This window comes from Meleagris gallopavo, chromosome 2 (assembly GCF_905368555.1).
Source record: "Meleagris gallopavo chromosome 2, MGAL_WU_HG_1.1, whole genome shotgun sequence".
Classification (NCBI taxonomy): domain Eukaryota; kingdom Metazoa; phylum Chordata; class Aves; order Galliformes; family Phasianidae; genus Meleagris; species Meleagris gallopavo.
The window spans coordinates 55,975,604-56,036,551 of NC_139405.1; the positions used below are offsets into that span (position 1 = coordinate 55,975,604).

The 60,948-nt window shown below is 40.1% G+C and overlaps 2 protein-coding genes, 1 long non-coding RNA gene and 4 other non-coding genes across 7 annotated transcripts; 1 reads left to right on the forward strand and 6 right to left on the reverse strand.

Annotated features, from left to right (window-relative positions):
* Positions 1 to 9,731: 9,731 nt before the first annotated feature.
* Positions 9,732 to 36,102, reverse strand: LOC104909786 (uncharacterized). The gene is made up of 6 exons (XR_014881396.1): positions 30,161 to 36,102; positions 27,468 to 27,612; positions 20,752 to 21,005; positions 12,874 to 13,842; positions 11,637 to 11,751; positions 9,732 to 11,271 (listed from the first exon to the last, which is right to left on the reverse strand). It is a non-coding gene; the product is annotated as an uncharacterized LOC104909786 (long non-coding RNA).
* LOC116216406 (small nucleolar RNA SNORD100) lies at positions 35,811 to 35,895 on the reverse strand. Its single transcript, XR_004159087.1, has one exon. It is a non-coding gene; the product is annotated as a small nucleolar RNA SNORD100 (small nucleolar RNA).
* A 136-nt stretch (positions 36,103 to 36,238) lies between the features above and the next one.
* On the reverse strand, positions 36,239 to 39,906 carry RPS12 (ribosomal protein S12). Its single transcript, XM_085217280.1, has 6 exons — positions 39,826 to 39,906; positions 39,636 to 39,687; positions 39,100 to 39,216; positions 37,491 to 37,593; positions 36,882 to 36,983; positions 36,239 to 36,321 (listed from the first exon to the last, which is right to left on the reverse strand). Exons 2-6 carry the CDS (start codon positions 39,647 to 39,649, stop codon positions 36,259 to 36,261), a joined length of 399 nt encoding a protein of 132 aa, XP_085073406.1. The 5' UTR covers positions 39,650 to 39,687; positions 39,826 to 39,906; the 3' UTR covers positions 36,239 to 36,258.
* Positions 36,632 to 36,766, reverse strand: LOC116216404 (small nucleolar RNA SNORA33). Its single transcript, XR_004159085.1, has one exon. It is a non-coding gene; the product is annotated as a small nucleolar RNA SNORA33 (small nucleolar RNA).
* LOC116216405 (small nucleolar RNA SNORD100) lies at positions 37,048 to 37,134 on the reverse strand. The gene has a single exon (XR_004159086.1). It is a non-coding gene; the product is annotated as a small nucleolar RNA SNORD100 (small nucleolar RNA).
* Positions 38,460 to 38,532, reverse strand: LOC116216394 (small nucleolar RNA SNORD101). Its single transcript, XR_004159075.1, has one exon. It is a non-coding gene; the product is annotated as a small nucleolar RNA SNORD101 (small nucleolar RNA).
* Positions 39,907 to 45,505: 5,599 nt separating the features above from the next.
* Positions 45,506 to 59,812, forward strand: SLC18B1 (solute carrier family 18 member B1). Its single transcript, XM_010707379.3, has 14 exons — positions 45,506 to 45,657; positions 46,068 to 46,207; positions 47,860 to 47,955; positions 49,630 to 49,703; positions 50,533 to 50,680; positions 51,247 to 51,403; positions 52,476 to 52,612; positions 54,280 to 54,381; positions 55,236 to 55,327; positions 56,047 to 56,142; positions 57,168 to 57,242; positions 58,565 to 58,658; positions 58,756 to 58,802; positions 59,272 to 59,812. Exons 1-14 carry the CDS (start codon positions 45,510 to 45,512, stop codon positions 59,342 to 59,344), a joined length of 1,479 nt encoding a protein of 492 aa, XP_010705681.2. The 5' UTR covers positions 45,506 to 45,509; the 3' UTR covers positions 59,345 to 59,812.
* Positions 59,813 to 60,948: the final 1,136 nt, after the last annotated feature.

Below are 60,948 nucleotides of genomic sequence, written 5' to 3' on the forward strand. Positions count from 1 at the left end.
AGGACAGACCTGGGCTCCTATAACAGTGTCATCTGCTTCTCAGCTCTGCTACTTAGTATCATTAGGTTTCCTAATTATTACATTAAAAACATAACAGTTTAAATGGAGGAATTACAAGAAATGCCCTTCAGAATGCTGTTGGAGTGTGGCATTTGGAATATTTGCCAAGGAGGAAGGAAATATACCTTTACGTCCACTCCTGTGTTGGCTGAGGGCTGGGATGGAGCAGACTCTCCTCCATTTCAATGTCATTAACATCTGTTGGCAGAAGCCAGGACCAGAGACAAGCACATGCATCCAGCACAGCAGAGAGGTCCAAGCCTTCAAAGCTCCTCAGAAAGACCATGTTCCACGATGATTTTTCTGGTGGAATCCAAATCTCAGTCACTAAATGAGGCTGCCCTCATTATGTACCAACACACCCAGGTATCTGCCTGTCTTCAAAATGTGCAGGGCTTCTACCAAACCTTCCTGCTTTTCCTCCAAGCAGGAGAGAAAACTGGGAGCTGTTTCAACCACACTTCTATTAGCTCATGCAGCTTCATGCTACTTTCTTGGCTTCTCTGGAGACTTCATTTTACTGTTCGGTGGTACAGGGATGCAAATCAGTCTGCACCTATATAATTTGCAGATATCCCTCAGCATTTGCTACCTCAGGGCATAGCAGCTTGTTTAATGAAGTCTGCAAACTTGCCAGCCCCCCAGGCCTCCCTAATTAGGCACTTGTGATATGACAAGCTTCTTAACAATATTATTTACTTTCCCTGAGACATAGCAAGGGAAGGTTATGTTTCCTTCCCTGCAGAAACCAGTAGCATGATGGATGAAACTTCAGGAAATATTATACTAGCTGGTTGTTCAAGTTTTAATATAAAACATACTTGTGTCTGAGCTGGGCCTGAATTTTTCAGCAACCTGAATTCCTTTAAGGAAATTTTAATTTCCTTCCTTTGATGCAATTAGGCTTTAAAATCTTTCAGCTCTTTCATTCTGCTAGGAAAGAAAAATCATTTCAGTTTGCACCGCTCCTTTTGATATTACATCAAGATGTAACGGGGAGCCCTCTCTTGCACTGGCAGCATTTTACTGCCAATAGAGAAAAAAAATCCCAAAGCAACTCAGCCAGTTTGTTAGTCCTGTAGACAATCATGCACGTGATAACTGAAGGGGCAAGAGAAGAGGGCAGGTTCTGAGGCAAGGAGAAGGGCATGGTCAGTTATGTGGGCCTGTGAAATCTCCATCACTGCTCCCTCTGCTGCCCCAAGCCAGAGCACAGTGCAGGCTCAGGGTGCCACCTACTTTGGTGGCATTTCCCACAGCAGCTTAAATTAAGAACTAAGCAATCTTTGTTCAAACTGCAAGGAATGGCATTCTTCCCTGTATCATCTCCACTTTCCTTAAAAACTGTTCAGCAAAACAATGCCCACTGGTATTTGGAGGTGTCCCAGGATGAAGACAATCAAGCTTTGATATCCAGTTCCTGAAATGGCAATAAACACAGGGACAGCATCTGAACCACAAATCAGAGGTGAAGTCTTTGGGCTGCTTCGTGCTTATCAAACTGAGTGGCTTCATCTGTGCAAGAGGAAGCAGAGGCTGCTGGAATTTAGCAACACTGTGCTGGTCACTGACATTACAGATCTTCCAGGTCTACAAGCAGCCAAGAATTACCTTTACCATGTTAGTCTAAGCTGCTGCCAACTCTAATAGCTTTTTCCATTAGAATTTTAACCTCAAATAAAATAGTAGTCTCAGGAAAAATATAAAGAATTGAAGAAGTCTACCACATTTCTCAAACTCGAAAACCTCCAGAAGGTAAAACTTGGAACTTTGTTTTACAGCCACGGATTTAACCTTAAAATCAAAACATGTAGGGAGATGGCTTCTCTTACGCTATTCTGAGAGCAAAGTAATACATCCCAAGTTTATTTCAGGTAGGTAGGTAGGTAGGTAGATAGATAGATATGAATTGCAGCAAACCAAACACTTTTTACTTCAATCTAATGAACCACCAGCCAATCAATTTAGTTATGCAACAATATTTGCTTTCTCTCCTGTGCAGCACCTCATGCCAAAGAAGGATTATAGCAACAGCAATTTGTTTCAGATTTACTTTGTCAGATCAGCTGCTGATAGCTTCAGACCACCCTAATCTGCTAGAGAAAATGAAGCCGTCTGTTGACAGAAGAGCCATTTGTGATTTTCCTGAAGCACTTCATTGTTTATGTAAAACCATTAAGAAAGCATAGGGAGATATGAGTTCCAAATCCCTTTTAAAAAGATAACCAGGAACTTCAGATTTATGAGTCCACCCAAGTTCTCTTCATGAGATAGAGCAATCTTCTTGACTCAGATAAAATGCAAGTCTAAACAACTGTGACCACGGTACCTGCTACTAATACTTAGTTACTTTTCATAGAACACTAAACAGTGGCTTTGCTATGGGGGCTGTAAATACAGGAACTTAATTCTGAAACAAACCCAGAGTTTACATCATCTTACCTATAAACTGTAAATTAGGTGTAATGGAAGTTACATTAGATCTTTATATGCCACTTAGAGGTAAGACTTTCAAAGATGTTTAAGGAATTTAAATATCCAATTCCCATTAATTTTAATAGAAAGCCATACTCAGTTCCCCTAGGTAGTTTCAAAAATTTAATCTTAACAGGCTATGTTATAAACCCTGAACCTATTAGATCCTTGGAGAGATTCCTACTGAGTTTAGGAGATTTGGATGTGGCTCTTGTTGCCTTTCCAGGCCAGGGATCTCCTCCTCAGGCAATGGGGACCATAGTGCCATGGCCAGGCCCCAAATGCCTCCCTGACCATAAACCCCCTAACCTGCTGTCACATTTTTTTCCCTATATACAGAGTGAAAAAGTCCAGAGTGCTGCACAAACAGAAAAACCTCACACGATTCCTTCACACACACAGAGTGCATAAAGTTCAAATTCCTCTTTTTCTAGACAGGACTTTCTTGGTTCAAGGAGCTGCTGTGGCCTCTCTGCATGCCTGGGGAGAGTACACCAGGAGATTTGTTAGATATCTTCAGTGTCACAAGGGAGATTAGAAGGAGAGTATTACATTATTTTGTACCAAGTTTGGCAAGATCCTCAGGCTACTTATGTCAGTGGCAAAGCTCCTATCGCTCACAATGGCGCCGGATTTCCCCTGGCCCAAAGCTCCTGCATTCTCCAAAGGATTTCAAATCCCCAGCATTGTGGATACCCTCCTGCCTCCAGTCCACCTCTGCCTCTTCCTAAGATAAGTTCTGATCAGCATGGGGAGGGCATAGTCTCATGTCCAAACAGTGCTAGGACATTGTCAATGTGTCACTTCAGGACCCCTCACCTCAGGAACAGGCCCTGCCTGCCCAGAATGTCCATTGCTAACTTGGGGGGATGTAGTTAATTCTGTCTTTGCAGAACAGAGTCTCTTTTCACAGAACTCCTTCAAAATTCAAGTTAAACTGAAGTTTCTTTCATACACGGGATTTAAGTTTGCTTTTTCATCATAGGAACAATGCTGTTTGAGAGTCCAGATTACATAATGCTGTATATTGCAAAAACGAGAAAATAACCACAGGTAATTTTAAACCAAACACAAAATTATATTAGTTGCACTTGAATTTAAGGCCAAATTTTGGATTAGGGCTCCATTTATTGGCAATTCTGGGAAAAGGTTTCAGGATAATCCCCAGTTAATGAAACCTTTGCTAGTGAATTTCCTTTGTCAACACTGCATTTAATGTGAGAAGTGCTTATACCTGCTAGATCATCAAAACTTGCAAAGCTAATAGACTCCAATGGAATGTAAAAAACAGGGAGGATTTTCATAAAACTTTAATAAAAGCTTTTGGCCCAGAATGGTGTAGGGTGATTCCTTTAAAAACAACTCTACTATTACTATTCTCCAGTTTCCAAATACTTTTTTTTTTTTCTTGCCATGAAAATTGACAGACAGCTATGCTAAAACATATATATGCATGGTAAAGTATTTCTTGGAAATGTTGCACAAACAAAAGAAAATTTCAATTGTAAAACCCCTAGAAGCTTAGCCAAGCCAAGTCTGAGCTTTAGATCCTTTCAGTCCCATGCAGGGGTTATGGTCGGACAGATGCCAGGACCCAAATAAACTGAGTGGAAAGCTTGTCTTGACCACTACTAGCAAATAGCAAGAAGAAATGATGGTTTAGTTCAACTAAATGCTGCAATGCTAGGCTTCTCTCATGTCTATATGGACAGTGACTGAAAGGAGCATGACAGAGAGATCTAATCTGACCTATGGGAAGCAAACCAATCCTATCCTGTCACAGAAGAAAATGTAGGTGCAGTCTGTGTTTAGCAAGGTTTAAATATCTGCATCACAGGCATTTTAGAAAAGCCACCTTTAATGAAAGCTTTCGGGTGGCATTTTCCTGTGCATTTTTTGTGAGAGTTCTGTGCCAAAGGTTGACTGTTTGAATGTCAGCCAATCATCTAAAAAAAAAAATAAAAAATGCTCAAAGGCTATCTCTTGCTGGTAGTATTACCTGTGTTATAGGAAAACTATTTCCTCTTTCAGGAATCCAAAGTAAAAATACTTTTGAACATCATTCTAGCCCCAACACTATTTTATTTCTTTTTGTTCAGTTCAAAGCCTCTTACGCTATAGAATCATTCCTACAGCTGATTATCAACCTGAAAGCTCCTCCTGCTCCTATACAAAACCATTTGCCACAAGGATCTGGGATGAACAGCAAGAAACACCTTCAAAGAATCCTTCCTACTGCATGGAGCAAATACCGAGATAGGACTTTGGAAATTCAATTAATGCTTCCATGAACACAAGTAATGTGTGAACGTGCCTGTGGCTGTGTACTTCCCTATGAAACCTTAGAACTAGGATTAAAGTGACTTTCAGGTCAAGCAGGATGCTTGCACTAAAAAAGAAATGCTTTATTTTTCTTTTAAAATTTTAAACTCTTCATTTCAACTGTGTTGACTTTGTGTTCACAAAAACAAGAATGCTCATGGAAACAGTATTCAAAATATTTTTAAATACTTGGGAAAAGCAAATTTTGATGTCCTACAAAAAATATTTGCAGTGGAAATCTCATTCCCCTCATCCAGTCAGGAAATAGAAATACACCATATACACCGTACAGCCGTTACAGCTGTTCAAAGTGTGCCAAAAGCTACTCATAAATTAACTACAGACATTGAATTTTGTAAATAAGTTTGATTAATAACTAATCAAAATCTTCTCAATGACAATCCAACTTTAAAAATATGGAAACATTTGCTGGAAAATATGTTATTACATACAGCATCTCTAGCTTGACTTCCCAGTTATCTGAACTGCCGTTTTACATTCTGCCAAGTGTGTCCTGGTTGAGTGGTAAGAAAAACTTCTGCTTTATTTTTCCTCCTTTTTGCTGAGTTTTTCATGATGGTGCTGTCAGAGTGGAATCTATAGGACTGTGTAGGAACGTAGTGGAACTACACTGCCCCAGAGACACATCGCTGGGTACAGCCTTTTACAGCATACAGTCCTCATCCTGATTTCTTACAACTTCCTATTCTCACAATTATGCTTGAAGTCTTCATTTCAAAAAACACCTATGCACTCGCCTAACTTTCTCTCTATCTGAAATGTGCATTCCTTAGCATGGTGCAGACCTGTGACTGGTGTTAAGCTGTAAGGTCACTTTTGAAGTAGAAATGTTTTCTTCCTTCCCTATCTGAGGAAAATTGTGATAGTGCAGGTTTATTTTAAAGATTTTCTACAAGCTGAAACTTCAGTATTGGGGTTAGCTTCCATTTTGAGTTGCATTCTAGTGAACAAAGTTAAGTTAGCTAAAAACGACTTGTCTCAGAACAAAACTATGTTTCACAAACAGTGGCAAAGAGGCAGGAAAAGAAAATAGAAATAGAGTAATAAATAACAAGACCAAGAAAAAGATACAGCAAGCAACACACACTACAAAGTGTGGAAAATTGATAGAGAAAGAACATCCTGGTTCACCTAACCAGGATGGCAATAAAGGTCAACATAAGAGCAAAACCAAGCATAATGTAGAATGAGATGGAAGGGGATAAAGTGCTGAAATAAATCATTCTTTTCTGTATTTTAAAGATCCAGAAGAATCTAGTACTTTCCAGAGCACTTGTAACTCAGAACATCTATAGAGGAACACTATGCCCCTAAGATGGACCACATTCCTTCTGTAAAAGGAGACATTTTAAATGGCTACATGCAAATACATACATTTTGGAGCAAAAGTGTGGGTTGCAGAAATCAAAGTGGGAGTAGCATGTTCTTGTGTCATCCTGGCAGGAACTGATACTCGCAGGAACTGTGGGGTTGATAGGGCCACACAGCTCAGCACAAGCCCTCAACTTCATTTTACAGAAAAAAGATGAATGTAAGTGTGCAACATAACAGGATAGATAAAAAAAAAAAAACTCCAAGGAGATTGTGAAGCCACCAAAGCAGGATGTGCAAAGGGGATGGGGAGTAGAAGGAGAGTGTGCCAAACTCCCTCCAAAGGCATCCATGTCCCTCCAGGATGGTTGGCTGAGGTGAGGCTCCCATCTCCTACTTTGTGCTGGGGCCACACTGGGATGGAGGACAATGGAACTGGGGAATCCCTGCTAGGCACCGCATCAGTTCGTAGCAAAGACAGATTGCCTCTCGTGTAAAGTTTAAAATCCAAGTGCTGTCCCATCATTTTACTGCATTTCTAGAGCCTACAAATCAACTTGCAGTTCAAGGGGGATGCCTATGCACCTGACCCCTGCTCTCCACTCACAAGTTTCCTCCAGTCCCCTGAAGGAGACTCCTATGATACAGTACCTTTCTGGCTGAGGGGACATGCCACTTTGATTTACTTTTTGGACACTGGAATTTATTGTGATTTGCGGTGATTCAGCTCTCAGCACTTGAAATGTTTATGACATTTTAAAATATTAAGAAATATAATAGTCACAAGTATAACATAAATAAATTTAAATATAATAAACTCCTCTTGCTTCCAGCCAACGCAAACTGTGAAATGAGAAACTCAGGGATTGTCTGTCTGCGGAAAAAGAGACTAAATACTCTTACACATATGGAAACCAAAAGACTTCTCTGTCCTGGGAAATGTCTCAAGGCTTAACCCTACATGCCAAGAAAAGTTCTTTGCTGTTGGTTTCTTTTAATCTTCCTTAAGACCCTTATTCCAATGTCCAGCACAGACGAGCTGAGGGAAGGAACACACCCTCAAACATAGCAGCAGTCAGAGCCACACTTGACCAAAGAGTGGCCCTTCCTAAGCACTGTTTCTAGGCGCTGATGGGTGACTAGCATTTCTCTGTTCTTCTCATGCTTCCCACACTGGCTTATGCTGGGACAGCACTAAGCATGATGGCATCCAGACTTCTGATCACACTTCCCAGACACCATCTGGAATGTTATCTTTTGTGACTATATTAGCCAATAAGTATCTACTTCATATTGTAAGTTATAAATATCCTGCTTGCAGAGTCTCTTTGTGCCGGGTTAAAGATCCAGCAGGGGTAGCATTGCTAGCACCACATGCAGACAACAGTGCTATACAGATGGTGAAGGGCCTAGAGAGCAAGGGCTATGAGGAATGGCTGGCTGAGGTCCTTGGTTTGCTCAGCCCAGAGCAGAGAAGGCTGAGGGGAGGCCTTGTGGTAGCCTGCAGCTTCTCTGGAGGGGAGCAGAGGGACAGCGCTGAGCTCTGCTCTCTGGTGACAGCAATGGGACCAGAGGGAATGGCATGGAGCTGTGTCAGGGAAGGGTCAGGTTGGGAGTTAGGGAAAGGATCTTCACCAGAGGACAGTGGGCATGGAATAGGCTGCCTGGGGTCACAGTCCCAAGGTGACGGAGTTCAATGAGCATTCGAACACTCTCAGACATAAGGTTTAAATTTTGGGTGGTCCTGCATGGAGCCAGGAGTTGAACTCTATGATCCTTGTGGGTCTCTTCCAGTTCAGGATATTCAATGATTCTGTATTTCTATGAAATGTGCAGAGCAGCACGAGTATAACTTGGCTACTGGCTATTTCAAGAGTAAAAGTAACTTACAAGTATTTTAAAGATCTGAAATATCTCTTAGAGTGAAAAATTACACGTAAAAATACATAATACTATAAGATAAGAAACACTATAGGATAACCAAGAGGAACCGTACAGTTAACAGTAAGGTAAAGAAGTACTCCTCAGAGGCTAAGATGCTGGTGTACAAAAGAACTCTTTAGAAGAGTAATGTAGCCTTCAACTTTGGAGCTGTTAAGTACTGCATTGGACAAAAACATTTATAGCTAACAGTAAAAACAACCTTGCATTATCAAAAGCAGAATGGATGATACAGAATTTTCCCCCTCCATGTAGTTATCTCCATTTTCCTTTTAAGTCTAATGTGACACAAATTCTATGCTCCTCTGAATTCTGTAGTTCTACAGAAATATTGCCCAAGTAGTTCAGCAGTATTTTCAGCATAGAAGTTGCCTGTTAATGGATCACATTGACTAATCTATGTTCAAAAATAACAAGAAATTTCTTCGGCTCTCCTTCTATTTGAGGCAAACACTTTACACTGAGAAAAATAACAAATAAGAAATAATTATTCTTGCTTAGTAGAACATTACACCAGATTTTTCATCCTTATATCCACAAAACTTGCAAGAATAACTCACACTTACATACACATTTAAAGCACAGTTTGGCTCAAGGAAGAACACATAATAACAATCCTGTCTTTTCACGTGACATTGTTCGAACTTAAATTTACTTTAAACAGTTAGGTTTTTTTAATTTTCTGTAATCATGGTTGTTTCCCCATCTCAGCAACTGCAGTCATGTCAGAAGGACATGGGAAAACAGCACAAAACAACGTATTTTCTTATTTGCATACTGAGATTTTATTCTTCTGGATTAAGTTTGCATTACCCTCTTGATTACAGTCAAATCATTACTAAAGTCTTTTCAAAAGGTTTAGTTTAAATGACTGATGTAAATTATTTCACAGTTAGACTAGACAGGGTTATTTTCATCCTTGAGAACAGCACAGAGCCTAAATCTTCTGATGTGAAGACCTCTATTTCTACAATGCAGTCCACATTACTAGGTTTGTCACAAAATTACATTGTATTTGAGCAATTTTAAATCTACTGGCCTAAAAGAAAAAAAAAAAAAAAAAAGAACAACCCTCTATTATTTTGAAAAACTGAAGCTCTTTTTAGTAAAATATCTTATTGCATTTCTCAAGTCCTTGAGTTCAAGTTCAACAACCTGAACTAATGCTGAAAGCTAAGAATGTTCTCACAAACACTCTATGAAGTGGTTGGCGTGACTGCCTGAAAAGAACCTATTTATTGAAGTGAAACCTCGGCCAAATCTGCTTTCTTTTTCTGTGAGAAGAAAGAAAAAAAATAATTCCTGCATCTTTTTCTCTCAGCGCATAAAATTGTGTAAATTCTCATCACTTCAATTTGTGGAAGTAAATGACTCTTCATAGGTAAGTTTCCCAATTATATTCAGAATTGTGTGGCATTTTCATTCTGTTTCATGCAGCTCTTGGAATACTGAGTCAAGTCTTACAATGTCAGAAAGAGTAGGAAGTATTACCCAGTTCTAAATTAGCTACTTACTAGAGGTGGCTTAAAATAAAACAGAAATACAAACAAACCCTGGAAAATACATTTGTGAAGCCTGAAGAGGCTCTCTTTCAAGGAGAGTTCAGAATAAAATTATTTTATTTTTCCTATTACAGAGTTTTTTAGAACAAACAAGAGAGAGATACAAAACGTGAAGCAAATCTCAGCAAAGAAGACTTCACAACTTCACACTATGACAATAAATATATTAAAGTATTGATGGCAAAAAATGACAGAATACATTTCCAAGACAAAGTTTCATCTTTTTGAAAAAGGAATCCTCAAAAGAAAAAAAATGTCATGCAACATATTTTTAACTAGCTAAAAGGTAAGGTAAAAACAAAGGCATGTTGTGTTACAGCTGCTACAATTATTAAGGCTAGTCTTGCTGCCGCTTTGGTCCCATCAGGTAGTATCCAAATTCCTTGAGTAATCCCACTGAATCCAATGAGAAAGCTCACAGAGTAAGGAACAACTATTGTGATTAACAGTGGCAGAATCTGACCTTAAGGTCATTTTAATAAGCATTCTGGTGACTTGCTATTTCCTAAGGACCTCTTTTTCATAATACATTCCACAAAAATAATCTCTAGAAAGATACAGTTTCTTCTGTTCCAATACCCCAAACATTTGGAAATCCCGACGAGAACAAAATGCTGCCTGCTTGTCAGAATGATAGGAATACCCAGCAGAACATCTGTACCCTGAGGACCATGTAAACATCAATGTTAAACCTTCTTCTGTGAGTCTATCTTTGAGCTGTTCTGGCTTTTCATCACTGAAAAACCAAGACCACAGGTCTGTCATTGTCTTCTTGGTCCACAAGCCACAAAATTCTCTCCAACTAGCAAGGAGAAATATAAGAGAAAAAGGAAAGATAGAAAGTAAAGGTGAGGAAGATTTATTAGATCATTTTGGTCATCACCATCCTAGTGCAAGATTATTCCCAACTGGATGTTCCTCAGTAGTTGGTCTAGTTCAGACTAAAGCTTCTACAGCAGAAAGAATATAGGCCAAGATTGAGCAAGCTTGGCAAAAACACCTGGAGAAACTTATATTATTCTAGTTGCAAGCCAAAGAGTATTAGTCCATCACTTTTAAGAGCACAAAATCTACTGACATTTTAAGTACTAGATTCACTTCAGCTAACATCAGTCCTCAGCCTGATTGTAGCAGTGCCAGGTCCACAAATGCCACACATATCTTTAGGAGCAGAGCTGTACTGGGGAGCAGCCACGCCGACAGCAGAGTGGGATTTGCTCTTGTGTGTACTGACACAAATGATTTATGTAAAGCCTTTAGAAAAGCACAAGAGAGATGTTTAATCTTCAATTTCAGGAAGTAAAGATGTTCAAATAGGAACTTAGCTGCAGAACAAACTGCATGACTGCATTACCATGGTATTAGCTGGGCTGGCAGCCAGAGAAGCAATGCAGCTGTAGCTGCTAGGAAGCTCCTCTAAAGCAAGTAAATATTCACAGCACAGAAACTGATTTCCAGCTCGTCGTTGGAGGAAAGGATATGGTTGATGATTTTTGATGTTGGCTTTGTACCATTCTGTGTCACTGGACCTTCTGTCCTTGCACTTCCCATTGCACTTCCTGTAGCCAGCAGGCTCTACCTGTAGGGAATAAATACAAGTCCCAAACATTATCATTCTCCTTCAGTATCTCTGCAATCAGCCCAAATGCTATTTTTTTAGCTTCTGGTTATCAGGCTATGTTTTGTCCAATTGCACGAGTAAGTTTAGACTCAATGAATCACAGAACAGCCCAGGTTGGAAGGAACTTTTTAAGGTCATCAGGTCTAATAATTCATAGGAAAAGGGAGCCTAGATGAGCTTGTCAAGCACCATGTAAAGTCTATACTCACAAGATAAAGATATCACACACAGATGTCAAACCATCCATTAAATATCAGTTTAAAGTTCTGGAATGCCAACAGAAAATGTCTCCCAAAGCACAGAAATAGTTTATATATACAAACCTTGTTGATAGTATTTCAACAATAGAAAATATAAACATGGTCTGTTTTCTTTTTGCATTATCTTCTAGCTGCTGTCCCCATGCAGTAAGAAATACCATCTGGTTTATGGACTGACCTGTACGGGAGAGAAGAAATGAAAAAGGCACAAACCAACTGGCGCTGTCATTGAAAAGGTGCCTCAGGACTGAAGTGCAAACTGCAATATCCTACAGAGATTAATATAAGCACTCCAGGTTTATAGTTATTCATTATTAAGCTTCTGGGAAAATAGAACAATATACGCCGATAGTTATAAGTATATATTAGATCCTCTGAATCGCTGCTGATTATTCAGCCGATATTTCTGTCACCATATTTTAAAATTACCTGAGAGAAAGCATTTAGAATTTGCAAAGTTACAAGAAAAATAGCAAAAAAAAAAAAAAAAACAAACCCACCTACACTCTTAAAAAGATACTTAAATGTTGACTGGAAAGGAGTTACATTAAGAGAGCAGACAGAAAATGGAAGGAGAGTGAGGTAACTGGCAAAAACCTAGAGCTGATCCTACAAGGATCATGTCCTCAAGCTTGTACAGATTGTATTTCCTGAAACAAAACATAAAAGTCCATGGTGTTCTTCTCAAGTGAACAATTTTCTCTGGACACAGCACTGAGAACTAAATATCTCTAGCAAGCATGGACTCTTACAAAGTTCTGTTTTAAAGTATGATCTTATTATATTGGCCTGGAGTAGGGGGAGGGAAATAACTCAGCCTGCCACATTTAAAGCAGAAGTGAATCTTTTACAGTGTTAGGCATATTTTGCAAGAAGAAAATGAGGCTCAAGTAGAGCACTGCAGGCTGGTAACAGCAGCAGTGAAAAGATTGACACTTAATAATCTATCGCCTTTGTTTAAACTCCCTGGGAACTCACCTCTCCTAGCCAATCTTCCCTGCTCCTGGAGGAAGATGAGCTGGCCAATTATTTCATACACCATGTGCAGCAGCTCCCTGTGGGAGAATGTGGCCCCGCACATATCAAATAAATAACTACACTCTGACATTGGTGGGTGTCTCACTCCAATTTATAGGAGAGAGAGGAGGTTCTTTTAATATAACATACCCGGCATGAGATTTAGAAACAACGGTTCAAATGTTGGTCCAACCAGTTTATTATAAATCCTGATCAGGGTGACGGGGAAGAGAAGGAGGGCAATAGAAAAGATAGGAAAGAAGCAAGAAGCGGGGATAGTCACCACCAGGATCCAGCAGCGGTCCCGTTGCACGACGTTTTGAAGGTCCAAGACAAAAGTAGCAGGGGGGGAGAGCAGCAACGTGGCGGGCCTTGGGCGGCAAACAAGTAGCAGGAAGAAGTCGCAGAGCCAGTCTGGGAGGAAGTAGCAGGACTCAGGCAGCAGGCCCAGGAGAGTCTGTCAGCATGCAGGCATTCCATAGTGATGAATCTGATGGCAGACACCTCTGTTCTTCAGCATGCTGGTAGAGTGCAGAGCAAGTCCAGGGAGAGAGGCAGATCGTGAGGTTTCTCAAGTCAGAAGCTTCTCTTTTTCTTCACGAGGAATCTGTTGCCGGAAAAACCTCAACCTCATGGTTGTAGGTCCCCTTTTTATCCTCCTTCTTCTGCCAGCATGGCATTCCTGGGCGCTTGGGTAAAAGTCATGTGCAGCACCTCCTGAGATGGCCATCTTCCTCGAGATAAGCCCACACAAAAGACCGCTTCATGGCCATTAAGCTGCAGCTTATCTCTCTCTCGTTGCCCCTGGCCTTGCCTTGTCCATCTGTGTCCCTCAGACAGTGGATTTCACAACCCTTGCCCAGGCCTTGTCCATTGGTGTTCTCCAGACAAAGGATTTCTCAACCCTTGCCCGGGACTTGCTTGGATTTGTTCATCTGTGTCCCCAGCAAGCTTTGAGACAATGATGTAAAAGAATAATGTCTTACAGTGGAGCACATCCATTTTTATATTTCTGTATCTAAGATTACAGTTTCATTTCTGCGCTACCTTGAGCTTAAACACAACCTCAAGGTTGGACCTGCCAGTAGCAATAGACCGGGAAGAGCAGACTTGGCTGGGTGGGAGCCTCCTGGCAGCCTATCCCACATCCTCATGAGGTCCTATAGAAAGCTGTCTGCATGAGCACATCTCCATCAGTAAACGTCTAGGTCTTCTGAGTGGGAACTCTTAACAACTGTTGATGCACTAGTGCCTAAAGAGAAAAGTGAATGAATAAAAATTAAACATAATAAATAAATAAATAAATAAATAAATAAATAAATAAATAAATAAATAAAAAGGAAAAAATAAAAGGAACCCAAGGCTCAGTTTCTCACAATTTCAGCCTGGCAATTGCAGCAAGGAGTGCCAGCCCCCCTCCACCCTCGGCCAGATCTGCGTACAGCATTTCAGTCTATGTTTACAGCTGGGGAGAAATTGAATTACCTACATAGTATTATTTTAGTATAAACGAACAGGAAGTCTTCACCAAAATTGATGACCCAGCGGGTGTTGCCCCTCCCTGACTGTACTGTATACGCAGAGCTTTCTAGACTCCAATTTATTGGTTTGTCAGAAACTTCAGTTATTTTCATCAAGTTGAGTTTTACATTAAACATTCCTCCCCTTAATTGGAACCATGCGGATACATTTGGGCAGCATCCATATTCCTGCTCAAAATAAAAGGGGTACTTTGTTACAAATTCAGCATACTTTGCTGTTAAATTATATTTTGCTAGCAATTACAATTAAATATGAAGTTCACACTTAATAGCAAACCTTGTAATCATGTGGGAGTAGTTCTCCTTCCGTGAACACATGCGTGGGTGGGAGAAGGGAGAGCCCCGCAGCCTCATTTTAATAATGAAATAAACAGTTTTGCTGGTGAGTAATTCAGGGATTTTAACATAGGGCAGTGGCAGGATGGAAATTGTTTAAGAAGCTTATTTAACCCTCTCACCTGCTACTTCTAGCTCTCTCCAGAGTTACACAGCCCACTGCAGGCAGACAGGAGCAGAACAGAGTGGCTCTGGAAAGGAGCAGGGCAGGGGGCTGTGTCACATCTGATTTTATTCCTGCTTTTAGGCCTCTAAAGAAAATGACCAAGTTTAACAAAGTTACACTTGCAGAAAGCTTTTAAAATTTTAAAGTTTTCTTTTCATTTTTTTTTCCCCCTTGAATTCCGAATTATAATTCTCTAAGATGCTTTGTTTATCTGGTACTTGTCTTGGAAAACAAGTAATGTTCTGCACATTCAGATTTCATTTTAAACTTAATTTGTAGTTTTATGTTTTTGTGCTTGGTCCCATAGCCATAAGTGTGCCTGTTATGGAAAGGTATCAAGAGGGTTTGTTAGAATAAGAAAACATTTTGCTATGGAAAAGAGGAGTAGATACTTCATTCAGTACAAAACAGGACATTTGATTTAAAAAGTGGAATGTGAGATATTGCAACTGTTACATATTATGGTGGTGCTTGTGCTTCCCTGAAACGTGTTTCTACTGATATATCATGGAATTACAGAATGCAAATACAAATAAAAATACAAAATATATACATTCTCATTCACATTCTGATTTTTCTTGCCTGAAATAAAGCTTTCAATTTACATGACGAAAAAGCATGAAAGACAAGCTCTCAGGAGTGGGATGGAATCTGCAAAATCTGCTTTACTAAGACAAAGAAAACCCAAGATTCACCAAATGACAGTATTTCTATCCAGCTGAAGCTAATTTCCTAGTTTTTGCCCATAAAATCTCTTGCTGTCTTGCAAATGAGCCTTGTTTCCATGCTGTCCATTTGGTAGCAGCTGAAATTTGTCCTCCACATTGAGCTGACTCTGCCCAGCTGCCATCACCTATCACTCAGGGAATTTAACCCAGGCACTGAAGAGCCCATCTCATAACATCCCTAGAGCAAATTACGGGACCCTCACAGCCACCCCACAGCCAACATCTCTCCCCCATGTCCTGGGGCATGGCTGATTCCTACCACGGGGTCAGCGGCTTCCTCCTGCTTCCTTGAGAAGCCACTGAGCAGAGAAATATCAGAAATACTGGCAAGTCCATTTACATCAGTTACAGATGAATGAACCCTCTGGTGCTAGAGGCACTGAAGGTACCTTGAAATACTGTGGGGGTTCCTGAGCTCAGAAAAAAACTTTACTCTCTACAGCTAAAATCCATGCTTCTCTCATCACTCCATTCTCCAGTTCTTATTTCAAGTCAGGAACTTCACACTGAGGCTTTTAATAAAAGATGACAAATGTGACTGCATGGATAGCAAATAGAACTTTTTTATTTTTACAAAATAATGACCCTTAATACATCCTACAATTGTTGCCACACTGTTAGGAAGTCCCAACAGATCCCAAAGGACTTCCCTGGCTGGTGATTCTCATGGTTTACTCCACAGAGAATCCCAGTGCTGTGCTCCAGCTCATACTTCCGTCAGAGATGGACAGGTTTCCCTGAGGCAGATAACAGAAGAAAATTGCAGCTGAGGAATCATAACCAGAAACATGCTACTGAGCCTGAAGTACTATATTTCTTTCAGAGTTTGAATCAATCCCCATCATCCTGTAAATATGCCTGAAAAGATACTGTGCAGCAGGCCACATCCTGCATTGAAAATGATTCTGCTTTGCACCAGCAAATTATTTCTGTTGTTTGAACAAGCCCCCTTCAGCAACACATATTCTCATCTGTGTATTTTTAATAGAAGCATACTTTTTGTCATATGTTATAATGAATAGCATACAACTCAACAGTGTGCATAAGACTGAAATTCCATCTGGGAGTTTGCTGACATTGATAAACCACTCAGGTTTTGCTTTTGCGGTTCGTGCCATTACAGCAGCTCAACAGGATTACAGTCCTGTTAGGTACAGTTGGTTGTAGACATTATACCACACGAAAATGACTGTATGCTTTGTTAAAGAAAAGGTTTGAATTTAAATACGTAACTGAAAATTCTCATCAATGGTCTGATAATATGGCACTAAAAATGATCTTTATGTTATTAGCTGAGTGACTTGTTTATTTTATTTAAGATTCCTCATCTCAGGCAATGAAAACAGTTTAGTTGGATTTAATTATATCTATACTGAGGGACTGAAGCATTTCCCTTGTAATTTTGTGGCATCACTACTTTTATAGTATATGAAAACCAGAACATTGCACTGCCCATAAAGGAAAGTGAACCAGACAAGTCTAGTAAATTCATACTCTAATCCGAGTTAAACACATACACACAAAAGCAGACAAAGAATGAAAACTATGGTTTCACTTCTTTTTTCAATTCAAAACAGTAATTGTGATAGCAGTAGCCCTGCCAGGGATTGTTTAAAATATATGATAACATTTTCCTTTAATTTGATTATAATTAATAGATTAATCCATGTGTGCATTCCCCTCGAACGAAGCTCGTGTTAAGACACATTTCCCTCGTAAAGCTACAAAAGCTCCAATGAATGGGAGCTTTCATTCTTCTGCACCTTATTCCCACTTTGTTTGGATCACTAGCATTTTTAAAAATGAAAGTCATGCATTCTTGTTTCTAGTGTGGCCTCTCTCCAGTTATGCCATCTAGTTCACAGTATAATACCAGCAATAATGAAAAAGTCCAGATTGTCCCAGGACAGAGAGAAGGTAATTATTTCTGATGAGAATTTTTCTGTTTGTACAAACCACTGATGACGCCCATTGCTGCCTGACTGAAGAGTGGGGGACATGAAGCCCAATGCCACCTTACCTGGCTCTGCTGTGTGCTCTGTGGAAAGACTATTACCTCTCACCTACCGTGCATCTGATTGCCAGATTTCAAGTTTTGCATCAAACAAACATATAGCAGCACCAGTGGCAAGGTCACCAAGATGGGTTATGGTGGACCACGCAAACAGGACAAAGCAGACCAGAATATAACCACACTTCGTCTCCATCCCCACAGTGATTTTACAGAGCTGCCACTCACCCCACAGCAGCACACCAGCCTCAGGTGCTCAGATGAACCCAAGCTTTTAGCATCACAGTACTTTCACCCTCTGAACAGGGCCTTCTCTGTAGGACAAAGTACTCACTGACAGCTTGCACCACAAACTCCCCTGGAGGAGATGTGGTGTCTATTGGCAAGAAGTTTTTTTGCTAGCAATGTTTATACCAGCTCTCCAAGTGACTTAAGTTGTATCTCTCAATAGAGCTTTTCCCGGTATAGGAACATTCTCCAGAACTGCTGGTTTAATTAGTGGTATTTTTCTTCTCTTCCTGTGTTCTTAGCTGACAAAGCTGTATATGCAAAATGTTTGAATGCAGACAGACCTATTACTTCTGGGGAAGCCACAGAATGGACAGTAAATGAATTCTGGACTGATGGAAACGAGGAGAGGGCTGATAGAGCAGTGATGAGTGAAGCACATTCTCATGGATCCTGGGCAATGTCCAACAGTAACACAAAAAAAAAAAATCTGGGATGAGTTTTATGGTTTCAGGTTACTCTTACAGAAGTTCTCCGGAGTCAAAGTTGAAGAAAACAAGACAATCACCGATGAAGTGAGCTTTTTAGTAATTTAAGATGCTAAACACTCATTAGCCTTAAAATATCACAATGATTAGAAAAACTTCATTACGGCACCTTCCAACTAAACGTGGTCTTTGTCATCCAGATGTATCTTCTTACCTGACTCACCAACATAGATTTTCCCCCTGTTAAAATCCTACAGTTACGACAAGTCCTGAAATGGGAGTAAGGCACCAAGGCCCAATTCTCTTCTCTCATGCTCATCATTAATAACATTGTCAGCTAAGTAATTAAATCATCTTCATCATTAGTGCGACACAACTTGATCCCAGGTGGAATCCACAACACTGTCAATTTTAAAATATATTGTTTAAAGTAGGCAAATTTGATCCGGAGTCGTTGAAAGAATAAATTTGGAAGACCACCAGGTAATTTCTACAGAATCTTTTCCACAAATGTAATGGCACTTTAATGGAGGTTACACTACATACACATATAAACAACAGAAAATTAGTGTATATCAGTTATGATAATGTTTTCTGCTAAGCACTGAAAAATTACTGGAAAACCACTTAATAACTATCAAATGTTTTATAATAGCGTCAGCTGAGTGATTTCTTGCTCTAAGAAAAGGCACAGCCTCACAGTGATTTTCACTGAATGTCTCTGCCACAACTAAATCAGTAATGCTCCAAGCTTTACGAAATGCATTACTGCTGTAATACACCTAATAATTTGTTTACCTCAAGAATGACAAATGAGATATTCTAGAAGATACTAATCAGGAAACAACACATTAAGACTGTGTAACTCAGACATGAGAGCTGTTCCATGGGCACTTCTGGAATTTTTGGGAGGTTTGTGACTGGCATTGTGACAAGCACAGCTAGAAGTGGCTGTCAGCTGGAAGAGATGCAGCCTTACAGCAACCCCACTTTAGCTCTGTTCTCCCTCCTTCCCTTCGTAGGGCTCACCACTTGGATCAGGGCGTTCTGCATACAACACAGGTCTTAGACCCAACTCAGAGCAACATGTTTGCTCAATGATTTTGACACCCAACATCCAGACAAACCATCCCTGTAAAGTTTCCATTCTTTTCTCATTGTCCTGCATTTTGGCTCCCCAGCTCAATCCTCCTCTATCACAATCAATAGCATCAAACCTGTGCAAAACGCAACCAATTTGGTCCAAATTTTAAGAAACTGTAAAGCTTGAAAATATGGACTGGACTTTGTTTTGAACATCTTACACACTTTCAAGGTAGATAACAAAGAGATATAGTGCCACAAAGATATTGTCCTGCATCTGCATTCAGAAAGAAAAAGAAAAAAAAAGTATTATAAGAGTTAAGAACTGACATGTTGTTCATTTTGTTTCTTATTCCTACTCAGAGAAAGCCAAACTGTGCATTTTTTTATAGGTATATGTTTTTTTTCTCACGTTATATATTGCTAGAGCTCAACAGAACTACAAGTCCTATCAGCTGTTTTGTACAGAAGATGGGCACGCAGTTCTGATTCCCTGTAACAAAGAGACATGGAGCTCTGCGTCAGAATTTCTAAGATTTCAGAGCAATCAATACATCCTAGCCGTTGCTTTTCAAAACATACCATCCTGAATAAAGGTGCTGAGGAAGAGGTGGCAAGTATCTTCTTTCACACTGGGACTCTTCATTGCTAAGAATTTCATTTCAAGGACTTCAACCCAGATTTTAGAGTTTGCATGTGGTTGAACGGCCCAACTGTCTACCCCTACTTGCTAGTACTTCTTGCTTTAAGAGCAGGGGCAGTTGACTGTGCTTACATTAGCTGGGATTTATTTAACTGACTTTAAGCATGCCTTACTGTCCATGCGGGTTTGCAGTCTCCTGGGCTGTAATTTGAGCTTTGGGGTATATCCAGATTGCATGCTGAGAGTAAAACTGCAACTCTGAACAGTTTTTAGGTGGTTGTGGTCAGGGTAAAGTGGCCATTTGGAGCTGTGTGCACACTGTTTTTAAGCACTGACCCTGCCTTTGATCTCCTTCCAGTGCCTTCCCCCACGTACAGTTCACTAACAGAGCACAATGTGTTTCACTCTCTGTGGGAATTACTGGGGTTTTGTTTGCTTGGTTGGTCTGGTTTCGATTTTTGTTTGTTTGCTTTTAGGAGAGAGATTCTCTCCATTCTTAACAAATCTAAGAAATGTTTTAATATTAGTAGCAACTACTTAGACACTAGATGGAAGCACATGAAGAAAGAAACTGAACCCCATCTACTTCTGGCTTTTTCTGTAACAAACTAAAGGAGGGATACATAAACAGTGGACCCAGATCGGGCCTGAGCTACTTTTGTTCACAGAATAGCAACAGATCATGCACCAGGGGTACGTGGCAGATGTTTGAGTTGGTCATCGCAGGCTCACTTACTGTTCCCGAGAAGCAGGCACCTCTTTCACTGACCATTTAAAATATCTACCTTAAGGTGAAACTAAGTGATCCCAATTTTTTTTTTTCCACATCAACAATAAGGAGTCACAAATTATAACTGACTTGTAGATAGATAGGTTTGCTAAATCAGTCGTGAAGCCATAAACAGAGACAGTAGAGGAGAAAGATCAGATCACTTACCAGAAGAAAGTAACTATCAGTTCTGGTGTTTTGTCCCATGGATTGCTTCAGCATCTTAGTCATTGAAGAAAAAAAACCCAAAAGTCCCAAGAAACTGTTTGAGCATCAAGGAGCAAACTTCTCTCTCCCCGTCTCCAGTTTAAGATTGCATCTTCTGAACTACAAATCAGACTCTGTTCGCCACTTCGCCACCTGGCCCTAAGATGTAACCATTCTTGGCTGAAAAGGTCTTGCAGAGCAGGTACTGTCCCTACCTATAAAAATAAAATGAAAGGCCTGGATTACTTCAGAAGAGAAATCAGTAAAAATCACTATTACAGAAACTTCCTAACATGGGAAATGGCTATTAACATGGATACTTGCTTGCTAAAATAAAAATATTCTCATTAAATATTACACATTTAGAAATTAAGTAAGTACTTCAGATTTTTAATTAAAAATGTGTGTGGAACTCTAACATCATTATTAAAGTGAAAAAAATAAATATATGATAATAAGAATATCTGCAAGCACAATGCCTCTTCTCCCTATTCGGGGGAAACGTGCCTCCTCTTGAAGAGTGTGTTTGTTCATGCACATATTTGTATGGCAGGAAAGAAAACAATTAAATATTCCTAGTGTCTCCAGGAAAAAAAAGAATCAGATTATGGTGTATTTTTCCTTAAATAAACAAACTACAAGTTACAAAACAACAATGTGGAAAATTCCCCTTTGTATCAGCACAAATTTCTGAAGTATTAGACTATAATGTATTTTATAATATGATGCATTTGTGCATTTGTAAATGTTTTCAAGAGTAAAACACATAATATTATCCTAACCTAATGGAATCTTTTTTTTTTTTTTTTTTTAAATAGAGCTATGATTAAGAGGAAGCATCAATCTAACTGCATGATGCATACGATAGTTGATGTCTTAATTTTATGTGTACAACAAGTTACCTCACATTTAAAGCTGTTTGTTTTTTGTTTGAACTTCTCGTTGTCTGTTTGCCTTACTGTTATCCTACCACGCTGCCCTCTAAGTACGGGAAGTCTACTTGGAAACCTTTTTTGGGTTTTTTTTCCAGTTGACCAGAATTCCTTGAGATAATTATTTTAACATTGTCTTTATGGCTGTACTGTTTCAAACTGATGTAGCATTACCTTGCAAGAACCTGCTGAATTTTTGTCAGTTTTCTCCCAAGACTGAGATCTTTAAAAATGCTGTTCTTTTCCACTGAGGTCATCTGATGATAAGAGCCAATGGCCTTTTAAATTCCCTATCTAAAGCAGCTTCAACATGTTTCCCTCCACCTCTGTTCTTTGTTCTATTAATTTTCTGATGGCTACTTAATTTTCACCAAAGTTCAGCACAAAATTTCAGTTGCTCAGCAACTAGCAGTCAGTGGATTCCAGGTTTTCCAGGCCACTCAGATGTTGCAAGTGCCTTAAGACCAAGGAATCATGGCGGTCAGAAACAAGATGGGAGGGACCACTGAGACTTCCTACAGGAACCAAGGAGACATCCCGTGAATGAGACTTGGGTAGGTCTGAATAAAAGTTATTCATGATCCAATTATAAATCAGCTCAACACCAATGTAAACCTTTTTAATGGAAATAAATTTGATACACAGTGACATTCTCCCAAGCCCAAATATTACAGCATTCATGTAACAAAATCGTTAGCTGGCATATCACATGACCATCAAAATACAGAATGCTGGGAAGTTATTTGTATTCTGGGGAGCTCTTCAACAAGTATTCCAAAGATTAAACTTCTGTTCTACTATTGCTGGTAGATGGTGATTTTGTGTAAAGGTCTATCCAGGAGTAGCATTCATGATGCACATACTTATCACAGCACAGTCTACGTCCTGAAGATCTTCCAGGTTAAGCAGATGAAACACATGGCAGGAAAAGAAGCTGTTACCCCCACACTGAGGTTGGTGAGCTGAGAGACAGACATGCTCCAGCCTTCATAGCAGAGCCAGGAAACAATCCAAAGCCAGCATCCTAACCATAAAACCATGCTTGTTCTCCTGGCATAGAGAGAAACAGAAACATGCCAGAGATGGAAAGCAAACACCAAGTAGTAGAATGGCCCCCTAAAGTATTTTGTTCCCAGGGGAGAGATTAAAGTCTTGCAGTACATATAAACACCTGCCTAATGATGACAGAATTGAATTTATTGCTTCATGCAACAAAAATGCCTCAGAAATAAGATACTAGACTTACTATTGAGATCATCCAAAACATACCACGTGTTGTAGTTATCATAAACTTCAGGTGAGCAAGCTAAAACATCTGCAGCACATGTACTATCTGGTGAACACCAAGGCACAGCTCATAGAAACTCTGCCTGGGACCCTCCAGAGATTGTAAAGTAGCTGAGACATGATAGACTCGAAAGAACACCTCACTTCATGAACCTCTAGTACTACCCCAGCACAGCAGCTCCAGTGGAAGCATTGCCAAATGCCTAACTTGCACACCCTCTCCTTCAGCTTATCATGCTCTTCGGTTAGTGGAAACACATTTCTGAGGCTGGGATGATAAGTGAACAGAGACCTTAACACACAACTGCTGCACTTTTCCCTTTGGGAATCAACCATCTTCTATAAGCACTTAAACTGTAAAATATTTCAATAAAAGAACACTGGGCCTCAAAAAACATTAATAGAATTCAACTTTAAAAATAAAAATAATAAAAAACAACAACAACAACAACCAAATCTTTCTAATTCACCTTGTTACATCCACATGGTCAAAAAACAAAAGCAGCTATATAATAATGAGCATCTGTTACAACAGGTAGTATTAGTTCTTAGGCTGCCCATACAAAACAGTTTAACAGCTCTACAGTATTTACAGTTGGTACAAGTAAGGGCAATTTCCATTAAACTGTCTATACTCAGTTTGACAGTGATGTTAAAGGTGAATTACCATAATTTATATATTGGCTGTGATATGGTTAAAAACAGTACAAATGGCAAAAAGATCTATACTGCAGTCATCTGATATTGTTGGATTTATTTTCTCTCATGAAAGAAAGTTTTCATGGCTTTTTATTGTTAGAAGATGTAATCAAGATGGTCATTCTTGATTGAAGAGAATTAATCATGTAGGTTGAGGAGGAACCACATTTGCAGATCGTAAATTAGGTGAAAATGATCCATATTTATTTATTTTCATTTCTTCTCCTCTGGGCAAAAATCCCTGCTTCATTATCTGGAGCAACTGGCAATTTCAAAATACAGTCGTTACAAATTACAAATTTAGCTTTGTTCCTCAGATCTGAAGCCAATAACAGCTAAGAGAAAGAAAAAACAAATAAATCCTTGCCCCCGCTCACCCTTTCACCACCTTCACTATACTGTTCCTCTCAGAAAAACTTGAGAGAACTGGTGAGCTTTGCAGTGTGCCAGAGAAGTCGATGTGCATGGGCTAGTTTAGATCAAAGGGAGAAATGCCTACTGAAGTGCCAAGAGCTCCTTCACTACTATACCAAAAAAGTGCCAGCTCACCTTTCCTGCTGGGTGAAATATTGTGGAAGGAGATGAGCTGCTCTCTAACATGGGCAGGTCTGGGTCATTGGATATATTATGGAGCAAAAGAATAAAGGACTTTCAGTTCCTTTTGGAAATACCTCATTCTGGTGCACAAAGGCAATATGCTTGCTGAGCAATAGAGAACATGTGCCAAATTCAGCCCTTCAGACATCAGTTTCTGAGCTGGCTTGACAGGTGGTTCCAAAAGAAGTACATCACAGTAATGTATTTCTCATGATGACCAAGGCTTATTGTTTCCTTCACTTTGATAACTCAGTATGTCAGCCCTTCTACAGCTCCCGTTAACCTTCATTTTTGAGTCAGATGCTAATCAAGGAGATTCCTAAAAAAAGTCTAGAAAAAACATTCTAGCCACCCAAGTTTCTTGACCATCCGAGGGCCAAAGTAGCCACCTCCTCTTCACTTGCTCTGCAAGTACTATTGCTTCTTTTTGTACCTTTTTATGGCTGTGATAATGAAAGAAGGCTTTAGGTAGCCATCTAGCTTCTTTTATCATTCCTGGAAGCACATCCACCATATCCGTTCCAATCAAGAATGCCCACAGGATGACATCAATGATCCACTTGCCCAGTTTTATCTCACACAGTGGCTGCTGCAGAATTTGCTCAAGGAGAGCACATGGAACAAGATACTGAGGTCCAATCTTCATACTCATCCTGCATCATGCTTTTAGATCATGGGTGTCATCAGGAACATTCTTACCTATTGCCAAAAGTATCTGATTTGCACCTTTTATCCATTAAAGGATAAACTTCGCTTTGAAGTTCTTGATGTGCTGCAAGTGTCTTAAGACTTCACACTTTCTTGCAACAGCAAATCACATGCTTTGAGGGCATACAGTTTTTAAAATCCACTTTAAATTATCTCCTATCAGTTTCAATCCATGTCCCCAGTCTGCTATTACAGGATCTGACAAATAAGTTTAGCACTCATCTTTTGCATTGCTCTTGATATGGTATATCAAGCCCAGCTCTATTCAGCCTTCTCTCCAAACTGAAGTGAGCCTGCTGTTACAAACCCTTAATAACTTTCGGTGTACTTACTCCTAGCTTGTTGTTTAAAATCTTTTTTTCCTCTTCAAACTACGCTTTTCATGAGATGTGGAGACCATCAAGAATACATGCAGTAATCAAGATGTGGGGACATAAAAGATTTTCTACAGTGAGAAAATTGTTCTCAGTACCCATCCCAATCAGGGCTGTTTTGGCTGCAGCTGAACACCAAGCCAATTGTGACAAAGAAATGGTAACTCAACATGGGTTGGATTATTCTAGATCACCACAAAGTTGTTTTGGAATGCCAAAATTAAGTTCAGGCAAGTGACTAGACTAAAATAACAGAGCATAATGTTGTCCAGAGATAGATACTTGCTTAAGCTCTGGAATATAACTCTCTTAACGCAGTGCACAGACTCCTAGATTCTTTCAGCTATTGTGTTTACAATTACAGTGCATTGGATAAAACAGATAGTCCAACAGTCTCTCCCACACATATGAAAGCTTTTCACATCAATACCTCTCTTTTAGGTAACTCTCACAGAATCACTAAGGTTGGAACAGATCACCTAGTCCAACCACCAAACCATCGCCATCATGCACCTCAGTGCCACATCCGCACGCTTCTTGAACACCTTCAGGGATGGTGACTCTACCACCTCCCCGGGCAGCCTGTGCCACTGCCTCACCACTCTTCCAGAGAAGTTTTTCCTAATAGCCAACCTGAACCTCCCCAGTGCAACCTAAGGCCATTATCTTCTCCTATACCTCCAAGATATCCAGAGCACTGTATACAGGTGAACATCTGAATTATCAATAAAGATTAATCAGTAACAAATTCTTTCCAATTTAAAACTTGTTTTCAATCACTGAGAAAATTTACCAGTACTCCATCTGAAGGCCAACGCAGAGCTGTTATTTGATAGAAAGGAACGAGAAGTAAGAACAGCTTCCTTTTCCCCCAGCACTGCATGTCTTCTCCCTCCCCATGTACGCCACTGATGCACCTCAAAAAATATTTACGAGTTCTTATTCAAGTATTTCAGCTGATAAATTTAATATCACAATCCCTGGGGTAAGCAAAAAATAAAATATTGCATTGGCCTTCGCACATGTGGAGATTATATTACTTCACAATGAAACCCAGCAAGCTGCATGTTACAGCTTTTACCACAATCTCCTCGGTAGGAATGTTTCAAATACATTGCATATGTGTGAATACAATATAAGCATACTGAAATGCTTTGAACGTTGTAATACATCAGACACTTCAGGGAAAGAAAAAAATGCTTCCACCTATCCTGGCTCTTATCTGATGCCTGCGCAGTCCTTAAGCGCTCCATTTGACACAGGTGTGTCCAAGCCTCACACGGCGCTGCCCACAAAACCAACCTATTTTCTAAACAATCCACTCCGTAAACACGTCCCCACAGTCTCGGCAGATCTGTATCTTATTCATTAATTAAGATATCTCTGTGAAAGAAAGAAAGCAGACAGTGCTGCTCGCTCTGTGCACTACAGCTCTGAGAAAAACAGATTAAAGCAGCCACAGCTGTACAACAAAGCCCTTTGCTTTATGCACTCACATTTCTACACGCTGTAAAAGCCTAAACATCTGACTCATTTGGATTTTACAAGGCTATCACGCTGGAAAATATGCATAAAAATCGACAGCATTCAAAGGCGCTGAGGAGTTCCACGCCACGTTTGTTTCCCCCGCAGCCGGCTCTCGGGATCACCGCAGCACCTGCTGCCGTAACTCTGTGGGAGCCAGCAGCGGACCGCGCCGCCCGCCGCCACGTAACCGCGACAACAGCGCCCCCTTGTGCCCGCATAGCGGCCGCCTGTGGGTGAGCGCGGCCCGGCGGGGCCTGTCTTGGCTGGAGCCCACCGGTAGCACCCTGAGGGCAGGGCACTCGAGCGGCTCCAGCACAGGGATGTTATACAGCCCTGTGTATACAGGTTATACAGAGGTGACAAATGACCAAAATAAATAAATAGCCATCCTGAAAACTTTATTCTTCCAAAATCGAGTATGTGTTGTAGCTTCCTGTGCTTAAAGCGAAGTTTTGCTATCTGTGAACACATATTTCTGTTGGAACGAGGCACAGGCAAGCTGGTACACCCACTAAATAAAAACACACATTATGAGCATTTCTGAGTGACTCACCTGCCTCTGATTAGAAGCCCAACAGCAGAAGTGGAATCCACATCACTGTTTTTAACACATAAATACAGGTGGTTTTATTTTTTCTTTCTTCGCAGCATAGCTCAGGATCACTCTTATGGTCTGTTTCCTCTTTGAATTAAAAGAACTGTAGGAACAACAGCATATGCCTATTGTCACAAGGAATCATAGAATCACAGAATTGCTCAGGTTGGAAAAGACTTTTAAGATCAAGTCCAACCACTACCTAACCATACTACCCTAACAACCCTCCACTAAGTCATGTCCCTGAGCACCACATCCAAATGGCTTTTAAACACATGTAGGGATGGTGACTCAACCACCTCCCTGGGGAGCCTATTCCAGTGCTCAACAACCCTTTCTGTAAAGAAGTTTTTTTCTGATATCCAACCAAAAATTACCCTGGCACTAGTTAAGGCCATTTGCCCTCGTCCTGTCACCTGTCACTAGTGAGAAGAGACCAACCCTGCTCTCGCTGTAAGCACCCTTCAGATATTGGAATAAAGCAATAAGGTCTCCCCGTAGCCTCCTTTTTCCCCAGACTAAACAGCCCCAGTTCCTTCAGTCGCTATGTACATGTCCCAAGAGAGTCAACCTTTTGCTCACTTTGAGCTTGGTAATCTGCCTATGACGATTTTTATCCTTCCTCTAACTCTTCTGTTCCTTGATAGTTTGCCTCTCTATGGACCAGTGCTAGAAGACAGAGAAAAACATGTTGCTATTAATGTTGTGGATGATTACTGTCTGGAAAGGGATGGTGAAACAGTGGCCTCTTCAGGTTCAACTCCAGATGTCAGGTAGGGAAAATCTAAATGCTTGGACGCATGTCTCACTGACTCAGCCTCTTGCTATTCCTGCTCTGACCTTACCTAATTATGTTCACCAGCCTTAGTAATTACCCATCACTTTCTGTTGCCCACAAATCCAGCCCTCTCCCTTCACACATCTTCTGAAACTGCTCCTTCTCTCTCCCTGCTTTCCAATTACACATCAAGTCTGTGAGGGAAAAAAAAAAAAAAAAAAAAAAAAAAAAAAAAAAAAAAAAAAAAAAAAACCTTAAAAATCTTTTCACTGGGAAGTCTAAGTTAATGGAGTTGAAAAAAATAAAAAGTCCCCATCGTTTTATTCCCAAGAAGTCTCAGAAACATCTTTGCTACTTTAACTGAAAAGTAAAAATATCAGTTAAAAAATAAAAATATCCGAAAAATTTCAGGCCATGGGAAATAAACTTAACAAAACTCACACATATAAGTGAAATCTTACAGGAAAACATAGTTAACAAGTTTTATATTCACAACAGTATTAGCTCAGCCAATACCATGTTATGGATTTTATCATATGATTGACAGCGACACAAAAGGCTCAATTCCATCACTATCTCTTGGCTGCGGGACATTCTGGCTACAAGCTTTCTTGTCTTCTGAATACATGCAAAGACACTTCACTCATCAGCTCCTAACAGTATTTTTAGGGGCATTTTCACATGGTCACAAGCAGAAGAGAGACAGATTTTAATTAACTTCCAAATTAAAGCTTTTAACATACGTTAAAATTTAATAGAAATTGCTACCCTTAAGGTATATAATTTACTAGGATGAAAACATAGGTGCTTTCCACAACCGTCAAGATAACCTTTAGTAGACTAGGAAGCTTGTGACTAAATTATGTATGCAATTTTCTTTCCTGTTCACAACTTTTATGGTTTTGACCAATGCTTATTAGTTTGTAGTAAGATCAAAAGGAAAAAAAGAAACGCTAGTCTAAACGCATAAAGCACTTAGTATTGTAACTACACTGTCTATTCTCTGAGAGCATTTTTGTAATGAGCTGCTTTATGTCTTGTGGTTTTCTGTGTATTTTCCTTTTTTGGAGAGGGAGGAATAAACACACTGCAGTTGAAAGTGATCAGCACAGGTGGTTAATCACCTGTGAAGAAATTGCCCTTCTCATAAGATACTGTTGTGCAGCACCAGAAAGTCTGGGTGTAGGTTGCAGACAGCATATCAGCACAATGTTTTCCTAAAAGCACCAGCGATTTAAAACACAAAAAGGAGAGGACAAATTTCTTTGCTTACTAGTTGAGCAGAATCTTTTATCCCTTTTATTACCAGTTCAAAGTGGGAAAATAAGAGGTGATAGCTGTTCAGATTGCTGATCTAAAACCAATTCTCATTTAAATGCTCCATTTGAAAACAAATTTGCACATTCTTTGCAGCCTGAAAAAAACAACAGTAGGTTTTTGTTTTGTTTTTCATATTTTTTCTGTAGACTCATATTTGGTCATGACTTTTCCTAACCAAGATTAAAGCACAATCAGACTAAAGTGAGGTTCTCTACACTCTCTCGCCCAAATTTTATTAGTTCAAAAGACATCTGAAGTTCCCAGAACACATTAGCTAGTGCAAATGAAACTGATGTGATGACTTAACACCAACTAAACATATGGTAAAAACATATGGTAACATCAGAATTGTGCAACTAGCATATGAGTAATCACAAGCTGAAAAGGAAACATCTTCCAGCTCACTGCAGAACAAAATGTTCAGTCTTCTTACGCATTTGTTATCAGACATTATTTTCAATTCTTCTATTATGCATCACCACACAGGATTTTTTTTTGCAAATATAGATACGTGCTACCCTGAAAAAACAGCCATTCTTGGGGCATTGCTTACCTCGTTTCACAAGAGGTGTCTTGTGAAGAGCCTACAGGTTGCGAACTACTCTGCCCTGGTAAGGCCTCATCTGGAGTACTGTGTCCAGTTCTGGGCTCCCCAGTACAAAAAAGACAGGGATCTCTTGGAAAGAGTCCAGCGGAGGGCCACAAAGATGGTGAAGGGCCTGGAGCATCTCCCCTATGAAGAAAGGCTAAGTGAACTGGGTCTGTTCAGCCTTGAGAAAAGAACACTGAGGGGGGACCTGATCCAGGTTTATAAATATCTGAGGTGTGGCGGCCATAGCGGTGAGGCCAGTCTCTTTTCAGTGGTACGTGGAGACAGGACGAGGGGAAACGGACATAAGCTGCAGCACAGGAAGTTTCGCACGAATGTGCGTAAGAACTTCTTCACGGTGAGGGTGACGGAGCACTGGAACAGGCTGCCCAGGGAGGTTGTGGAGTCTCCTTCTCTGGAGATATTCAAGTCTCGCCTGGACGCCTACCTGTGCGACCTGGTGTAGGGAACCTGCTTTGGCAGGGGGGTTGGTCTCGATGATCTCTAGAGGTCCCTTCCAACCCCTACAATTCTGTGATTCTGTGATACCTGCCTGCAGATGCAGGTCCAAGGGAATGCAGGATCCTGCACAGTAAGTGGGAAGATGCACCTCCCTTTGTGAAGGCAGGGAGCACACACTAAGAGAATGAAGAGAATGGGAACAGCCAGGCCTGGATGTTCCCATCAGCAACCCATTTGCTCACAATACACTCCTCAGTGAAATACACCTCCACAATTGTATACGAATCCTTTTGGAATCTCTATACAACTGGTTATTAAACATATTGCTATCTTTTGATAGTCTGGGAGAACAGATTGAGAGACCAATTAACCAATGAACACATATGCACCTTAGGTAGCACTCTCCATTTCTGAAAAGGTTTACCACTAACCATGCCCTTTTTCTAACATCTTAAGAACAGAAGCCTGTTAAATTTGGAGAAAGAGCAAGGTAACATTGCAGATGTTTAGGAGCTTGTCCCACGTTAGGCTCAGCATTTGAAAAACGTATGGTTTTTGTTTGTTGGGTAGTTTTTCTTTGGACAGATTATTCAACAGGCACCCAAGAACTGCCCTTTCTGAGCAACAAATAAGTGAAATAAGGCTATATCAGAAAAGCTTGACAACTGCAAGACAAGCACTTTATGAATCAAACAGAAATGAATTCATGCCATGGTTGATGCCAAGAACGTGAACCTGGAATTGCACAGAGGAGATTGCTCCAAAATGGTGGGAGAAATTGTACTTGAAGCATCACTCTGAAGAGATGAGATGTTGAACTGCAAACCAAGTAGGAGTCAATATGAATATAGAAAACTGAAAAAAAAAATGGCATCTTATAGGCTCAACAGCCAGGAAAATGACGCTCCTGTTTGCAGTGAAAGAAAGGATGAAGACACGTTGGTCTTAAGAGGCAATACTATGAACTGTCTTGCTGAGTTTGAAATAGATGGTCAGCTGAGATTTTGAATTTGGATCTAAAACACATCCATAGAACGGAAGTGAAAGTCAGTGACTGCAGAAAGAAGGAATTAATTTATATATATTAAAAAGCAGCTTGCTAAATTCCATTCACATAAAGGCATTTCTCAAACGTGTGCTGACATTGTATTTTGCTACCTTGAAAGAAGTAAAGCTGAAGGGTGATACTTTAATATTGTAATATTTAATCCACTCAAATATATGGATGAAAAAGTCACCATAGCTTGTATTGACATATACCTACATATATATGGATATCTGAGGGTGTTTCATTTTTTTTTTACTGTGAAGGGGGGGGTTCTCCAGAGCGTGACCTCCATTCCCTTGAACACATACTCTTAAAACTAGAATATTTCTAGTTTTCCACCCCCCATCTGCCTTCGTAAACCTGTCCTAAGCATCTGCATTATGTTATCCAACACACTGGCTGCTAACAAGACAATCAGAATAAAAGGTTACTCAGGGGGCACGGTTGTTTTTTTTTTGTTTTTTTTTTTCCTTCCCCCCAACTCAGTCCTCAAAATACAAAGCTTATTTTAACAAAGATTTAAAGTCTTTTGCTGTGGAAAGTGTCTTAGAATCACTTCAATAGGGAAAAAAAAAAAAAAAAAAAAAAAAAAAAAAAAAAAAAAAGGAGGGGGGATGGCAGGGAATGAAATATATTGGAATTGTAACTTTTTGGAGCAACAAAACAGGAAATTTTCTCTAATAAACGTTTGTCTGCACATCAGCATAAAATATATTTGTTTCATAACTTGATTGTAAAATTTCACAGGGCAGTAATTTCACATACCAGATACTGGCCTGAATGCAGATTATTTCATTGCTTTTAGAAAAGAGCATCTGATCGCTTTGCATTGGTATTTCTGCAGAGTATTAAGGCACAAAACCTACTGTTGTGCTTCAAACGTCAAACTTCTCTTACTGATACTAATCTCAATCAAGCTAGAGTGAAGACAAACATATTCCTGCTATTTACTGAGCTAGAGGGAAAACAGAAATTGTCCAATCAGATAAGCAAAACACCCTACGTTGATTTGTACGTATTTTTCCCTTGTGGATATTTTTGCAGAACTCTGCCTAGTACCTAGTAATCTTTCAGCAGTACAAAGCATCAGGTTTGTTTGGTTTAAAACAAAACCAGGTACAAACAAAACCATAAATTCCAATTATTAGGAAAGTGTGGTTACTTTTCCTTACTGAAAGTATCCCCATTTTATGTAATGCTGTATTTCTTGCACATGTCAGTGAAAATAAATAATTTTGCTTAAATACTATGAGAAGTCTGCCTAATTCCTTTAGAACTGGAGAACAGGGGAAAAGCTTCTGCAAATTATGATTACTCTCAAACCAGTTCTCATCAGTTCATATATTAAATGAGCCAGAAACTTATGGGATTGAGAAGAGGAAGCACAGTTACAGGAGCTGGGAGATTCATATGCAGTGTTTCACCCCCATAATACTGTCCCATCAATTACAGTAGCTACATGAAGCAATTAATGTGAATTTAGGTTATTCCATCAGTGGAACCTTCATTCAAAAATAATGCTAACCCGTAACAAGATTATAAATATGTGCATCATTAGATAAGACAGCATATCTATCACATCATTCTGCCCAACATTTTTTAAAAAGATCATAAAATTAAACATCTGCTTGCTGACCAGTGACTGGAAGAATTTGTATTTATTTGACAGTGCATTGCATTGCATATAACTACGGAGAATATTTGCCATTTCTTCTGTTTTTCTTCAGGCTACATGAGTCACACCACACTTCTGTGCTTGCCCAGCATACAGTATCTGCTTCAAAAGGCAAACAGAGTTCCAAATCCTTCTGAGACTTCAAACACACAATCTCCAGTGTAGAAGGCAAGACTAACATAAGTCTATTCTGAGTTCCTTTACACCACTGGATGCGAGGCTTTCAGAAAGCAGAGCAGTTGTCTGCACCAATCTTAGCGCAGAAGGAAAAGGGCACACTAATACTCTTCTGCTAATTTCTCATATAGTTAAGGACACTGTGTGGTTTAATACCAAACATTCTTCGTGCAGAATTGATGCTCACCAGCCATAACATTCTTAGCATCAAATAGAACTGGCACATTCAGTTCTCCTTTGGTAAAGCAGAGAAAACACTCTCCAAAGTAGAGCCTACAGATATGTGCACAGCACAGCAACTTAATGCTGACAAGCTCTGACCCCTGGTATTTCTGCTCCTGATGGACTTCTCTACACTGGGAGATCCTGAAGTGAACGAGCTGTTCTTAATAATCTCTTCAGTGAGGACTCGGCTTCAGTTGCATATCATAAGCACAGCTACTTGTTCCTTCACAAGATGCATGCCATATGAAACCACTGCCATTATCCCAGACTCCGGGGTCTCAAATAGTAAATGGGATGCACACTGTTAATGGAAAGCATGGATGGAAAGTATTGTCAGGTCCCCGACAAGAACCAGTCAAATATATTCCATCGAAGTCAGAGGGAAGGGATATGTATGCATTCAGATGCTCTAACAGTTTTGACCTAAGACTAAAAAAATAGTGTAAGACAAGTAGTACAGGCCAGGATGACATGCAGGTGCCTCTAAAAGAAAATGAGCTTCATTGGTCTCAAAATACTGGGTTTGAATCCCACACAGATGTTCCGGTTAATACTGCCTAAAGTCTGCATACTTCACAACCAAGTAACATCTCTTCAAAGCACTTTCCTAGCTTTCTCCTTCACACAGAAACTAAGAACCTTGACCTGAGAATGACCACCAGTTCAGGCAAAAGAGTTGTCTTATTTCCAGAGAATACATACTGCTGCTTCTACACAGCACAAGGCAAATATCCATACGTTGTTTAAACTCCCTTTGCAGTCTAGTGAAATTTACCTGAATTAGCAATTATCTGCTGTCCATGTCATTTTGTGTTTAAAAAAAATGAACGTTAATGTTTTAACCAGACACAAATGCCTGGAAAAGCTGTTTTCGGTCATGTACTCAGCCAGCTCCTTGGATCTGAGCATGAAAGTATATATTTTACTGTTTTAATGAATCTTCATCCACTATCCCACATGAGCTTACTGCATTGCACATTTGTTGCTCTCAGCCCAGAGAATTTTAAGGACCTCACTATTCCTTGTAGGTAAAAACATTTAGAGAAAATTAAGAAAATTTCCAAGCCCTGCAGCATACCAGCAAATTAACCGGGGCATTAGCCCGTTTCAGACCCTAGTTCACTGTGAATTAAACTATAATGGAATGGAGGGCCAAGGAAAATCAAACCTTAAATACAATTAAGATCACCACTACCACCATAATTCCAGACAACTTCCCCTAACATGCACCTGGAAACATTTTAGAAAAATTACAGCCACATAAGCATGGGTATTCCATGCATTTTTGAAAGGGAACCAAATCCCTTGAAACATACAGCTCCTAAACACAGGACAAAAGATAAACCATGCTTAAAACGTGTCAATTTACAAGAAATACTTGAGCTTATTAGCCAAATCAACCTAAATTTTGCAGCAGTCTTTCAATTCCATTTTGAAAGGAGTATTCTAAAAAATTAATTGCTTAGAAAACTCCAGTAATCCAATGAGATATACAACTGAGGATCTTATCAACAAGAGAATTTCTGTAATTTCAATAGTTGGTAATATAATTAGTAATCTGAATACTAGTTGTAATTTGTTCACAATTAACAGATACACATCCCAGTCCTTTCAGTGGACATGTGCCCAATCCCAGTCACATTCATGCTCTACTTAAGCAAATCCTTAAGAGTCCTGTTAGAGATGCTCCACTTTGCAGAAGATGCAACACACACAGGAGAGGAGATATTAAACCTGTTCAGATTTCCAAAAAGGTTTTGCTTAACAAAAAGTTTGTACCTAACCACTATTAATGAAACCAAGACAAAGGACAAGTCACTATTAAAAACTGCCTTGTCTCAGCAATGAAATCTCAACCATTTGGCTATCCTGACGCAGAGGACACGTGCACAATTATTGACTACGTGACAGTACTTCTTTTACACAGGCAATCCCATGCAGTTTGTTTCAGAACTGAGTGAAGGAAAACAGAACTAGCGTCAAGTTAGTCTCCTGAATAAATTAAGATTTACTTAAAGAATTTCTGCAACATCTCAGAAGATTTGGGTAACAATTAAGGCAGTTCTCCTCATTTGCTTCAGTAGAGGGAGCCAAATTTTCATCACAGATGCAGCAGTTACTTCAGACTTTCCCAGACAGGTTACTCTGGAAATGTTGTAGAAGTGCAGGCCTACGTGTTGCCAAACTAGGTGCTAGCAAAGACCATAATCAACTATCAGCATTTCTGCAATTCAGAAGCTGTATGAAGTTCCCTAAGTTGCAAACCATGGTACAAACAGGAAAAGGAGCATCAGGGAATAAGAATTGCAAGGCTTCCCATTGCCTTTTCAAGAAACAGACAGAATTTGAATATTAAGGAACTACTCCAAGACCTTTCAAGTCCTTAAATCTGCTGTTATCCTTTGCAATGAGAATAATCCCACCAGCACCCACCCATTAATCACACACACACTCATCAGGCTCAAAATTTATTTTTCATTTCTTGCACTTGAAGTACTCTTCGATGACATCTTTGGCCTGAGATTCCTTGCCATAATCCTGTAACACAGAATAACCCATTATAAACAGGTAGACCCATTCTTAAGTTTACATCCTACTTTTAAAAGAACTAGTATTCTGACATGATGCAACCTCAAGAGAAACCATATCTAACCAGTTGCTTTCCCTTAGTTTGCTAATAAATGACTGACTGTTTTAATATTGGACTACTCTATTTCATTTAAGCATATAACCTACTGGTGAAGATCCAAGCAGACTTAATTTCTGCTTAAAGAAAATCAAATATCTCAATATGCAAAACAATAACAATTGCTACAACACATGCAGAAGTCATTACTGCTTATGGTCAAGATGTAGCCATCTTTTGGGACCTCAAAGACAACACATTTTCTTCAAGGCTCGTACTGTGGCTTTACTTTACCAGTAGTTTTAAAACATGCTCTGCAAAACATTTCCAAGTTGAGCAGAGACTATTAACTGGTGTTTTTTCTCTTAACTTTATTTTCTAGTTAAAAACTTTGTCTTTAATGCTTACTGGCAAGAGGACATAAACAAATCTCATATGGCTCACTTCCAGAATTAAAGGAGTATCATCTTACTTTGACAACCACACAACTGCAGCCCACTACTTTGCGAGGTTTCCCTTCTCTGTCGATCTTGCAGAGTCCTACCCATTCACCCAGCTTTTTGTTGTCATCAACCTGCATAAAACATTACATCACATTAGAATTGCTAATTTCTAATGTAACTGTTCAATAAAAAACTGCTGTACTCTCAGAGGTATTGGGTAACATATGGCTGTTTTCCTCACAAATATCAGTAGAGGGAGCCAAAGTCTCATCATTGTACAGCTCCTATGTTTTTAATTTGAAGAAAACTCACATTAAGACCCTACACACAGTCTATAACCACTATTCAGTGAGTTCTTCTAATGAGTTCTGTTTCTTCAAATACATCACAAAAATAGACTTCAACTTTAAACTTAAAACACATCTTTAACCATTATGTCCATGGCTTTTACACTGTTCACCTAAGAATCACATTAAACTGAAAAGTCACTGCTGCTGTCAGAAATTTTGCTTTCAAAAACCATATACAGAATTACAGTACAGTGATCTCAAAGGTTCACCTTTTTATATTCTGAAACAAGTAGGTCAGCTCACAAGTATGGTAACTTCCAGACTTGTGTATGAAATTTTGACACTCACCTTTATCAGGTTGATCTGGTGTTCTGCACAAAGTGCTTCAACTAGCTTTACATACATGGGTTCATCGCAGTTTGAAGCCAGGACACAAAGATGGGCTTGGCGCCTTAAAAGAAGAAATGGCAAACGTAACCTCAAATGCTGACCAAGCCTTCTTAATAATCAAAACTATGACAAGCAAGATTCGGCACATGCATGTGTAGACAGCCACTTTATTTCTGGTCTTTTTAAACCACTTTTGAATTATAAAATACACTTTTCATATAATCTACTACTACCTCCTGCTTCTCAAACACAACACAGTTCTTATGCACTGTTAGTTTTATTATGTGATTCTATACGACTTCAGAAGCTTCTAGAAACATCATTATATTAATTCTCAGACACTAGAAAAAGGTGTAACGAATAAACACTAAGTCCCATAAACAACTAGTGTCTTTAGTAGAAAGCAACAACATTACAAGTTGCTTTTTTGCCCTCTACTTCAGATTACAGTCATTCAACATTAGGATTGTAATTACAAAAGCTTGAATTTCTATGCCAGATTTTTAAAAGCTCTTCAGAACAATCTTTTCTACTTACGTCCAAAGTAGCTGTTATGACAGGGCCCCAATTCTAATTACGATCTTTGTATACTGCAGTACACTGTTAAGAATATCAAAGGGATACCTGACAACAAAAAGAGCCGTATAGGTCTTCTATGCTTAACTTAATGTAATGTGACCACTGCAAACAAATCCTATGTTCTCTACAGCTTTCTCCATCACGAGCACCACTAGAACATTTCAAAAGTTTCCAAGCAAGAACCATTTGACACAAAAGCACCCAAGCCTTGTATAAATATTCTTCTTTTAATGCACATTACATAAATTCGTATCTTAACTCAAAAGACTTCTTGCCATCTAGTTTTCAGTCAGTTACACTTCTCCCTTTTCTTATTTGGTACCTTGTTTTAGAGCTTTTTGCATACAGGTTTGTCAGACCACAGTTCTCACTCAAAAGGAGTGAAGGGGTATCCGACAATTTGTGAAGTCATCACTCAAACACTGTAGCTTTACACGTAAATGTTATCTAAAGGCTGATACTAGAAGCTTGTATCTATGCACATATACCAGAAATAGTAGCTACATATTACATCTAGCACACGTATAACAAGTTTATACTATTTTGATACAGTACCAAGTCAGTTATTTACAGCCACATCAAAAAAGTGAAGCTAACAAAAAAAAGGCAAGCTCTTTTTATAAAAAAATGAAATCAAGTTTTCCAGTTTAAATCTGACATACATATTAGCTTTCTCAATTTTAATTCTTAACAAGCTTTGGGAGTCTCATCTTCTCTTAAAATGCAAGGTTAAAAACCAGATTGGATGTGGCTCTGGGCAGCCTGGCCTAGTGGCTGGTGATCCTGCCTGTGGGAGGGGGGTGAAACTGGATGATCTTTGAGGTCCTTTTCAAACCAGGCCATTCTGAGTCTATGAAAGTTTGTGAGCTTGAGGTTTCTAAAGCAGCATGCAACCTATGCCATTCCACCTTGATGTGCTTAATATACTTCTTCACAATACTCCTCACTCCATTTTACTATTCACAGATAAAAGAAACACAGCGCTTACTTGTCCAAGGCTTTGGCTGCTTCACGAATACCACGAGCGAGGCCATCATGGATAAGTGCGGTCTTCAGCACTTCTTGGAGGGCGGTGTTAACATCCATTACACCTCCAGCAGTAATGCTAAACAGAAAGCAGACATCATTGCTTTGCCCACGCCAGCACCTTCACAATCATAAGCAGAAACTTCCCATTCACCTACAAGCATCCAACTGCTAAAAACTACAGGAAAAAAGCAAAACCACAGCAGCAACTGAAAAAAAAAAAAAAAAAAAAAGTAGCAGTTAAGAGGAACCTGAATATATTTTTAAGCCTTATTGGTGAACCAGCCAGCCGTGGTCTCCTCATGCTCCCTCACAAACAGAACGGTTACAAACCCAGCCATGCCATCAGCGCACTTCACCCCGTCTACAGGGGGAAAGTAGTGGCGGTAGCAGCACGGCGGGGCCCGCCCGGTCCGAGAGGTCAGACCCGACCCGACGCGGCCCGCCACCTCCGTCCCCCGCCCCACCACCCTCCTCGCCAGCCCCCGCCCCGCTCACCCTTCCTCGGCCATGGCCCTCTCGGTGGGTGCCGCTCCCGCCCGGCTTCCTGCTGCAAATACAGACACAGACCGCCCCGGTGAGTGCCGGCGGCCGCCCCGGTGTCCCCGCCCAGCGCCCCCCCGCCGCGATGGCCCGCCGGCCGGAGCGATTCTGCCCGGTAGGCCCCACCGCCGCCATGGCCGCTCACCCCGCTGCCGCCGCGAGCCACAAGCGAAAGAGGGGGCGGGCCTTCCGCCTCACGCTCTTATACGGTGCGAGGACCCCGCCGCCAGCCGGAGCGGAGGCTGTCCGCCGGGATGCCTGATACGCCTCTGTCGCCCCGCGGGGTTGGCGGCCCGAAGGGGAAGAATGGGGGAAAAAAAAAAAGCCTCCAAACAAACGAACCTTACTTAAGGCTCTGCTGTCTTTAAGTGATGGTCACCGCACTAAGCAGCGACTCAGAATCCTGAATTCCTGTCGGGCGCTCCTTGCTTGCTCCCTCCTGGTCACTGAGATGGGATCCTCAATCTCACCTGTGCCAGACCTGGCAACCTGAGCGTGGCTGAAAACACACAGTAATGAAAATAGGCAATAGATACTGGTCGCCATAGTCTGTGGCTGATGTAATTGAGGGCATTTGTCACCAGTGTTGTCAGCCATCTTTTGTGCAAAGCCCTTTGATCTCCTACCTTCATGCAGCGTGATGCGGGCCAAATGCAGGCAGTGAGGAGATGCACAATGATGTGAGTGCCGGAGAGGCAATGAATGGTTTTAGAAATTGGAATGTATAATTTAGATATTAGGAAAAAATTTGTCTTCGACAGAGTGGTGAGGCATTGGCACAGGCTGCCCAGGTGGGTGGTGGAGTTACCGTCCCTGGAGGTGTTCAGGAGCTGTGTGGATGTGGCACTGAGGGACATGGTTAGTGGGCATGGTGGGGTGGGGTTGGCAGTTGGACTAGGTGATCTTTGTGGTCTTCTCCAACCAAAGTGATTCTGTGGTTTACTTTATACTGCTTAGACCCCAGAAAGCACACAGACTATAGTGCTCACCTTGTTTCTCCCTCCAGGCAGAATTTCCTATATCCATCCATATTGCTTAATCTTCCTGTTCTTGAAAAGCCCCAAAGATGCCAAATCTATAGAGAAATTTTGGTGTTTAGTGGAACAATAAACCATTCTCACTCTCAAGATCATCTGAGGATAACAAAAAGTCCTTAGCCAGCCATAAGGCACATTCATATCATTGTGTAAGTGCAACATATTTTCTCTCTGGGAGGTGGAAGTATGCACATCTGAAAGATCTGTCATAATCATGGTGAAATTATAGACTAATATTCTGAGAGCAGAATATGCAAGAATAGTTTTCCTTGAACTGTTGCAAGACAATAAACCTCTGCTATGAGTTATCTATATGTAGATAGGATATTTTCATTGGCACTGAACTCTGTGTTGAATTGTTGGTATAGCACAGTAGCTATTTGTATTTGTATATAATCATTAATGAAGTGTATAATCCAGTTTGAAAGTCCACTCCACTGCACAATGTGCTAATGTGAGCTCAGTGCTCACGTGAGTGCCCTCTGCACACTGTTAGCACTGCCCCACCTATTGTACCATCCTGCCCAGTTTCCTAAAAGGAGTATTGAGTTTACTAACCTCTGTATTTGCTCTTGATTTGGAGTTATGATGACCATTTAACACCTGCCACTTAAGTGCTGGCATAAAACCAGAAGGAATTATACATTCGAACCACAGATTACAGTTCTGTACTCCTCAGCACCATGCTAACTGCTTAAGTGCACTGTAGTTCTTTATGGAGTTCTCCAGAGGCAAAGCATCTTCTGTTCAACTGGAGACCAATTGCAGAAAGAATGCATGACAGAGCAGAAAATTCTGGAATTACAACAATGCAAAGAGTGTTTCCAGTCCACATAAGGGTGAATCTGTGAGGAAACAAGTACAGTGGAAGAGCCTGTGTGCTCTATTGGACTGAGGTGATGTCCACGCCAGCAGTAGCGTGATGTTACTGAACAGCCAGCCCATCAGAGGAACTTAGTCCTTTTGAGATTTGCTTGTATCATAAACCATATAACACACTGTCTATAAACCTGCATATGTGGAGAGGAAGAATATGCACAAGATGCTGTGACAGGATGCTCAACAATTTGGGTTCTCTCCAGCTAACTGTTCTGGACAACCCATTTGGACTCACAATCTCACTGCATATATTTAAACTTTTTTCATCCTCTCTGTTAAATTCCTTGACACCTCCTGCTGTTCTCTCTTATTATTGTGGCAGCTTTCTTCTTTTTACCACGTGTGATCTAAACAGCAACAGAACCTGGGGGGCTTTTTTAAAAGAGCAGTACTGCAATGAGAACATAACAGTTTGCTGTATCCCAGTTGTCTTTCTCATGCTCCTTTCTCTATTTCTCTCCTGATCTCTGCCTGTGGTAGACTCTACTTTCACCTTGTACTTTTCCTAGAATCCACAACTCATGTTTTCTTGAGAATACCAAACTCTTGTGAAAATTTAACTTGTCATGTTCTGAACTGTGGAGATTCAGGAACTGTGCAATGAGGAGTTCACACAGCACAGGACAGTAAGGCAGTCAGATACGTGGGTGAAAGTGTCTTGGAAGTTTGTAACAGCTGAAAGGTCCACAGTACTGCTAAACTCTGAACAGACAGTTCTGAATTTTAGTTCTGAACAATATTTGCAGAACTTATTTCCCTATGAAGTCTGTTTCCAGAAATGCAAAGCACAAGCAGTGCTATGATAAATTTCTGATGCAATGAGACAGAATTATCTAATTCTAATTCCAAAATATCATTTATCCGTCTCATAGAACATCAGGCTGGAAGCTTTCTTGCAAATAACATCAGTGCATATTTGACTCTGCTCTTCCTAAACACTTATTTCATTTCCTGGTCATACAGTTCAGAAAAAAATGTTTTGCATCATTAATACTTTTTGTAGTAGGTACGTTATTTTTACCCATTTTCTTGCCCTATATCCTGAAATCCTGCTCACCAGCCCAGGCAGGTGAGAGGAGTATTTCTAACCACCTTCAGACAATAATTTGGAATAGCCATTCATGTGTCACTACTCAGGAGAACAAAAGATATCTATACCAAGTTTCAAGCACCTGTAGAAAGTATGGTGTGATCATTCTAGGGTTTCACAAAGAGGGAACTATGGCATTTCAGCACCAATGGAAGAAAAATCTTTGATGTCATAAATATTAAAAAAAAAAAAAATCTGTGCAAGACTCTTAAAGCATGTGGTTACCATTTGATTACATTACAGCAATAGTGAACTTTCTGACTACCTGTGTGCACTATTATAAATTCTGGGGGAAAAAAATGTCATATGATACAAATAAGCAGCGGCCAAGTGATTTCTAGATTGTAAGGCAAAAGTGTTTTTAAGAGTTATACAAATATACAGGACACTAATATAGGAAACACATCCTCACATGTGCTAATCAATTCGGAATACCCTGAATGTCTACCCAGAAAGCTATTCATAAAGCATTTTTTGTAGCATGTTTCTGTTGCTTGTTTGTTTTCGCAGACTAAACAATGGATGTAAACTCTTTGTAGTGTTTATAGAGGGCTCATTACTGCAAAGCTTGAGTTCTAGCAATGACTTGGGATCTGAAATACAGATTATTTTTTTTTTAAAGTTGCTGGAGACATGACATAAGCAAGAAAGGTTTGAAGTATGCTTTTAAGAAAATGAATAGTAAGGCTTAAAAAGCTATTGTGACAGGCTGGTAGCAAGTACCTGTTCAAAGGCTAATAAATATTTATAGCTGGTTTTATAGTTTCCCTTTTTAAAAAATAGGAAGAATTAACAAACACGTTCTGTCAACCACTTCTTTCTCATGACAACATGCACTGCATTCATAAACTGTATGCACACACAGGGAGCTTGCAGCCCCATCTCATTTTCTGAGCTGTAGCTCATGCTGATCACATCACTGCTCTTCCCATACTTCATCCTTCTACTGCACACATGGACTTTGTGGAAATGTGATTCCATAGGCTTTACTGGACTACTCATTACTTGCATATAGTTATTAATGAGAGAAGAATGAGGTCTTGAAGGAAGCTGGAATTTGTTGGATGCGAGTCTGCACTGAAAAGTAGACTTGGAATAGAAACTATTGGAGTAGTATTTCACCTCCTGAACAGAGTTGACTGTTTATCTGTAGCCAAAAAAAAAAAAAAAAAAGAAAGAAAGCTTTCTTTTTCCCAACAGTTTCTCTCTACCAATTTATTACCTTTATTTGTGCCTAATGCTTTGTGTATACCAACATTTTCTTGTTATCCCTTATCATCTACAAGCATTTTTCCCTGCTAGGCCATTCAATGGGCAGCATCTATGAAAAAGATTTCTGTTTATGGCTTTTTCTGGAGGCAGATGGGAAAAGGTCAAGGTAATTCTTGGGGAATTTTTTAAATTAATAGCCATAAACATACACAACACAAAATACATTGTCAAAATATGATCCAACAAAAGAACTCTTGTTCTTTGGGACTACTATGTAACTTTAAGGCTTCCCAGTCTTGTGACAAGACAGAATTGTATTTTTTTCTTGTCACTGTCACTCTGAGTTTACATAAGTGGGAACACTTGCTCTGAAACATCCCCATCATGCATCTTGATATAACATGTGACTAGATGGAATACTGATGGCACAGCTGAAATAGTGCTTTTAGGAAGTAGTTACTGGTTTGTCTCCATAGCAATAGGTGCTCTGTCTTTCACTGGGGTTTGAAAAGGTCCCCAGCTCACTCTTCATCTCCTTCCTCATTTCCCTCCCCTCTTAGTAGGAACCTGTGCTGACTGCATATTGACCCCGTTGCCTTCTTCCCAACTCCAGCCTGGATTTTCTCCTGGCTACTTTATAGCCGTTCATTCTCTAACAACTTTGCCATTCAGCCCTTTTGTAACTGCGTACTCTTCTGCAACTTGATGAAGGTTGTGCAGATGATTGCTTAGCAGGCAAATCAGCATTCACACTTGAGCAGTCTGACCACGGTAGTAAAATTTCCAGGGACCACCACCAGGTCAGTCACACTGAGCAGAGTGGAACCGTATACCATCAGTGAATATACAGATGATATAGTTATACAATTGTATAATCAATGAATATACAGCTGATATAGCACATCCAGGAGTTTGGCTGATGTAACTATTATATTAGAGTAGGAAAAAAAGACACTCACCCTACCCTGAGCTTGCATGATAGACTCCAGCGGAACAGATCTCCAGAAGAGACCCTTCCCCCCGACAGTCAGCTCTTAAATGGGTCTAGGAGAGGTGGAGCCAGGCCCCACTCCTTCCTGCAGCACAGGTGAGTTGTTGCCTTCACTTGTGCTTGACTCATTGCTCACCTCAGGTGATTAATCAGAGGTTCAGGCCGTGATTCAGCAGCCCTATACAAACCCCTAGCGCCTGGTCCTCCTTTACTACCAAACTGTTGCTGGCCGCACTGCAGAGGAGCTCCTGGGCCCTGCAGCCCCTAGCGATCGCAGCAGCGTAATACTCACAGGCTGTTGCTGGGATAGGTGTGCGATGTGTACGGAGGCCGGCTGCTTGCTAGCAGATTGCACGGCTCCTGAGGAGGCACAGCACACCTCTTGCAGGGTTCAGTTGGAAGACACGATGACGGAGCTCACGTAAACCCCTGTGACACCGTGCTGCTCGGGACCCTTTTAGAACTTCCGACATAAATAAAGATTTATTTGAAACGGTCGGAATCGAAACCTTAACATCTCAACGCGGCCAACAGTGCTGAGCTCTCCGTGCCCACCGCTCCGACCTTAGCACAACCCACGAACCCCTCGGTCCGCAGTCAGGACGAGTCGTATCCCGAGCATGCTCAGTGGCCGGCGTCCGTCCCTGCCCCGCTGCGTTGCCAGCACGCGGCCGCTGCCAGAGGAGGCGGTGCCGGCCATTGCGAGCCCGCCGCTCTTCCCCATGAGCAGCCGCGCGGCGGACGGCGCGGGGCTCGAGCGGCCGCCAGGTGGGAGCGGGGACGGCGCCCCGCGGGACGGCTTCTGGAAGGGGCTGCCTCAGCGCGCGGGGCGGCGCTGGTGTGCGGGACGGGGTGCTGCGGTGGGTGCCGGTGTCGTGCTTCGTGCAGCTCGCCTGCGGAGCGGGTGCCTCGTGAGGCCGAGCTTGCGGGACGGAGGCTGGAAAGGCTCCGCTGCCGCCGGGCGAAGCGGTTGATACCGAGGGATGGGCACGGGCGTACCGAAACGCGGCTGGGACTGTTTGCGTCGTGTGTCGGGCAGGTGGTGCCTGTGTGCGCTCCTGCGTTACGGAGAAAACACTGCTGCGTGGTGAGGAGGATAGGTGTTATGCACAGAATTTGATTTCCAAACCTGATCTGTAAATAGTACTTTTCTCTATCAATTTTTCTTTTCGTTTAAGAGGATGGCACACCAGAAGCACCAGGTGAAGAATCGAGAAGGCTCACCAGGCAGCAGCTATTTACCATGCTTGCAGCAGCTTCCATAAACTTCAGCTCAATGATATGCTATTCCATCCTGGGCCCCTTTTTTCCTGGAGAGGTAAACTACCTGTCTGTTCTTTTGTTTGTGTTTCTCACCTTGAAGCTTTTAAAAGGATCTTGAGCACCGTAGGACCTTTATAGCTGTGTGTGAGCTGTGGTTTACTCTTTGGTTATGGTAAAGACAGCCTGGTACTGGCTAAAATAGCTCAGTGTAAGTAACAGTGACCTGGTTCCTGCCCACGGACTTATTTCATTGTCCCCATGGCTGCAGAGGAGACAGCAAGCAAATGGCAGAGCAGCATTTGCTTGCTTGGTTTCACATGTGGTTGCTTTGTGCTAAGACTCCACAGCCATTTTCTGCTCACTCACTCAAGCCTAAGAAACAGGTCTCCCAGCTGGCATCCAGCTCTTAGCGTGGGAGGTAATAATTAGATAGTGAGTTATAGGGACAAGATAGATTAAAAATAGAAATGAAGTAGTTTTTTGCAGAGTGTTGTTTAACAGTTTGGTGATAGAGCTGAAATTAAAACTCAAGCCATGTCCTGACTTGCATTTCAATACTTTAATTTCTCAATGACTATTTATTTATTTTTTCCTCTTTGTTAACGCATGCTTGACTATCATTCACTGTGTTAAAATTGCTGAATTGCAGGAAAAAATATACTCTCTACTTATGTTGAGTGACTGCAGTGCTTAAGTAAGAGATGAAAAAAATTGTCACAATGCCTTTGCAGCAGAAATCCACTTCTCTCATGACCGGGTTGTTCCCAATTGTTAAAAGGAATTGTTGAAATTTTTGCCCTTAATATGCCAGCGTAAGTGTGCTGTACCAGCTGGATAAGTAAAAAAATTTGCTTGACACTTGTTATCATAGAATATTATGAGTTGGAAGGGAGCTACAAGGATCACAGAGTTCACCAGAGTCCACATAGAACCACCAGAAATCCAAACCCTATGCTGGAGAGTGCTGTCCTAGTGCTCCTTGAAACTCTAGTAATTGGGCCCATGACCACTGCCTTGGGGAGCCTGTTCTGTGCCCACCTCCCTCTGATGAAGAACCTTTCTCTAACTCCCAGTCTGACCCCCCACCAGCTCAGCTCTGTGCTATCCCTTGGGTCCCTTTGCTGTCCCCAGAGAACAGAGCTCAGTGCTGCCCTTCTGCTCCCTGCGTGAGGAACTGTAGGCTGCCATGAAGCCTGTCTTCCAACTTGTCTGGGCTGAGCAAACCAAGGGAGCTCAGCCGTTCCTCATACACCTTGCCTCCAGACCCTTCACCACCTTTGTATCCTTCCTTGTGTGCAAAGGTGGACTATAAAGATGATGAAGGGAGAAGTGATACAGTGAAGTTAACAGACTGCCCTGTTTGCTGCCTTCTTGCTGTGAATGAGATCAAGTAACTGAAGGTACAGCACACCAGCTGGAGCAGTGGGTATAAAGTCCGTTCACCTGATCAATAGTATAGCATACGGTGCAGCATTTCTGTTCTTTGAGGATTTAATATTGCTTTTCTCTTGATTATGTGTAGCTTAAGTAGAAGTGGAAGATGTCTTTAAATTGTTGTAAAGTTACCTCATGAGCACCTGCCGCCTTTGAGAAAAGGAATTGTTTTGTAACTGCGCAGACAGAATTAAAAAGAATTTACAAAGCATGAAAGTTACTCACCTGAAGGGTTTGTCTCCATCTTTACTTAGTTGTGATCTTTTTTTGCAGGCAGAAAAAAAAGGTGCCAATAACACAGTTGTTGGCCTGATTTTTGGATGTTTTGCTTTGGTGAATTTCTTGACTTCTTTAATCTTGGGAAATTATGTAAGTATCATTGAAGCTGTGATTTACTTTTCTGATGACACAGGTTGCTACACAAGAATAATTCTGTGAGGGTGAGAAAAGAAATGTTTCTTCAGGAGCGCTCTTGAAATGATGTCTGCGGTAACTGGAACCTTGCCAGTCAGTCTGAATCTGATCTAGGTCTTGTCAGCACAGTTTAAAAATTACTCTTCTACAGTTCCTGAAAGCAGCATAGGGTTTCTGAACTGCAACTGTTTTTTTGTTTTGTTTTGTTTTCTCCTCTGGTTAACTTTTCTGTTTGCTTCAGAACAATCTATCTGTCCATCACTCCTCCTTTATTTTATATCTTCCGCTAGCCTATATTTTATTTATTTCACTTGTACATATATTCAGTTTTATTTGGCTGTGTTAGTAAGGTGGGGTTTTTTTACTTTTCTTCCCTTTAGTCTGCTTCACCCTCTTTTTCTGATAGGTTGCCTTTTTCTTAGCTTGTCCTTCTATTATGATGCCATTGCTTAATTCAGTTTCCCCTTCCACTTCATCCAACTGCAATATGTCTCCAGTTTTTCCAGCTTCAGTTTTCTTGCAGAATCAGTGTTTTTCTCTGGTTGGATCAGTTACAGATAAGTTACATCACAATTTGTTTGTTTGTATGCCAGAGCACTTTTTATTAATCCTTGGCCAGAACTTCTTAGCATCATACCCTGCCTGAGTTGGGGCTGCTGCAGTTTCACTTTCTTGTTCTTTGGCTGGGCAGTTTCTCCTCTTAGCCAATGGTGATGTTTTGTTCCTGGTGATGAGGTGGCTCATCAGTGTCACACCAGTGCCTTTGGTAAGTCTGCTCTTGGTGCTTGTCATGGCATTCAGCTATGGCAGAACCTCACCAAGTACTTCACAGCAGAGAGAGCCACCCTCACTTGAGGACAGGTGAAGTGAGCATGCCTTTGCCAATGGAGGTGGGCAGTCCAACAGTCAGAAAACTTGAGAGTTTCAACGAAACTTGGCGTAATAGAGGTTTCAGTATTAATGGCTGGAACACAAGGATGCTGTCCAGGCCTGAGCAAGACAAACAGTCTGAAATACCTACTGTCCTTAGGGTATGTTACAGTGTAACAGCTTGGAATTAGAAGCTCCAATGTACTTCGTTATTGGATTAAGTTTTCTGTCAGGGCCTGTTCTCAACCTTCACATTAGTGATGAAGTCTGAAAACTGGGTGATTTATCTGGTAATAAATAGAAGACCTGAAGTTACTATGCCTCCCATTCCAAAACTTTATATTATTAAAGGTTTTTAAAATCAGTCAGCTTCTGCTGACGCTTCCAAGCCATGTATGAAACAGGTATTGCTGACTTGGCACCACTGACTCTACTGGAGGGGGAATGTATTAATTTTAGTTGGTTTTGAGGAGACCTGCAGCAATCTGCTGCCCTGCAGAAGCTGCAACATGCAGCTGTGAAATAGTTAACTGCACCATTTCTTACCCAGCTGAAAACTAGGTTAAGTCACTTAACCATTTAGAATATTTTTAGGTTCAGTGTTATGTGAAGACACACAGGCAGGAGAGAGAAGTGTCTCCAGATCTTTTGGTTGTATATACTGTAAAATAGAGATTTTTTTCAATCAAGAATGCTTTGATTTCTTAACAGTAATTTTCTGATTGAAATAATAACTTGGAAATTATATTTAATTTACAGCTTACGAAGATTGGAGCAAAATTCATGTTTGTGGCAGGGATGTTTGTATCAGGATGTGTAACAATTCTATTTGGGTGAGTAATTTTTGGTTGCTTTGTTGCATTTGTCTTCTAGTTATTTTCATCCAAATGAAAAGACATTCACAAAAAAAAAATGGAAACTTTTGGACATCTTTTAGGTATTGCTTAAGTCATTTTTTTGCATCTTTATTTTTATTTATCACTTATAAAGCCCAATAAATACTTCTCCTTTTCAAGGTTTCAAGGCTCGTAGAGTACTTCAAAACTAAGGAGAAAGCTTCTATAAACAGAAATCTTGCAGAGTTAATGAACTGCAAGAAATCTGCCACAGTGCAGCAATAAGGGAACTACATATGCATAATATTTTAATTGTTGCTTTCTTAAAAAAACAAAAGAAGAACAACAAAAAAAACCCAACACCACCCACATTTGTGGGTGCAAATAAGAGGATTTGCCTGGCATCCAGTGAGGCTAAGCCACTCATTATAGGAAAATAAAAGTATTATTAAAAATTAAGTAAGTAATTTCTTATTAGGTAGTTGTAATTCATTGCATCAGACTCCTTGAATCATTGCTTGAAAGAGCTATGAAATACAACAGAGGATGGCATTGTTCTGTGGTTTTGTTTTTTTGGAGACTGTGACTCTTTTTTCTTCCTTTTTGCAGTGTCAGAGAAAGGGGGAAAGGATAAAGATGTCAGAAGAGATTTGATAGGGTTTGAATGACTATATTAACGTGATTAAAAAAGATGCAGCAATAGAAAGTACTCTGTGTCTTACAGTTGTGTCCTTTAACTAGTAACAATGATATTCCTGAGCCGTTTTTGGATGACTTGTTGCATCCAGAAAGGTCTGCAATTATTATTATTATTTTTTTTTCCCAGAATGTTGGACAAGGTGCCAAGTGGACCAATGTTCATTGGTTTGTGCTTTTTAGTAAGAGCAATGGATGCAATAAGTTTTGCAGCAGCAATGACAGCATCATTTTCAATCCTCGCAAAGGCATTTCCCAATAATATAGCTACTGTCCTGGTAAGTACAAAAAACCAGTGTTACAGCTGAGTACCCGCAATACAATGAATTAGCTGTAGGCAGTTCTAAAACTGGGAGGATAAAATCTGCTGTCTCACATGCAAATGTATTCAAAGTTATCACATCGTCTTTATATAAGATGCCAGATTGGCTATAATTTAATTATCTGAGTTTTTCCTACTGCAGTTTCAGTGTTTCCTGCCCCTAGTGAGTGAATCTAGTCGGCCTTTTGTGGAAAGAAAGCTTTACCTAAACAAGCTCACCTCCGTACAGGAGTGCATATTCCCACCCCACCATAGAGGCCATAGTGTAACTCTGCTTGTGGGAGAGGGGATCACTTCAGCCTGAGTTGGCCTACAGGTGCTTTCCATTGGTGAAGCATTTGCCCTGCCTCAGGACTTGGACACCTGAGTGGTAGCTGAGTGGCTAACTCTGCAGTGGGTTTGGGTACAAGTGGTTTGAATAACATTCCTTTTGCTATCCCACTTTGTAAAGGTCATTGTAATGTTTAAAATTTCTCAGTATACTGACTTTTTTTTTAATCTGCTTTCTTTTCTATTGTTTAGGGCAGCCTTGAAATTTTTACAGGGCTTGGACTGGTGCTGGGCCCCCCTTTAGGTGGCTTTTTGTATCAATCCTTTGGTTATGAGATCCCTTTTGTTACACTGGGATGTGTGGTTTTGCTCCTAGTGCCTGTGAATATGTGCTTATTACCAAAATATGGTAAGCACCTTTCTCCCTACCTTCTTTGTTTACCTTAATTTCTTGTCTGTATAACTGTCCTTTAGAACATTGTTGGTTTCTGGAATCTGATTCAACTCGGGACTGAATTAATTTGCAGTCTTCATCAAGCCCATCTTTTAACAATTGATGCATGCAGATGGCCTGGAATGAATCCAGCATGTCATGTGTATTTCTGCAGACACTTAGGACTCTGAGATATATTTTTGTTTGTGTGTCTCCTTAGCTTCAGAGCCTGTAAAGGGTCAGTGGTATCTGCTTAATATCAGTTTGTTATAGCCAGCTGAAGAAAAGAGATAGGCTTTGCTTAGGACAAAAGAGCTTGGTGTGTTTGAGGATTTGGTAGTGGGGGAAGAATTACAGTGAGAACAAAACAGGAGATTATTTGTACTGACTGACACCTAATCTGATTATTGTGAAAGAATGTTAAAATTAATAAATGCAGGGATTAACAGAAGTGCTGGAGATCACACGCAGTTAAATTTTAGATGATCCTGTTTGGGCAGAAAGATTGCTTGAAGATAAGTCTTCCCAAAAGGACAGCAATTGAAAGGTTCTGATTTTCTTACGTTCTAATTCTAAGAGGAAACAGAGTAACTATAAAATAGTTGGGTTTTTTTTCCCCTCATTTTTCTTCTTAAATTCAAAACCTTGAAGATTGACTTCTCTTATACTGGCTTTTAGAAGAAGTTTGCTGTGGTTAACCGCATGGCCACTTGAAACTACACTAATAAATGTAGCTCTGAGTTGTTGGTTGCAGATGAATGCACTTTAATTTTATGTATGCTCTAAGATGGCATTCAGCAATTAGAGCACAAACAGCATCAATAAGGGAATCCGACTTAGGAATGATATCCAACAGAGGTACCTTAAGAGAAGCTTCCTGTCCGGAATACGAATTGAACATGTAGGGGATCTGAATTAGCTTATACTAAGAGACTTCATTTGCCCTCCTTTTTTGCTTGAAATTTTCATTGTATAAGGACTACTGAAGAAGTAACTGCATTTTCAAAGTATTTTTATTTCTTCTTTCCCTTTCTTTTCTCTCAAATAGATTCGATCCCTAGCAAGGAGTCATTTTGGAAGCTCGCTCTTCTGCCGAAAGTCTTATTTCTCTGTTTTACTATATTTTCTCTAAGTGCATGCTTGGGCTTTTTGGATCCCACAATGTCTCTATTTATCTTAAAGAAGGTAAGTCCTGTTAATGTGCAAGAAAGTCCTAACTTGCAGTGAACAACTGGTAAAAATTGTACTTTAAATTATCTGAAACAATATTACACCTTACTCATTTCAGTTGGTTTAATTAGCTTGATTTCCAAATAATTCACACCATCAGTTGACATCAGGAACTTTGGGAACAAGGAAGTTCAGGGCTTTTAAAATACTTGCTTTTTCCACTGAATTGGCTTTCAGCTGCAGAAGCCATTCTCTTACAGGCAGGTTTTATAAGCAAGGGACTTTTTCCTCCTTGCTGAAAGCAAATTCTGTAAAGTTGCAACAGTCATTTTCAGCATCCTGTCTCTTGATGGGGACATGGTGTCACAGCCCTGCTTTCACTTACAACAATGCCAGAGAGAAATTGGTTACAACTAGGTAGTTGGCTAGCTGGGATCTTCAGCATTCCTTAAAAGGCAAATATTTTTCTTGCTTTTGATTTATTTTAATATTTCTATCTAATTTTATTTATTTGTTTTTCCAATAGTGTCTAAAGTAATTCATTAAGAGGGAACAGTTCCTGCATGAAATTAAGCAGTGCTTTTTGAGTTGCTTATTTATTTGTTTTTCTAGGACGTATAGCATTTTATAAGATGTAGTACCACTGCTACTGTTTCCCTGTCTAGTTCAGCATTAAGTGTACTTATCCAGGGCTAGGTGCTAACCTCTTACATCTTTAGAAATGTGAGCACGTCTTCTACCACCCAGACAGGATCTGTAATTATTCCACTGTCAAGTAGTGTGCAGTGGTGTGACTGCTGCTTTTTCCATGCTCTGTGCTAGCAGATACTTGCTGCGAAAGGGCTGCAGCATTCTTGGCAAGTGTTCTAACCACAAAATTAGTGTTATTATCATGTTCTTGCATATGGAGAGGAAATACTAAATGTTTATGTAGTTCATGCCACATGAAACACCCTGGAAGGTATACCTTCTAGCTGTTAAAGCATTCAAGAGGCTAGTATGCATTTGGTTCATTATGTATTTTGTTTCAACATATAATGCATATATGTTTATATGCATATATATGCATAGATGTTGCTGCATTATGAAAATGTAGGCCTTGGGGCGTTTGAAAGAAGCCTCTTACTCATTCAGCTAAAAATCTTTCTGTGATTCAGAAGCCATTGTTGTGTTTTACAGTACTACTTTCTTTTAAGATGCCCTGGTTAGCAATGGATGCCTATGGTTTTTATGCTTTTGTAAATGAAACTATAACTGAAGATTGGAGAGGTAAAGATTAAATCCGTTTAAATTTCAGTGTATGAAATACGTGTTTCAAACATGCCAGATATCAGTGTTAAGATCCTGTGTGCTGATGTAGAGATAGCATAGTGTTTGTGCCTTTTTGTGTGTGTGTGTGTGTGTGTGTGTGTGTGTGTGTGTGTGTGTGTGTGTGTGTGTGAAGTCTTATCTGAGTACAGTCATGTCAGGCTGTGTTACTATGTGCTTAGAATTGGATTGGGGAGGAAACTAGCTTCACTGACTTCAAATACTTGGCAAACATCTGTATGAGATCAATAAAAATACGTAAAACTCTGCATAGATTTCATTTATTTGACCTAAAATATAATTCTTGGATTGTCCTTTAATTAATGTAACTTGTATAGCTTGTGTTGTTTTGTTGTGTTTTTTCCTTCACGTAGTTCAAACTCCCAGCTGGATATGTGGGCTTAGTGTTCCTGGGTTTGGCACTCTCATACTCTCTGTCTTCTCCCCTCCTTGGACTCCTAAGTGACAGAATGCCAGTGAGTACTGTCCTGATTGCTTGTTTAGTGGAGGTGATGTGCTCTGTACATTTAGCTAAAAGTGGAGATCCTCCCATACATTGAAGTAATGTACATTGACCTGCTGTTGTGAGGGGATCTGTGTTTCAGGACCTTGCAGGTGCACTGAATAATGCCAACTTAAGGTCTCATTTGCAAGGTCTGGATTGTGCAAGAACATACGAAATTGTAAAGGACACTGATTAAGTATCTTACAGTTGAAATGTACTGAGTTTTCTTTTGGCTAAGCACAATGTTTCCAGCCCTACGGAACAGACTGTTAAAATGTGTTACAGTTATTCATGCTTTTGTTCGCATCTGATTTTTATCTACTTTTGAAAAGAGTAAGATTTATATAAAGCTGTCTTTTTGACAACCACCACTAATTGATCAAGGAAAACTGGGCTTTGAATAATTTGTATGAAGATCAATGACAGTTCTCTGTTTTTTGGGGGTTTTTTTGTTGTTTTTTTTTCCCTGACTGAAACTAATAATGTATATGAGAACTGTTTGCAGTGCTGTACTGTATTTCTTATGCTAAGGAAGAATGAGACCTAGAATATTTTTCCAACAGAGCAGTACCTTTATTTGGTATTCTGAAATCTCTGTACTAAGCACTGCTGACAGTGATTGCTCCAGTGACAAGAAAACATGAATGCAGTGTTTCTTAATGTTGTTTAGACACCGTGAATTGCTAGTTTATTTGTAATGATGGCCTGTAGACCAGCAGTACTTTTTAAAAGATGAAAATTTAGAAGAGGAGTATTAGAAAAGACAAAATAGCTGCATTACATATTCACATTTTTAAATTGCATGCTTCTTCCTTTCTTTCACAGCATCTCAGGAAATGGCTGCTGGTGTCAGGAGGCCTAGTAACAGCCCTGTGCTTTTTCTTGTTAGGACCTGCTCCTATACTGCACATTGAAAGGTAGTGAATTGCCCCTTCTTGAACCTGTCACCTGAAGCAATGTTTTAGTCTTTGCTAGCATGGCCATTATTGTGTTTGCCCACAAGTCTATGTTTAGCACCTCTGACTTTGAAACAGTATGGTTTTCTTGGCTTCTAACCCAAGACTTTTTTACATTTAAATGTAAATCAGTGAAAGTACCTGAAAACTGAGATGTAGCTAAGTTAGAAATTATAGCACTTTTAAATAGATCCTTTTTCTATGTATTTTGTTAATGTTTGCTCATGTTAATGTGTGTTGAGAAGAGTGCTGCTTTTTTATTTTCCTTGCCTTCTGGTTCCATGACACTTCTAGTTCAGCAAAACAAAGTGCTCTTTCTGTCTTATTTTTCAATCTTCTCAATTTCATCAGTGTTCACTAACTATGGATTTTACATGTGTGGTTGTATTACTAAATTAAGCTTGTCTGTCCACCGCTTCTCTTGTGTGTTCCTCTTAAAATTAGCTTCTTTTTGATGGAGAAATATTTAAACCGAGCGTGCCACATTGAAATGTTTTGATGAAGTCTTTTTTTAAAGCACAGAGATTTATTTTTCAAGTCTAAGTGTTAGGACAATTCTTTTTGACTTCAGGAAACTTAGTTTTGTGTTCAGTCAGCGTGATTTGACATAACAGCATTCAGTCAAATGGTGTCTTGATCTGAAAAGAATCTTCAGCTGTATTTAAATGCCTCTTTTGCAGTCAGTTGTGGATGTTTGTCCTAGTGCTGGTCTTCCTTGGCTTTTCCCTTGGAATGAGTGCTATCCCAGTATTTCCAGAGATACTGCAGTGTGCGTAGTAAGTAATTGTCCAGTGTATTTTCCATGTTACTAACTGTAGGAAGCTCAAGATGTAACTTATTTTCAGAGGTGAATGCAAAGTGGGTTTTTGGTGTGGCTATTTTCCTGTGTGCAGTGAGTAATAATTACATGCTTCTTCCACTACTTTTTTTGTTCTATATTTTTATGACTGAGTACCCCATTAAGACACAGTCATTACAAGTAAATTTTTGTAGATGTGTATGGCAATCACGGCCTGAACCTCTGATTGATCACCTGAGGTGAGCAATGAGTCAGCCACAGGAGGGGATGGAGCCTGGCTCCACCTCTCCTAGATCAATTTAAGAGCTGACTACCAGTGGGAAAGGATCTCTTCTGGAGATCCCTCCTCTGGAATTTTGCAGCGAGCCCGGGATGCGGGTAAGCATTCTATCTATTCTCTTTTTGTTATTATAACCTGCTTAGCCAAACTCTCTTGTTTATTTTATAATTATAACATCTTTATATTCATTGGCTATACAAGATGTATACTTCTGCACTACAGGCGCGGTTAATAGACTTATAATCCCATAGTATGGGATGACTCGTGTGTGGTTTCATATACACAGGACTTATTTCACCTTCTTAGGAAGATTAGTCTGCAATGTGCACTTGATTTTCAGTCTGTATTGGCATTTTGCCAACAACTGGCAAGTTGCACTTGCTTGAAGTACAAAGTCTGTGACGTGGCTTGACAGCAATGTCCTAGAAGTGTCTTGATTTACTTTTGTAAGTATGATCCCCTTGAAGCAAGGTCTTTCCTTCTTAAAAGCCACCTATCATTGTTTTACACTTGCTGTATGAAATATGGAGACTGAGTGATGGTGTTAGAAGTCTCCCCAAGAAGACATGAGAGATGATAAGTAGCATTGCAGCCTTCTAGAAATACAGCAAAGAAAGTACTGGATAAACAAATGTGATTCCACCAAACCCATTTCAAGAGAAGGCTGTAGATTGAGATACAGTAATGTGTTGTGCATCTCTAATTGTGCTGTCTTCCTGCAGTGAAAATGGATTTGAAGAAGGGTTGAGTCTACTGGGGCTGGTGTCTGGGCTCTTTAATGCTGTGTGGTCCCTTGGGTATGTATGCAGTCACCTTTTAATAGGCTACAGTGTTTGGTTGTTCTTCACTATTGCCATGTGAAAACATGCTGAATTCCAATTGTGGTCACTGTGTTGACATCCATTCAAGAGATTCTTGCCAAAAGTGTAGTGGATGTGTTGAAATAAGGCTTTTATCCTGCAAGGGAATGGACTTGTCTACCTTTAAAATGTATTGCCTTCATATATAAAAAAAAAAAAAAAAACTGCCCCAATGAAATGGGTGTTAGTTTGCCCTCTTTAATGGTTATTTTTGTTGCCCCTGAAACCTTTCATGTTTATTATAGACATAAGTAGACTCTGATTTTTTTTATTTTTTTCTCCTCCTGCGTTTACCTCTTTTTTTTATGTTCTGTGTGGAAAACTGTTCTCTTTTGACTACAACCATTATTCAGGGTCTGTTTTTGGAGAGCTTAGCACAGTGTTCCTGAATTTCTTACCCAGTGGTTGTCATAGAAATGAGTGAAAGATGCTACTGACTTGAATAACTCTCCAAAGTTGTTACTCAGTGAGAAATGAGTCCCTCTGTTGGCAGCCACTTTTGCAGTATTCTGTCAGTCTGTGTAGTCCTCTGTTGCTGCAGATGGGTTTCAGTTGCACCATTTTGATAAGATAAACAGGACATCTAGCACTTAAGTTATTTGGTGTAGGGTTCAGTACAGATAGATGCAGTATGAAGTTAATAAAACTCAGTTTTGTGCTGCTGCTGAGCATGCTGTTATTATGGCTGGCTTCCAGGCCATAATAAGCTAAATCTCTTCTTGTACAGAATTTCATCCCTTGCTGTAGCAAATGACAAAATCATGTAGGACTTTCGTGAAACCTTTCATTCGTTCTTAGGCTGACACAGAGGAGCCAGGATGTTACATACATCCAACTCAACCTTGTGACACAGTAATGAGAACCATAACCATCACACTGTGCCTTTCCACCTGCTTATATCCATCTATTTCCAGATTTGGATGGTTTAAATTTTGAGAGATGAGGGTTTAAATTTTTTTTATGATAGAAGGTATCTATGTAGGTGCTGTTAGAACATTGTAGTTAATGGAGCCCCCAGGCCATGCAGAAAAGAGTGCATTTAGCATTCTAATGTATATCCTGTCTACAGCTGAGGAGACAACTAAGCATATTTATTGAGGCCATGACAAACAAAGAGTTAATACTTGCTGCAGAAGTCAGCTTCTTTGTTGATGAGGAGAGAATCAATGGAGGAAGGCCACAAAGTGCAGTAAAACCTGTCCAGATAATACAATCTGTATTTACTTGGGATATCTGCACCTCTTTTTGCTTTGTTACAGGGCATTTGTAGGTCCCACTTTAGGAGGATTTCTAAATGAAAAGCTGGGTTTTGAATGGGCATCGGCCATCCAAGGAGGATGGGCAGTGTTAAGTGTAAGTGATAAATGTTTTGCTTTTTATATATGTTGCACTTAAGAGCTGTTGCATAAGGTTGTTATTATTATGATTGTAACTGACCATTTTCTCAAAGGGACTTGCAACTGGAGTATTTTATATTGCTGAGGCCGCAAGGAAAAGGTATGTGGAGTTATTCTTTGTTTTACTTAAAGCTGTATAAAGCAGATGTGTGGAAGCCATATTTCCATTTCTTCTTCACTACCAATCTGATATTAAATGACAGAATGAGCAGTAAAAATATTGCTTACATACATCTCTATTCTTTACTAAATTCTTACTGACCTAAACAGAGACCTGAACTGGGTCTTGCCTTTTCTCTACATGCAATTGGATTTTACTGTGATATTAAGGAGTAAATCCTACTGATGGCTCCTCCAGAAGGATATCTGTGAACTATGTCAGTAGGAACAAGGGGTGTGAAAGCAGTAGTACATAGTTCTGCACAATGCTAAGGAAACAAATTCAATGATCCACTTAGCTCTTTCCATATTTTGTGTGAGTTTTATGTTATAATATTGGTATTACATAGAAATATCTACAGAACGTTAAACCTGTTTCTCCCCTCCTATTCCTTTCCTTCTGCAAACAGCTCCAGTTCCAGCCTGCAAAACCCTCCTAGTGATAATGAAGAAAGAACTCATCTATTGGGTAGTGAAACATAACCAGAAATTATTTTGATTCTGTTTATTATTGTAGTTTAACTTAGTGTTTTGTTGTTCTGGACTTGGGATACATGATCTCCCTAGTGAACAACCAGTTGTGGTTAAGTTGGAGCTGCATCACTGTTTTGAAACACTAAACACTGACTGCCTTTCTTTTGGAAGTCCTCACATGGATTGGCTGCACTGATGAGTAACCCTCAAATGTCAGCCTGTTTAATTGTATTCTGTATACAGTGTACCACTGTATGTGAAGAGGTGCATTTTTAAATGTCTGGCTTCTGTACTTGAGCCTTCTGTGCATTACTCTCAGATAAAGCTACTATTTTGCTACTATGATTTCTCTCTATTTTTTTAGAAGAAAGACTATCTTGTAACTTAACTGACACTGTAAAATTTTGAAACAGAATTTTGAAGTGGCAAAGCATTTAAGCACAATTCTGTTTTCAATAAAGCAACTTTTTGTCCTGAGTTTTGTGAATTTTCTTGAACAGGGAAAGTCTTTGTGTCTACTAGCATTTATAACACACGAAAGTGCCTGAAAATGAGAAGTAAACATCTCCATGCAGAACTGATTTCCAGTCTTGGAGGAGATGGGGTACTCCAGGTGTATGTGTGTGTGTGTGTACACGTACATTCCTCTAACGTGCGGAAGCTTAGGTTAGTCTGTGAGATAACTGTTTTGTTAGTAAATGCAAGCTGCAATGTTTGTCTTAGTTGTCTGTGCAATAAGTGTGTCTATCAGAAGTCTAGGGTCAGCAGAGAGGAAAAAAAAATCTCCTTCTTCTAGATACTAAGAACAAAAGGTAAGGTGAACCGAGATATGGACACGCCTTGCAAAGTGACACTAGGTTTTTAGTCTTCAGTTGTGGCGTGAGTCTTATTTTCTCTTTGAACCCAGAACTGGGCCTTAGAAGAGGTACTCTGTGGTATCCATTTGTCCCATAGATATGGAAAATGGTTTACTCCTAACAGTTTGCAATCAGTAGTGAGTAGTCAGTGAAATTTACATGAAAAATTTTCTGCCAGAGCCCTTTTTCGGGTACTAATGAGAAAAACTGCTGTGAGAGAGCTGAATAGGGTACCAAAAAGCACAAAAGCAGTAACTTTTTGTTTGTGTGAGGTATTAGATGTTTCTGAAATCTAGAGTATACCACTCAGCCTGTTTTAAAATGGCAGTCCTGCCCTTGCTGTGGGTGAGGCAGGTGAGAAGGAACTGAGAAAACGAGGGGTAAATGCAAAGGGTGCAAGGTACAAATCCATAGAAATGAGATTTCGTTCACACTGAGGAATTACCTGCTTTCCTACCTGATTTGTGCTGCTAGGACTGGTAAGGATTACCAGAACATAAATATCACTGAAAATAATGAGCTGTCCTGCAGCCCATGAGCTTCTCCAGTTGTCCAGTAGAAACATTAGAAAATTAACAGCTCTGGCACTACATCTTCTCCCCTCTTCCTTCTTTCATGTTTGCAGTAGAGGTTAAAAAAAAAAAAAAAAAAAAAAAAAAACACAACCTAAATTGAGATCCTTTTCCTGATCTGTTCTTCAGATGAACTCACAAACCTCCTGCTGTGATTATCTAGGAGTCCAGGAGCTATGGTTGA

Bases quoted from the DNA above. Each gene is read 5' to 3' on its own strand.
- RPS12 (XM_085217280.1), bottom strand. The intron at 37,594-39,099 runs GTAAGCGCTGTG...TCTTCTTTTAAG, and splicing joins GCAGCCAAAGCCTTGGACAA to GCGCCAAGCCCATCTTTGTG. The intron at 36,322-36,881 runs GTAAGATGATAC...TCTGTGTTACAG, and splicing joins GCAGTTGTGTGGTTGTCAAA to GATTATGGCAAGGAATCTCA.
- SLC18B1 (XM_010707379.3), top strand. From the start codon at position 45,510: ATGCTCAGTGGCCGGCGTCCGTCCCTGCCCCGCTGCGTTGCCAGCACG. The intron at 52,613-54,279 runs GTAAGTCCTGTT...TCCTTCACGTAG, and splicing joins CTCTATTTATCTTAAAGAAG to TTCAAACTCCCAGCTGGATA. The intron at 56,143-57,167 runs GTAAGTAATTGT...GTCTTCCTGCAG, and splicing joins GAGATACTGCAGTGTGCGTA to TGAAAATGGATTTGAAGAAG.